Source organism: Crinia signifera, chromosome 5, assembly GCF_055691185.1.
Source record: "Crinia signifera chromosome 5, ASM5569118v1, whole genome shotgun sequence".
NCBI lineage: Eukaryota > Metazoa > Chordata > Amphibia > Anura > Myobatrachidae > Crinia > Crinia signifera.
The window spans coordinates 14,595,050-14,655,997 of NC_139221.1; the positions used below are offsets into that span (position 1 = coordinate 14,595,050).

Sequence of the window (60,948 nt, forward strand, 5' to 3'; positions counted from 1 at the left end):
CAACCATATCGAACATAAGGAAGCTCAGGCCAGTTATGGGGAGGCTGGAGAGGCTCCTCCACCAAGGCGCCAACTCCACGCACACAACATTATAATAACAGTAGACAATTATTATTAATAAGCTACACGCCCGCCACAGGCATGAAGGGTTAATGGGTTGGGAAGGATGGGGGTGGGGGGGAGGGAGGGGGAAGGGAGAATGGTAGGGGGTATAAGGGGTAGCATTTGTGGTTCAGTTAGCAGGCAATACACAGCACGTATTTGTGGGATCAATAATCTAGCATCACTACGAACCACTAGGAGTTTCCATGCATATCAGACAGTCCCATCTCACGCAGAGATCTTTCAAGGCGTAATAATGAGAGTATATGGAGGAGTGAGGGAGGGGGGGGGGGGTATGAGGGTAGGGATGGGAGAGGGGGGGGGGGGACTGTTGGGCAATTGGGTCTGAGTCCTCCTTGTGATTGAAGCAATGTGGTTTAGGTGAGTATTTTCATAACAACCAAGGAGGGAGAGAGGGTAATAAGAAGAACAGTCACGCAGAAAAGATCACCCTGTAGATATAGTTGTTGTAGAGGGTTAGTCAGCATGAGTTCAGGAGGGTTCGTCGCCCTTCTTCTGCTGTGTCTTCCTCCAGCTGTGAGTCTGCTCAGGAACTTAGGGCCTTATTCTAATTCACTCTTTCTGACAAATTCCTTCTTAGATGGAAAAAACCATGTGCACTGCAGGGGGGCAGATGTAAAATGCGCAGAGAGAATAAGATTTGGGTGAGTTATTTAGTTTCTGTGCAGGGTAAATACTGGCTGCTTTATTTTTACACTGCAATATAGATCTCACTTTGAAGTAAAACCCCACCCAATTCTAACTCTCTCTGCACAAGTAACATCTACCCCACCTGCAGTGCACATGGTTTTGTCCATCTGAGAAGGATTTTGCCAGAAAGAGTGAACTAGAATAAGGCCCTTAATGTCTTGGATGTCGACATAGTCATCATGGACACCATCTAAGTGTACCGTGCCCCCTCGCATGGCACAATGTGCTGCACTATATTCTCCCACCACACCATAGTGGATGGTAGGGCCTGGAATACCGCCTGTTGGCACGTCTGCTCAAAAAACAAAAAGTAAAAACCTTTGTCGACTTTTTGACTTTTCAACCTTCCCATTGTCTATCTAATGCTTGTGTCGACCTTCCAACCCTGTCGACCCAAAGCCATGTCGATCTATTTCAGGTGTTGATCTAAGCTCTATCATCTTCAGTGGCCTTGTGACCGTGTCCCCTCAGAAGCACCACGGACACTGAAAATGAGCATCCGACCACTTGTACGTTCCGTCGCATGCTAGGCACAAGGGGTCGGCTGACATTAACATTTGCATATTTCTGCTGCTGACATACCGACGACTCTGAATCAGGCCCATTGTCTTGTGATATGATGTTTTTCTATGGGTTCTGCGAGGTGCTTTTTTGTTTGCTGAATGTAACTATGGCACAGAAAGCAGATGCATCCTCTCATGTGGAGTTCTACACAAATCACAACTGGTGTCTACTATACATCATTTTGTGAATGGTGAATACATCTGAAGGTTTTGCAGCTGTTGTTGTCTTTATAGGTTTCCAGGAACCTGGAATAACAACATATGGAAACACTGAGAAAGAATTCAGCTTCTCCAGAGCTGTTGTACTCAGCAATCACCTAGCACTGCGGCAATCACCTAGCACTGCAGCAATCACCTAGCACTGCGGCAATCACCTAGCACTGCGGCAATCACCTAGCACTGCGGCAATCACCTAGCACTGCGGCAATCACCTAGCACTGCGGCAATCACCTAGCAATGCGGCAATCACCTAGCAATGCGGCAATCACCTAGCACTGCGGCAATCAACTAGCACTGCGGCAATCAACTAGCACCGCGGCAATCACCTAGCACCGCGGCAATCACCTAGCACCGCGGCAATCACCTAGCACTGCGGCAATCACCTAGCAATGCGGCAATCACCTAGCAATGCGGCAATCACCTAGCAATGCGGCAATCACCTAGCACTGCGGCAATCACCTAGCACTGCGGCAATCACCTAGCAATGCGGCAATCACCTAGCAATGCGGCAATCACCTAGCACCGCGGCAATCACCTAGCACCGCGGCAATCACCTAGCAATGCGGCAATCACCTAGCACTGCGGCAATCACCTAGCAATGCGGCAATCACCTAGCAATGCGGCAATCACCTAGCAATGCGGCAATCACCTAGCACTGCGGCAATCACCTAGCAATGCGGCAATCACCTAGCACTGCGGCAATCACCTAGCACTGCAGCAATCACCTAGCAATGCGGCAATCACCTAGCACTACAGCAATCACCTAGCAATGCAGCAATCACCTAGCACTGCGGCAATCACCTAGCACTGCGGCAATCACCTAGCAATGCGACAATCACCTAGCAATGCGGCAATCACCTAGCACTGCGGCAATCACCTAGCACCGCGGCAATCACCTAGCAATGCGGCAATCACCTAGCACTGCGGCAATCACCTAGCAATGCGGCAATCACCTAGCAATGCGGCAATCACCTAGCAATGCGGCAATCACCTAGCACTGCGGCAATCACCTAGCACTGCGGCAATCACCTAGCACTGCGGCAATCACCTAGCAATGCGGCAATCACCTAGCAATGCGGCAATCACCTAGCACCGCGGCAATCACCTAGCACCGCGGCAATCACCTAGCAATGCGGCAATCACCTAGCACTGCGGCAATCACCTAGCAATGCGGCAATTACCTAGCAATGCGGCAATCACCTAGCACTGCGGCAATCACCTAGCACTGCGGCAATCACCTAGCACTGCAGCAATCACCTAGCAATGCGGCAATCACCTAGCACTACAGCAATCACCTAGCAATGCAGCAATCACCTAGCACTGCGGCAATCACCTAGCACTGCGGCAATCACCTAGCACTTTGGTAATCACCTAGCACTGCGGCAATCACCTAGCACTGCGGCAATCACCTAGCACTGCGGCAATCACCTAGCACTGCGGCAATCACCTAGCAATGCGGCAATCACCTAGCACTGCGGCAATCACCTAGCACTGCAGCAATCACCTAGCACTGCAGCAATCACCTAGCACTGCGGAAATCACCTAGCAATGCAGCAATCACCTAGCACTGCGGCAATCACCTAGCAATGCGGCAATCACCTAGCACTACAGCAATCACCTAGCAATGCAGCAATCACCTAGCACTGCGGCAATCACCTAGCACTGCGGCAATCACCTAGCACTTTGGTAATCACCTAGCACTGCGGCAATCACCCAGCAATGCGGCAATCACCTAGCACTGCAGCAATCACCCATCAATGCGGCAATCACCCATCAATGCGACAATCACCTAGCACTGCGGCAATCACCTAGCATTGCGGCAATCACCTAGCAATGCGGCAATCACCTAGCACCGCGGCAATCACCTAGCACCGCGGCAATCACCTAGCAATGCGGCAATCACCTAGCACTGCGGCAATCACCTAGCAATGCGGCAATTACCTAGCAATGCGGCAATCACCTAGCACTGCGGCAATCACCTAGCACTGCGGCAATCACCTAGCACTGCAGCAATCACCTAGCAATGCGGCAATCACCTAGCACTACAGCAATCACCTAGCAATGCAGCAATCACCTAGCACTGCGGCAATCACCTAGCACTGCGGCAATCACCTAGCACTTTGGTAATCACCTAGCACTGCGGCAATCACCTAGCACTGCGGCAATCACCTAGCACTGCGGCAATCACCTAGCACTGCGGCAATCACCTAGCAATGCGGCAATCACCTAGCACTGCGGCAATCACCTAGCACTGCAGCAATCACCTAGCACTGCAGCAATCACCTAGCACTGCGGAAATCACCTAGCAATGCAGCAATCACCTAGCACTGCGGCAATCACCTAGCAATGCGGCAATCACCTAGCACTACAGCAATCACCTAGCAATGCAGCAATCACCTAGCACTGCGGCAATCACCTAGCACTGCGGCAATCACCTAGCACTTTGGTAATCACCTAGCACTGCGGCAATCACCCAGCAATGCGGCAATCACCTAGCACTGCAGCAATCACCCATCAATGCGGCAATCACCCATCAATGCGACAATCACCTAGCACTGCGGCAATCACCTAGCATTGCGGCAATCACCTAGCACTGCGGCAATCACCTAGCACTGCGGCAATCACCTAGCATTGCGGCAATCACCTAGCACTGCGGCAATCACCTAGCAATGCGGCAATCACCTAGCAATGCGGCAATCACCTATCAATGCGACAATCCCCTAGCACTGCGGCAATCACCTAGCATTGCGGCAATCACCTAGCACTGCGGCAATCACCTAGCAATGCGGCAATCACCTAGCACTACAGCAATCACCTAGCAATGCAGCAATCACCTAGCACTGCGGCAATCACCTAGCACTGCGGCAATCACCTAGCACTTTGGTAATCACCTAGCACTGCGGCAATCACCCAGCAATGCGGCAATCACCTAGCACTGCGGCAATCACCTAGCAATGCAGCAATCACCTAGCAATGCGGCAATCACCTAGCAATGCAGCAATCACCTAGCACTGCGGCAATCACCTAGCAATGCAGCAATCACCTAGCACTGCAGCAATCACCTAGCACTGCAGCAATCACCTAGCACTGCGGCAATCACCTAGCAATGCAGCAATCACCTAGCACTGCGGCAATCACCTAGCACTGCGGCAATCACCTAGCACTGCAGCAATCACCTAGCACTGCGGCAATCACCTAGCACTGCGGCAATCACCTAGCAATGCGGCAATCACCTAGCACTGCAGCAATCACCTAGCACTGCAGCAATCACCTAGCACTGCGGCAATCACCTAGCAATGCAGCAATCACCTAGCACTGCGGCAATCACCTAGCACTGCGGCAATCACCTAGCAATGCGGCAATCACCTAGCACTACAACAATCACCTAGCAATGCAGCAATCACCTAGCACTGCGGCAATCACCTAGCACTGCGGCAATCACCTAGCACTGCGGCAATCACCTAGCACTGCGGCAATCACCCAGCAATGCGGCAATCACCTAGCACTGCAGCAATCACCCATCAATGCGGCAATCACCCATCAATGCGACAATCACCTAGCACTGCGGCAATTACCTAGCATTGCGGCAATCACCTAGCACTGCGGCAATCACCTAGCACTGCGGCAATCACCTAGCATTGCGGCAATCACCTAGCACTGCGGCAATCACCTAGCAATGCGGCAATCACCTAGCAATGCGGCAATCACCTATCAATGCGACAATCCCCTAGCACTGCGGCAATCACCTAGCATTGCGGCAATCACCTAGCACTGCGGCAATCACCTAGCAATGCGGCAATCACCTAGCACTACAGCAATCACCTAGCAATGCAGCAATCACCTAGCACTGCGGCAATCACCTAGCACTGCGGCAATCACCTAGCACTTTGGTAATCACCTAGCACTGCGGCAATCACCCAGCAATGCGGCAATCACCTAGCACTGCGGCAATCACCTAGCAATGCGGCAATCACCTAGCAATGCGGCAATCACCTAGCACTGCGGCAATCACCTAGCAATGCAGCAATCACCTAGCACTGCAGCAATCACCTAGCACTGCAGCAATCACCTAGCACTGCGGCAATCACCTAGCAATGCAGCAATCACCTAGCACTGCGGCAATCACCTAGCACTGCGGCAATCACCTAGCACTGCGGCAATCACCTAGCACTGCGGCAATCACCTAGCACTGCGGCAATCACCTAGCACTGCAGCAATCACCTAGCACTGCAGCAATCACCTAGCACTGCGGCAATCACCTAGCAATGCAGCAATCACCTAGCACTGCGGCAATCACCTAGCAATGCGGCAATCACCTAGCACTACAACAATCACCTAGCAATGCAGCAATCACCTAGCACTGCGGCAATCACCTAGCACTGCGGCAATCACCTAGCACTTTGGTAATCACCTAGCACTGCGGCAATCACCCAGCAATGCGGCAATCACCTAGCACTGCAGCAATCACCCATCAATGCGGCAATCACCCATCAATGCGACAATCACCTAGCACTGCGGCAATCACCTAGCATTGCGGCAATCACCTAGCACTGGGGCAATCACCTAGCACTGCGGCAATCACCTAGCATTGCGGCAATCACCTAGCACTGCGGCAATCACCTAGCAATGCAGCAATCACCTAGCAATGCGGCAATCACCTATCAATGCGACAATCCCCTAGCACTGCGGCAATCACCTAGCATTGCGGCAATCACCTAGCACTGCGGCAATCACCTAGCAATGCGGCAATCACCTAGCAATGCGGCAATCACCTAGCACTGCGGCAATCACCCTGCAATGCGGCAATCACCTAGCAATGCGGCAATCACCTAGCACTGCGGCAATCACCCATCAATGCGGCAATCACCTATCAATGCGACAATCACCTAGCACTGCGGCAATCACCTAGCATTGCGGCAATCACCTAGCAATGCGGCAATCACCCATCAATGCGGCAATCACCTATCAATGCGACAATCACCTAGCACTGCGGCAATCACCTAGCATTGCGGCAATCACCTGGCAATGCGGCAATCACCTGGCAATGCGGCAATCACCTAGCAATGCGGCAATCACCTAGCACTGCGGCAATCACCTAGCACTGCGGCAATCACCTAGCATTGCGGCAATCCCCTAGCACTGCGGCAATCACCTAGCACTGCGGCAATCACCTAGCACTGCGGCAATCACCTAGCATTGCGGCAATCACCTAGCACTGCGGCAATCACCTAGCACTGCGGCAATCACCTAGCACTGCGGCAATCACCTAGCAATGCGGCAATCACCTAGCACTGCGGCAATCACCTGGCATTGCGGCAATCACCTATCAATGCGGCAATCACCCAGCAGTGCGGCAATCACCTATCAATGCGGCAATCACCTAGCAATGTGGCAATCACCTAGCACTGCGGCAATCACCTAGCACTGCCGTAATCACCTAGCACTGCGGCAATCACCTAGCACTGCGGCAATCACCTTGCACTGCGGCAATCACCCATCAATGCGGCAATCACCTATCATTGCGACAACACCTAGCACTGCGGCAATCACCTAGCATTGCGGCAATCACCTAGCACTGCGGCAATCACCTAGCAATGCGGCAATCACCTATCAATGCGACAATCCCCTAGCACTGTGGCAATCACCTAGCACTGCGGCAATCACCTAGCAATGCGGCAATCACCTAGCACTGCGGCAATCACCTAGCACTGCGGCAATCACCTAGCATTGCGGCAATCCCCTAGCACTGCGGCAATCACCTAGCATTGCGGCAATCACCTAGCACTGCGGCAATCACCTAGCATTGCGGCAATCACCTAGCACTGCGGCAATCACCTAGCACTGCGGCAATCACCTAGCACTGCGGCAATCACCTAGCAATGCGGCAATCACCTAGCACTGCGGCAATCACCTGGCATTGCGGCAATCACCTATCAATGCGGCAATCACCTGGCATTGCGGCAATCACCTATCAATGCGACAATCCCCTAGCACTGTGGCAATCACCTAGCATTGCGGCAATCACCTAGCACTGCGGCAATCACCTAGCATTGCGGCAATCACCTAGCACTGCGGCAATCACCTAGCACTGCGGCAATCACCTAACACTGCGGCAATCACCTAGCAATGCGGCAATCACCTAGCACTGCGGCTATCACCTAGCAATGCAGCAATCACCTAGCACTGCGGCTATCACCTAGCACTGCAGCAATCACCTAGCACTGCAGTAATCACCTAGCACTGCAGCAATCACCTAGCAATGCAGCAATCACCTAGCACTGCGGCAATCACCTAGCAATGCGGCAATCACCTAGCACTGCGGCAATCACCTAGCAATGCAGATGTAAGACACCAGAGCGACCATCAAATGATTTCGTCCCCGCACTCAAGGCTGCAAATGTTTATGCCGGGAAATTTTGCAGCTTTGCGTGTCAACCAGAATGACCTCCTATATCTGTTCTGTTATACTGGTTTACTAATATCCCTTCCACCCCAACTCATAAGCCGTCTATACATTTATTTGGCTTGAACCTTAACATACACTTTAAGCTAGCTTAACTAAAGAATAACTGACGCTGACACAATAACGACACGGACACCATAACAATTAGATTTAAAGGTCATATAGTATTTATTATGTGGTATGACCCTTCTTCGTAAAGGGCTGGCAATAAGGCGCCACGGATGACCAGCTCTAGTCACATCAAAAATGGCGGCGACTTAAACGCCCCAACTGACTGATATTAACATGGGGACGACTGAGACGGCCCCATCCAACTAAGGCACAACCTAACGCTGGGAAGTCTCACCGCCCCCTCTCTGGCCGGTGTGGACACTCCGCTGACGAAGTGCCCACAGCGCCCCCCCCCCCGCAAAGGCAGGACACCCCGCCGTCTTTCCCGGGGGTAGTGCCTCCCAGCGCCCTCTCATGCCACAAGTGACCGCTGGACCGTGACGCCCTACCGCCACCGCCAGGCTCTAAGAGCTGCTAGATAGGCTCAAAGAGCCGCCGCATGCCACCCACGAAGAACTGCCTAAGTGTCCGCCTCCCTAAACTAGCCTGAAAACTACCCTCAACAATAACCTCAAACCCCTAAAGGTGAATCTGAAAGAAAATGTTCCTAACCGTTAGTAATTATACATTGCATTGATTAGTACGGCAAGGTAAGTTAGTACAATGGACCCAAGTGAAGTCGAAAACTTGATAAAAAACCTCTCGTGGGTCCCGGAAGGGGGAGGTGGGCCGAATTGAAATTAATAATGACCCACGGAGGTAAAAATGCAAGAAAGTCCTTCACACCCCTGATTCCGGAACACTACTTGTTCCGAAACCAGCAGGTAAACAGCGTTTTTGGGTCAGCGCAACAGGCGCACTACAACTAAACCTTATCTAACCTTATATAATTCCTACATGCAGCGGACTTCCATCGCCCCCATTGTTTGAATGGAAGAGTCAGGAAGCCAGCTGGCCGCTGCGCACCAAACAGGCAATTTCAGCACTAGATTACGCCGCAGCCACAAAGCCTGAAGCGGTGACCCCAAGGGGGGTCAGCACCAAAACCAGGATTATATCCGGGCAAAACGCCATAGCAAAGTCCCTAATAGGGGAGGGGGCCCTACATAGCGCCGGCAGAGGTCCCGGCGTTTAAATCTGGGTCCGCCCCAGCCCTACATTCCTTGGCGGAGTGATCCGCATCGCACACTTGGCAGGCATGTCGGAACCGACAACTAGTGCCCCTCGTGCATTCAGACTCGTTGTACGCGAAGCACTTTCCTTGAGCTGAAGGGGGCGTGACCCCCTCCTTTCCTGAAAAGGGCTTCCGAACCAGTGTATCTACTGTGGAGGTCTGTCTGGTGACTTCCAGCAACTCTCCACGTCCTTAAAACCTAGCGGCAAGGAGGCATTACCGTCCTGATTACGACGAAACTTATCGTCGTAATCCCGCCATACATACCCCCCGTACTTCAAAAACATCTCATTCACCATGAAGATGTACTTGACGACATTGGGGTGTTCCTCTGGCTTCCCGTCCAAGTAACAGGACGAGAAAACCATGAAACCCTTGAGCCAATGGTGGAAGCTGCGATACGCATGTTCGCCAATTCCACCAGGCTTCTTCGCCTCATCGAACCCCGACTTCAACTCCTCGGTGATTGAGAAGACATCTACAAATTTACCTGCCTTGATCTTGTCCCTGACCTTCTTGCGAAGCCCCCTAGTCACAGCGGTGTTGGAGCAGTGCACCATTTCCGCATGCAATGGCGGTTCTTTGGGAACCGGCGCTTTCTTGGCCACTTTGGCCTTCCCTACTTTCTTTGCGATCTCGCGCGCCATTAGCTTTCTGATCTTACGCGGGCGCCTGGATGAGGACGACTCGTCACTGCTGGCAGAGCTGTCTGTAGAGGATGACCCGGAGGTGGATGCATGCGCAGTAGTAAGCTCACCTGTTCCTGACGGGAGGCCCTCACCTGCCGGCCTGACGGGTGGCCCGCCTAAAGACGTGTCGGCAGCACCCGGCGCAACACGAGAAGGAACGACTGCGGGAGGTCCAGAAGTCGGAACCAGGGCAGATGGAGTGTCTGATCCAATCGCCTCCGATGCCGCCAGAGGCAAAGGCGAGGGAACTGGGCGGGATGCTGGAACGACCGGGGGGATCGCCGGAAAAGCTGCCCCACCGGGAGCCATGCTGGACGGGAAGGAAAATTCAGCAGCTACCGCGGACGACCTGGATAAACCTTCGGGAAAAACAAGAGATGTCATGTTAACGGATGCACTGACCACTCCGTCAGGGGCCCGCAGGGCCGGGCCCGCAGTGATCTGGGAGGTGTGGGGGGCGGGCGGAGGAGCCGCCAAAGGGGCATAAGGTGACATCCAAGAGGGCCCCCCCCCCGTGCCCGGGGGGTATGCGCCCGGCTGCTGCTGGCTGGACCCATAAGGCTGCATACCAGCGTTATGCTGCAGCCACGGCCCTGTAGGGCCACCAAAGGGGAAACCGGAAGGTATCTGGTATGGTGGGCCCCCGGATGGCGCGTTGAAGGACCAAGTGGGCTGGGGGCCATAATATGGGGGAAAGCGGGCGCCAAGGGGGGGGGTATAAACCGGGGCCATGGACGCTGGCAACGCCTGCTGCTGGGAGGAAAAGGCCTGCCAGGAGGACCCGTTGGGGTGGTACCAGTCGCCCTGGCGGTAGCCATGGGTCGGAGCTGGTGACGGCCGCAGGGGTAAGGCAAATGTGGCCGCTACCGCTGACTGGGTCGAAACCAGCTGGACCACCCCGGCCGTGGGGGCCAGGGGTGCAATCGCCCTGTGCCCCCACTCGGGCCCCGCAGTAACCTGCGGCCCGAATGCCTGGGGTTGCAGGCCAAAATGGCCGCCTGAGGCCCTTAAGGGGCCTGGGATGCCCAGGGAGTCGGGGGAGGGTGCAACCACACCCGCCACCCCCTGCCCACGAACCGGTATGGCTGCGACGGCCATGGGCGCCTCCGCCCAGGCCACTGCAGGCGTGGGGGCAGAAGAGGAGGACAGGCCCCCTGGGCGGGGAGCCGGGTGGGGGTACCCGGTCCCAGGAGGGGCCAGTGCTGGGGTGGGCTCCCCTGATGGAAGGGGGGGTTGCCGCGAGGCCAGCCCCGGGGTTGGGGGGCCGGCCCCCTGCAAGGGCAGGGGGTTATCTATTTTATATGCAGGGGGGAGGAGTAGGTATGGAGGCAGGGGCCCTGGGGCTCCCGCGGGTGACCGTGCACCCGGGAGCCGGGACCCCCCGGCAAACTCTGTGGTGGCGTCCACGTGGGGCGGGAGTGAGGTGGCCGCTGGGGGGACCTGGAGTGGGGGTTTGGGCAGAGGAGGCGCATCGCCCGGCACGGAGGTCCCGTGCTCGGGCGTGTAATGGCGGGCGGGGGTGCTGCCCGCGTCATAGGCCTGCGCCGTCTGCCGACTTGCGGCACAGGCCCCACGCGGTGGCCTGGCGTATATTGCGGCCGGAGGAGGGGGACACATGGAGGAAGCGCCTTGAGGTAGGAGGGCGCCGGCGGGGGTGCCGAGAACAAAGCTGGATGCTTGCGGCTCCAGGACGGGAGCCAGGGGCGGGGGGGAGGAAGAAGCATGGGGCTGGGTTGGTGCTGCCGGTTGGAGGGGGGAACAAGGCGCGGGAAGGGGGGCAGGGGAAAGCACCCGGGCTGCTTGTGGAATTGGAAGGGAAAGGGGGGGCTGAGGAGGTCTGGTGAACTGGAGGGGAAGAAAATCCTCCAGGAAGCGCCGGGGGGGGGGAGCAGAGCGCCGGGGACGGGACATGCTGAAAGCAAAGGGGTGAAAAGGTACACAGAAGGAACTTAGCTGGAGATGTACTGGGCTGCACAACTGTGAGGCTGAAATCCGTCTGCAAGAGGAAGTACTACCTGAAAGGACCTGCCTATATACCCCTCTCCTAAGCTCACGCCCCTAAGCTTTCCCATAGCTGACCACAAAACTGAAACTAACTTTAGCCCAACTAGCAGTCATTAACTCTTTCCTGCCAACCCAAAAAATGTAAGCCTCTTAAGTACGCTCTGGCTTAGGCAGCCCTCGCTTAATCAAATCCTGGGTTATTGACAGGTAACATGGAAAAGGCCTACCATAAAAATAACCAGGGGTACAGTAACCCAGAAATCCAACCCAAAAATTGAGCAGCGTTGGACAGAGGTAGGACCCCTGTTAAGGGGCAGTGTAAATGGTAAACCGGGTCATCCAACCCGGCACCTGTTTACAGCAATGGAAGAGCCCATACTTCCCAGCCGCAGCGTCTTGGGGGAAGGTTATGAATTAGCAGATTGATGGCGCTGAGGTTGACAATACCATGGTCGACCACTAGAGGTCAGCGGCGTCTAGTTAGACATAAACAGGGTTTACATAGACAGTGACACTAGATCTAGGGGAGGCATGCATTGGTCCTGGTCAACAGTAGAAAGGTCAACACAGATGGAGGGCCTCTCAGCCAGCGCCAGGGTCCCCGCTGGTGATCGCCGGTGGAGAGGCGCTCCATGTGACTGGGATGCGCAAGCGTCTCACATGCACGCACGTCCCAGTTTTCCGGCGGCAGGGGATGGGAACCCTGCCCTTTAGGGGGGGTGCGGGAGGCTGTGGGGACCGGTGGACAGCGACGCGGAGTCATCGGGGACAGACGGGGAGCTCCATCGGAAGGGGACGCGCGAGCATCTCATGCGTACTCATCCCCTTCCGGTGGCTGGTGGGGGCTGGCGGCTGGCGATCCGACTGCTAGACACCCACTAAAAGAGAGAGGGGGTTGCCAGGGTGCTCTCTATGCAGACATATAAAGGCTGGGGTCGACAAGCAGCAGCCGGAGTGATGGAGTGTGAATGATGTAAACCCGGGTATATCCCCATAGGCTTCTAAAGGATAACAGATAAGCTGGCATTACCCTACACATCGAGAACTCGACTGCCAGTGATTGACACATATGAAAATATGGTAAAAACACAGAAAATGGGGGTTTTACCTCTGCTTTCACTTAACACATACCGCCTGATATTTTGTGTTCATTTTTAGCTCTGTTGTATTTTTGCAGATAAAAACATCTATAACAAGTGTCGTTATTTTAAAAACACAACCTGCAAATGTTTACAGTGCTAACCTTTTTTTTTTTTGCTTGCAACTTTTTGTGGACACTTCTAAAAATGCCATCAGAGCCACCTGCATTACCCCAAGTGTACACACAGAGGCGCTGTAACAATCCAGACCAGCAGTTCCCAACCTTTTTTGTCTCCCATACCCCTTGATTAGGCTTTTCATTCATGTGTATCATAATATTAAGGAGTGGCGGAGGAGTAGTGTACGGTCAGTAATTGGGTCCCTCGGGCCGCTGGTCACAAGAACCCCAGGTTGGGAACCGCTGATCTAGACAAAATGGTATCAGAAATACTGTGGGAGCATTGGCTGTGGGTCTGAGACGGCCATCCTCAGATGAAAGCTGGTCCCTCAGAGTGAACTGATGTTGCAGCCCCGGATGTAGCAGTGGATCAGAGAAGCCAGCAGGAGGTATCGCACAGCTACTTCCCTCCCACCCGCCACTAGATGGCGCCTGGTGGAACAACAAAAAGTGTTGCTCTGTTCGGGAACGCACAACAGCTGCTGCTGACATTACTGTATGATGAACCGCCATTTTGCGGACAGTTAACTCATGAAAGTGAGGGACCGCCTTTATTTCCATCAAACTTTATAGATTGTAACGTATCTACGTACTTGTAATGGATTACTTATTATTAGTGATTTTATGTACTTTGTTGGATTTACTTTTTCTGACCGAACAATCTATCCTCCTTCCATTCCTCTGTAGCTATAGCTATTATCTGTGATTCTGGGATATGTACATCTCACATCTCACCTATAGCTGGGAGGAAAATCTATATCCCGGCCGCCAAAACATTTGTCTCATTCCTTTGTCGTTATGACCGGCAGCTTAGTTGCAGCGCAAATCAATTCTGTCCAAGCACCTGGCCTGTGATTCTTAGATGGACAAAACCATGTGCACTGCAGGGGGGCAGCTGTAACATATGCAGAGATAGTTAGGGCGGGATGTACTAACGGGAAAACGCGGTAAAACACCCGTTTAACCGCATTTCCCTATGTAGTAAAACCCCGCCGCCCCGTCAACGCATTGTAGGGTATCGCCACCCTCTGGGTGGCGATACCCTATAGAAGCCTATGGGCTTCTTTCGCCGCCCGCGGTCCGCTGTCCGCGCGCCCCCCCCCCCTCCCGTCCTCTTTTGATCTCCTCCTCCCCCAGGTGTCACAGCCAGCAGGACATCCGGCTTCAGGGGGGAGGAGGATACGCAGGGGGACGCTGGCAGACGCCGGGAGGTGACGGAGACCCCCGCACACCACATCACAGGTATCGCGGGGACTCCGTCACCGCAACCCGATGCTAGCCGCCAGGGCCGGATTATAATGGGGGCACAAGGGGTCAGTGCCCCTGGGCCCCCCTCTAGCTAGGGGCCCCCTGTGGTTTGCATGTATTTAAAAAAAAATATATATATATATTTTAGCTAAAGGTTTTGTGCATGGGAGTGGGGTAGTGCTGCAGCTTCACCTATCTGCCAATGTGACAATGATTAATGGTGCTGAGTATTGGGAGCCAAGTGTGCAGTGCATTACTAGGAGTTGACTATGTCCCATGACACTTTTCACCAGAGGGCAGAGGCTGAGTAGTTTGTGCTGAGCTCTGATTGGTGGAGCTCATTACAGGCTTCTCAGGTCCATGGATAACAGCAGCAGCCGCCTAGTCGAGGGAGGGTTTTTATTCAGAGGCAGCACTGGGACTGTGAGGTCTCCTACAGAGCAAGGTGCAGAGGGACAAACACAGGCTTTTCATGTGGTATGTATGTATGTGTGTGTGTATATATATATATATATATATATATATATATATATATACATATATATACAGTGGCGTAACTACAGAGGGTGCAGGGGGTGCAGCTGCTATGGGGCCCGGGCTCTTGGGGGGCCCGAGGGCTAAGCAGGCATACCCTGCACCCATTAGACCTTTATTAGCTGGTGTCTCGGCAGCCGCAGTGCTGCTGTCCCATCCCTTTCTTCTCCTGATCCTTCCCGCGGCGCGGCTCCCCGTGCATTGTCTCCCCCCCCTCCGCAGCAGCTTTATTGGGTTGCAATGGGTTGTAGTAACAGCGGTACTTAGCAACTTAGTAGAGGCTCACATACGCGTTTCTCCGCCTCTGGTGTGTCGGCGGCTTCCTCAGATGGACAACCCATTGCATATTGGGCTAACAGAGACTGTGATTGTACTGTGGACCTGAGTAACATCTGAGCCTGGGAGTGTGGAGTCCAGTTGGAAACAAGCAAAGGGGGCACTTATACCCCACACAGAGAGTCTGCCTAAAAGCACACCAGGAAGGAACATCCTCAAAACTACAATATATGGCCACAGATGAGATTGACTCTCTTAATGCGGGACTGGTAACTATTATCCATTGCCTCATACAATTTAAAAAAGCCTTAATTACCAAAGCCTCATTATATACTGAATATAGCCTCATAATGGTTCTACATTGATTTTATGTTATATGTAGTCTGTCTTGTATGTCTATTTTATTATGTTAGAAGTGCACTTCGATAAATTGTTTTTTTATGATATATATGGAAAATAAATATATTATATTTTGATTATACAAAAATTGTGTTTATTGTCCTGGGTTTAGTTGCGCCTCCTATAAACAGAAGTTGGTGATATTCACCGATTTCTACCCCCAAAAAGTTTTCCACCAGAGGATCACAAAAACCTCTGAATATAGGCAGTGGTGTAGCCAGGTGCCACAGTGCCTGGAGCAAGGGAATGTTACGCACACCCCCCCCCCCCCCCCCCCCCCGATTTTTAGTAGGTGGGGCTCTTGCGCACTGAAACGGGGCGGGGCCTAACATTATACCACACACCCTAACCGTTTCATATTCCTTCATTTATAGATATTTATATATAATTTATAGATACTGTATATGCACCCCCCCCAAACACACACACACACCATATATCCACACACACATACTGTATATGCACACACCCCACACACACACTGTATGTGCACACCCCCCCCACAAATACTGTATATGCACCCCCCAAACACACACCATGTATCCACACACACATACTGTATATGCACACACTTTACACACACACCATATAACCACGCACACTGTATATGCACAACCCCCCCCCACACACACACACACACTGTATATGCACACATCCCAACCACACACATACATACTGTATATGCACACACCACACACACACACATACTGTATATGCACCCCCCTACACACACACCATATATCCACACACCCTCCCCCCCACACACACACATACTGTATATGCACCCACCCACCCCTACACATATACATACTGTATATGCATTCCTCAAACACACATACACATTTATAATTCTGCCCTCGTAAAGCGCAATATGCCAGTCTGTGGCTGCCGATCTGCTCACCCCTCAGGTTACTGTGGCCGCCGATCCTCTCCTCTCAGCCCCTCCTTGCTTGGCCGCGGCGCCGATCCTCTCAGCAGCCTCAGCCCCTGCTTGCCTAGCCACGACGCCGCAGCGCCGATCCGCTCACCCCCTCAGCCACCACTACCCGCTGGCCTGGGAGTATTTTCTGGCTGGCTGCTGTAGTGCTGCTCCCGGCTAGCTGAAAACAGCTTCCGGTTTACAGCAACAGCAAGCCTGCCTGTCACCCGTCCAAGGGATTGTCCTCGTGTCCTGCACGTTAAGGGTTGTATGGGGGGCGAGTGAAGGTAACTACTGGGACACGGACAGTGGGTCCGCATACAGCCGCGGTAAATGCCGGAGGGGAGTTCCTAGTGACGCCACTATGCACTCTGGCACCGGGTACAGTAGGGAGCGGGGGAGCCGGTGGCAGGGTGCACGACTCCGGCGCCAGGTGATAATTCTGCGCCTGGAGCTTGTGCCCCACCGGCTCCACCCTAGCTACGCCTCTGAATATAGGGGGCAGCAACCTAAACCCAGATTAGAGAAAGGTCCTCCTGTCTAAAACGATTAAAAACATTAATAATATCAGCGCTCCTGTGTGACATATTGTCACAAACCCCCCCCAGTTCTATCTAAGCCCGCATCTTAGATTACATATATGAAATACATTTCTCGTATAATTTAGATTAAGTGTAGGTGGTAATAATATGTCTGGAACGCGGCTTAGTACAAATAAATCCCCCGATCTGTTACAATGTTGCTGCATTAAATAAATAGAAAAAGAAAAACAATCTTACGCTTTTTCTCTGTGTTTTCGATGAAACCTTTCCAGGTTTCGGATCTTTATGTAGCGAATGTTCCGATCTCGGCTGAAGGGCGTCGGAACTCGTACTGTACGCTCGGATTTCCCGCAAACAGACGGAACAGAAAGAAATAGCGGCCTGCCGGAAAGCGCTTACATTCAAAGGGATGCTGTTGGCAGGTCGACACTAATAATGTCGACAGTGAATAGGGCGACTGCTAGTGGTCGTCAGGCCGTAATTTAACACATGAAAAAGGTCGACATACCTTAGGTCGACAGAGTCAAGAGGTTGACACGGGTAATGGGTCGACAGGGAAAATGTTGACATGGAAAAGGTCAACATGTGGTCAACGGTAGGCACACCCATACAAACGCTGGGCAGGCCCGTCGGAATTCAGGCGTGCTCCTGCCTGCCGGGGGCGGGCGGGCGGAAATCAGCGCAATTCCTCAGAAAGCGTTAGGTCCTGGGTTACTTTGTAGAATGAACAGAGGAAAATCATTTGATGTGGGAAACCATCTAATTATTTTTCCTTTGTGCTGGCGCGGCTGAATCCCCTCGGTACCATGCGAGGGTATGTATGGATCATACTTGCCTACTTTAAGACTCTCTTAAGGTTCCCCAGGGGCGGGTCTTGTCATCATTGAGCCCTGCCCCCATTAAGCACCGCCCCCATTCCTGTAAATGCCATGAGTTGAGGCTCTCCAGGGAAGAGGTGGTTTTAAATGACGCAGTTTGCTTAATGTTAGACCCGCCCGTTCCCAAAAGAGCCACAAATGCTGGTATTTCCCCAGCAGAGGGAGGGGTGCGGGGGGCTGATGCGGGTGCCCCGATAAATGCAGGAGGCTTGCCCACCCTTCCAGGAGGCAGGGGGGTGACCCGATTTTCTGGACCCTCCCGGCCATTCTGGGATTATAGGTAAGTATGCTTTAGACATACAAATGATATGACCACAAGGATAAAACTCACAGAATGTGCTGGGTATAATGCCATTCTCCAGCGTTATTCACATCAGTGCTTTGATTCATGTTCATTGTGGGTAGATGACTTATATTTTATATATAAAGAAAGCTTTTAAAAAATGATGACATGTCTATTTCTGGAGGTGCTCTGAGATAATTTCCTATTGCATATGTGATGTTGTGAGAACTGAGCAGCACTTACTGTAAGAAGACTTCTGTGGGTGAATTCGGCTATAAATGTATATATATATATATATATCTAGAAATGGGCAGAAAGAAGGCGCTTCATGGTGTAATATTTCAAAGTAAGAAATTTATTAAAAATATATATTCCCAGGTACAAGTGATGTTAGACTCGTACCATATAAAAAGACACTGTGGACTGGGTACCACAAGGCATGGGTTTTTAAAACCATAGGCAAATACTGCTCACACTGTACCAGGACCAGGACCTCACTGGGACTTCAAACGCCGCAGAGCTGGATTGCAGGGAAGCGTAGGGACTCACAGGACGTCGGGGCAACCGGTAACCAGAGCAAGTGGAGCGTCGTAGGCCACGCCCTGACGCGTTTCGTCACTGGGGACTTCGTCAGAGGGCGTGGCTACTACGTCCGCTCATGATGTTTATATAGGGCTAACCTCGTCAAAAGAGCGGGTAAATATTGAATAATGAGGGCCAATAGTTGGAGGCGGGAGAACAAAGTACGCGTCAGAACGTGACGCGCGAGGGGAGGATGTCTAACCCTCATGCGCGTCAGTGTACAGGGCGGCGTGTGTTTCCAGAAGCGTCCGCCTACTAGCGTGACGCACGGACGTGGCTTATCAAGTGATAGGCTGGTATAACCCACGTGGGATGAAAATAGTAAACACCATACGTAAACGTAACACGTATTACGCTGCGTGGATGTATTACTATGACAACGTTTATAAACAGACGGGGACGTGACCTGACAGCCAGCAGCCAATCCCGGACGTATAAGATTCAAATTACAAAAACCGAGGATACTGCATAAGACAAAAATATACATATGGACAAAGTGTCTGTAAAACAGTAAATGCCGCAGGCTGAGCTGTGCATTTTATTGAAAGAATAACCATATATAATAGATCTAAACATCTATTACACTAAAACCGAGTTTGAATGGTCCTGTTGCCATGGTGATGATATACACAGTAGTGTGTATCATCTGGGGATATTAGACTATCAAAAAACTATATAGATAAATTGATAAAGTAACCAATTAATTAGATGCCGAATCAGGCGGCTAGAGAGGCTGCTTGGAATAAAACAATATATTTTAAATACATTTTAAATAAATATATTTCAAATAAATTTTAAATATATTTTAAATAAAATTAATATAGAATCAATATTAATATATAGGGGAGGCATATAAAAGTAAGGTGACAATTTTATAAATAGGTCCTTATATGGGTGTAAGCAGCAAATCTCCATGGTGTACATAGTAAAAAACATATATATCTCAATTCCCAGTACATATAATAATACATATCCATTACATTCCAGGAAATATGGGTGCAACACAGTGCATCCATTTTACAAGATTTAATTTTAAAACCATTATTCTGACATAGAAAAAAAATTTTTTTCTTACTTTGAGAACACAGAATATATAGGAGACCACATAACGCAATCTATATCCAAATTCTGCATATTCAATCAAATGAATGAGCTTAACTCAAACAAAGAAGGAAGAAAGCAACAACAACAATCCTGAAGGACATACAAAGGCGATAGAAATTATTTAGGGGAAGGTACATGCATACATTGATCACTTCTAGTTAATGAACGGGGTGATCTCGTAACCCTCGTTCAACCCATTAGGTACCAGTGTATTAAGTCTCAATATCCAGATGGTTTCCCGTTTGAGCAAAAATTTATCATGGTCCCCACCTCTTTTACTGTGTTGAACGAGTTCGAGACCTTTACAGGTTAGAGATTTAGGGTCACATCCATGTGTTTCTTTGAAATGCCGGGGCACGCTGTGATTGGTCACACCATGCTTGATGTTCCGGAGGTGCTCCAATACTCTCACTTTGAAGCACCTCTTAGTTTTGCCAACATACTTAAACCCACATCCACATGTGAGTAAATATACCACCGAAGTGGAATTACAATTTATAAAACTATTGACCCTAATATTGGTACCTTCGATCTCGGGACCTTTTTTCATATGAGGACAAATTTTACACCGATTGCATGGGTAACTACCCTTTAGACTAAGGAATGTATGGGAAGGTGGATTTACGTTCTCCAATTGACTCTTGGAAATAAGGGTTTTTAGGGTTTTGGCTCGCCGGAACACCATTTTGGGGTTGTCTGGAATATGGTCCCCAAGAATAGGGTCCAACTTCAAGACACCCCAATGTTTCTTGAAAATGTGCTTAAGTTCTCTTTCATGCGAATTGTATTGAGTCACAAACATAATATCATTACCAGCATTAGACTCAGGTACAAACGTCTGGACAGGGTCCTTTGGTTGGAACAGCTTGCTCCTATCCAACATGCGTGCTCTTTACAATTCGCATGAAAGAGAACTTAAGCACATTTTCAAGAAACATTGGGGTGTCTTGAAGTTGGACCCTATTCTTGGGGACCATATTCCAGACAACCCCAAAATGGTGTTCCGGCGAGCCAAAACCCTAAAAACCCTTATTTCCAAGAGTCAATTGGAGAACGTAAATCCACCTTCCCATACATTCCTTAGTCTAAAGGGTAGTTACCCATGCAATCGGTGTAAAATTTGTCCTCATATGAAAAAAGGTCCCGAGATCGAAGGTACCAATATTAGGGTCAATAGTTTTATAAATTGTAATTCCACTTCGGTGGTATATTTACTCACATGTGGATGTGGGTTTAAGTATGTTGGCAAAACTAAGAGGTGCTTCAAAGTGAGAGTATTGGAGCACCTCCGGAACATCAAGCATGGTGTGACCAATCACAGCGTGCCCCGGCATTTCAAAGAAACACATGGATGTGACCCTAAATCTCTAACCTGTAAAGGTCTCGAACTCGTTCAACACAGTAAAAGAGGTGGGGACCATGATAAATTTTTGCTCAAACGGGAAACCATCTGGATATTGAGACTTAATACACTGGTACCTAATGGGTTGAACGAGGGTTACGAGATCACCCCGTTCATTAACTAGAAGTGATCAATGTATGCATGTACCTTCCCCTAAATAATTTCTATCGCCTTTGTATGTCCTTCAGGATTGTTGTTGTTGCTTTCTTCCTTCTTTGTTTGAGTTAAGCTCATTCATTTGATTGAATATGCAGAATTTGGATATAGATTGCGTTATGTGGTCTCCTATATATTCTGTGTTCTCAAAGTAAGAAAAAAATTTTTTTTCTATGTCAGAATAATGGTTTTAAAATTAAATCTTGTAAAATGGATGCACTGTGTTGCACCCATATTTCCTGGAATGTAATGGATATGTATTATTATATGTACTGGGAATTGAGATATATATGTTTTTTACTATGTACACCATGGAGATTTGCTGCTTACACCCATATAAGGACCTATTTATAAAATTGTCACCTTACTTTTATATGCCTCCCCTATATATTAATATTGATTCTATATTAATTTTATTTAAAATATATTTAAAATTTATTTGAAATATATTTATTTAAAATGTATTTAAAATATATTGTTTTATTCCAAGCAGCCTCTCTAGCCGCCTGATTCGGCATCTAATTAATTGGTTACTTTATCAATTTATCTATATAGTTTTTTGATAGTCTAATATCCCCAGATGATACACACTACTGTGTATATCATCACCATGGCAACAGGACCATTCAAACTCGGTTTTAGTGTAATAGATGTTTAGATCTATTATATATGGTTATTCTTTCAATAAAATGCACAGCTCAGCCTGCGGCATTTACTGTTTTACAGACACTTTGTCCATATGTATATTTTTGTCTTATGCAGTATCCTCGGTTTTTGTAATTTGAATCTTATACGTCCGGGATTGGCTGCTGGCTGTCAGGTCACGTCCCCGTCTGTTTATAAACGTTGTCATAGTAATACATCCACGCAGCGTAATACGTGTTACGTTTACGTATGGTGTTTACTATTTTCATCCCACGTGGGTTATACCAGCCTATCACTTGATAAGCCACGTCCGTGCGTCACGCTAGTAGGCGGACGCTTCTGGAAACACACGCCGCCCTGTACACTGACGCGCATGAGGGTTAGACATCCTCCCCTCGCGCGTCACGTTCTGACGCGTACTTTGTTCTCCCGCCTCCAACTATTGGCCCTCATTATTCAATATTTACCCGCTCTTTTGACGAGGTTAGCCCTATATAAACATCATGAGCGGACGTAGTAGCCACGCCCTCTGACGAAGTCCCCAGTGACGAAACGCGTCAGGGCGTGGCCTACGACGCTCCACTTGCTCTGGTTACCGGTTGCCCCGACGTCCTGTGAGTCCCTACGCTTCCCTGCAATCCAGCTCTGCGGCGTTTGAAGTCCCAGTGAGGTCCTGGTCCTGGTACAGTGTGAGCAGTATTTGCCTATGGTTTTAAAAACCCATGCCTTGTGGTACCCAGTCCACAGTGTCTTTTTATATGGTACGAGTCTAACATCACTTGTACCTGGGAATATATATTTTTAATAAATTTCTTACTTTGAAATATTACACCATGAAGCGCCTTCTTTCTGCCCATTTCTAGATCTCTTGTGTGCTCTGTGGATTCCAGAGTTGTTTGCTTCATTAGAAAGAAGAGTGTGCAGGTCCTCAGAATTTTGGACTTTGGTGTGCCCTATCCCCCTTGTGTTACATACAAAGGACTTTTCAACTGGCGTCGTGAGTGACTTACAGATAAGCGCAGACTTTCAATTCTCTATACATATATATATATATATATATATATATATATATATATATATATATATATATATATGTATAAACTACAGCCCCTTCTAGGTAATTCTGCACTTGTCCGCACTCACGTCACCGTTGCCAATTCTTTGATCTTATCATTTATTCTAGAGATGTGCGGCGGCCACTTTTTCGGGTTTTGGTTTTGGATCTGGATCTCCCTTCGTGTTTTGGATCTGGATTGGTTTTGGCAAAACCACCCTTGCGGGTTTTGGTTTTGGATCTGGATTTTTTTGGAAAAATGCAAAAAATTGCAAAAATAACAGAATTTGGGCCTGTTTTTGCCCCTAAAGTATTATTAACCTCAATAACATTAGTTTCCACTCATTTCTAGTCAATTTTGATCACTTCACAGCTCACAAAATTGTTTTCATTTACTGTAGTTGGGCCAAAAGGTTATACCGAGGTAGCCGGATGACTAAGCTAAGCGACAGCAGTGGGCATCACATACATGTGGACCTTACACTTCCAACCTGGCACATCTTGGAAGCAGAGCGGCACTACAGGGGCAGACAGGGTGGCAGTTTAATAAACTATCCCAAAAAAAGAGAAATGCTCCAAAGAGCAAAAAATACAAAGAGGTATCGGCCTTGTCATGACTGGTGGTAGCAGCTTCAGCACTTCTATCAGGTTGCTGATCTCCCACTATTTCCTCCTCCGTCATCCTCCAAAAATGTGTTTTTATTTTATTTATTACTTTTATTTATTTTTCTTACTTTACACTGGACACAGCCTGTCACACTGGACACAGCCCCTTGGACACTGGACACTGCCCCTGGACACAGCCCCTGGACACTGGACACTGCCCCTGGACACTGGACACAGCCCGTCACCCTGGACACAGCCCCTGGACAATGGACACAGCCTCTGGACACAGCTCCTGTACACTGGACACAGCCGTCACACTGGACACTGCCCCTGGACACAGCCCCTGGACACTGGACACAACCCCTGTACACAGCCCCTGTACACCAGGGTTGCCAACCTTCTTATTCTCCTCTCCGGGAGAAGCCCGGAGAGGAGAGTTTCAGTAGCCGCTCGGGGGCGTGGCTTAAGCGTGACATCACTAAGCCCCTCCCCCATGCTGTTAAACCAGCAAATTCAGGGATCTCCGTTTAGGGGGCGGGGCTAAATTGGCGCGATTGTGTCATTTTAGCTCCGCCCCCTCCCCATGAGACTCGAGGATTGCGGCATTTTAATGCCGCGATCCGGGGGACAGCGGGGGTCCCCCCTGAATCTGGGAGGGTTGCCCACCCTTCCGGGGGGCCGGGAGGGGGACCCGATTTTCGGGAGACTCCCGGAAATTCCGTGAGGGTCGGCAACCCTGCTGTACACTGGACACAACCCCTGTACACAGCCCCTGTACACTGGACACAACCCCTGTACACTGGACACAGCCCCTGTCACACTGGACAAAGGCCCTGTCGCACTTGACACAACCCCTGTACACAGCCCCTGTACACTGTACACAGCCCCTGTACACTGGACACAGCCCCTGTACACAGCCCCTGTACACTGGACACAGCCCCTGTACACTGGACACAGCCCCTGTACACTGGACACAACCCCTGTACACAGCCCCTGTACACTGGACACAAACCCTGTACACTGGACACAGCCCCTGTACACAGCCCCTGTACATAGGCAAATCTAGGGGGTGGTCCGGGGGTGCACAGGACCACCCATTAGTCAATTTTGTAGCTGAGGGCTGGGGCTTTCCAACGAGCCCAGCCCTGTGTCTCTAGCCCCCTGTGAACCGGAGATACTGCCAGGCAAAGCTGGAACGTTTTCCCTATAGGATAACATAGGACCCGCTAATTCCGACCCCCACCCAGTTCCAACGACTTCCAGTTCCCCTTTCGGCATCACTGAAGCTCAAGGTTGATCTCAGTCAAACCCAAATCGCTGGGCCTTCAATCTGATACCAGGCTGGATCCATATGGGTTAATTGGTTCTAGGGATATTGAGGTTAAACCGTTTTTTTTATTTCTTAAATGTAATTTCATGACTGTTTATGTTCTTTGAGGGCAGATTTCTCTGGAACCAAACAGCCCAGTTTCACGGGACCAAAATAATTCAAAGCCAACTTAAAAGTTCTTCAATATGATACCGTAGTCATGTAAATGGGTCAGTTGGTTCCAAAGATATAGCTGGTTGGTTAAAGGGGGGTAGAGAGAGGGGAGTGGTTTTCTCTCCCCCATTATGTGTGCAGCATCATGTGTAAGGGGCATTATGTGTGCAGCATCATGTGTAATGGGTACTATGGTGTGCGGCATCATGTGTAATGGGTACTATGGTGTGCGGCATCATGTGTAATGGGTACTATGGTGCCATCAAGCAAGAACCCCCTAGCAATGAGCACGTAGGTAAGCTCCACTTATGTGGCAAATATGTAATGGGCATTACGGTTTGGTATATAGTATGTAATGGGCATCATGATGTGTGGCACAATGTGTAATTGGCATTACGGCGTGTGGCTTTATGTGTAATGGGTATTACGGAGTTTGCTAAAATGTGTAATGGGCATTACTGTGTATGGTCTAAAGTGTAATACCACACCCCTTTTTTTGATGACACGCCTCCTTCCTATGAGGCCATGCCCCCTTTTTGGCGCGCGGCTACGCCGTGCAAAGGTTCCCCATACTGTTATATCTAGATCTGGGACCACCCATTACCATAATTCTAGATTCGCCTATGCCCCTGTACACTGGACACAGCCCCTGTACACTGGACACAACCCCTGTACACTGGACACAAACCCTGTACACTGGACACAGACCCTGTCACACTGTACATAGGCCCTGTCACACTGGACACAAGCCCTGTCACACTGAACACAGCCCCTGTACAGCCACTGCAGCCCCTGTACATTGGACTTGTGTACAGCAGCCCCTGCAGACCCTAATCGAGTGAGCAGCAGCAAAATAATATATTATTATTATTACAGCACAGCACACAGCACAGAGCACAACCACCCTCTTCCCTCTCCTATGCTGGAGTAAAGCAGGGTTGCCGACCCTCCCGGAATTACCGGGAGGATCCCGAAAATCGGGTCCTCCTCCCGGCCCCCCGGAATGGTGGGCAACCCTCCCGGATTCCGGGGGACCCCCACGCCACCCCCCGATTGCTGCGTCTTCCCCCATACTTTTGGATTGAAATGCCTCAATCCGCGGGTCTCAGAGGAGGGGGTGGAGCTAAATTGCGTCATTTTAGCCCCGCCCCCTCCATAGAGATCCGTGAATTGGGGTTTTTTACATCCTGGGGCGGGGCTTAATGATGTAAAGCTCAAGCCCCGCCCCCCGAACTGCAGCTGGAAGTCTCCACTCCGGGCTTCTCCCGGAGAGGAGACAGAAAAAGTCGGCAACCCTGGAGTAAAGATGGCGGAGCGCGCGTGCGTCTTATATAGAATCCAGATCCCGCGAGAATCCGACAGCGCGATAATGACGTTTTGCCTCTTTTTCGGTCCGAATTCAGGCGGGAACTCCCGAGCCGACTCGGATCCTGACTCGGATCACCATATTCGGATCTGTCGGATCCCGGCAATTCGGACCCGCTCATCTCCAATTTATTCTAGGAATTCTTAACCCCAAATGAACAAGTGGCACTAACAGGGAAAGCTGACAACCCTGCGAGACATGGTGTGGATGTTTGTTAGATTACGGGGAAAGTCACCATGATTTTTTGTGTTATAGTTTTGTTGTAATTTGGTGCCCACAAGCTTATTTTCCAATGCATAAAATTCGGTTAATGTTATTGATATCCACTATAGACTTTAGAAGACAAAACAATAAAATAAGGGGTTTGTATCGATAATATCGATGATATCGATAATGCAACAATTGGGTGGCTGATGGCATCGATGGTGGTGCAAGAGAATAATCCACAGCAAAAGGTCTGTGTTAACACAGGGAATCGCCGGATCCAAGCACACACAGGGACTGTAAAATTCTCTCTCTAATGGCAAAACCATGTGCACTGCAGGTGGGGCAGATGTAACATGTGCAGAGAGAGTTAGATTTGGGTGAGTTATTTTGTTTCTACTGGATTGGCCACAATAGTCAGGTGACTACTTGGCAGAATCACATGAAGACGGACTAAATGGAACCGTCCATACTGCCGGCTTGGAGGGAAACAGAGCATGGAGGCCAGCAGGAACCTGAGTGTTCTGGACATGGATGGCCTGCACAGACCCTGCGCCGTCCGGACAGCGAAGGACCCAGCATTGCCAGAAACACTTGTCTGGACGCCGGCAGAGGCATGCCGAGTCCGCACCAGCGGCCTATCCGGTAAGCAGCATGGTCAGTTTGGTACAAGGGGCCTGATTCAGACCTGTTTGCTAGGCAGCGTATATTTGCTGCGTAGCAAACATGTAAACGCACCTTGGCAAATGTCCTCCAAATGTGAGGTGAGTGCTGATGTCATGTAGGGTGACCAACTCATCCCTTTAATCCGGGACACATATTAATTACACAGGTTCTGTGGCAGTTTAAAACCAGGTGAAAGCCAGCCACAGAACCTGTGTAATTAATATGTGTCCCGGATTAAAGGGATGAGTTGGCCACCCTAATGTCATGTGACATCATCGGCCCGCCCCAAGCAGTCATCGACACGCCTGAGTTCACAGGGGTATGCCCAGCGCTTCTATGGGCATACCCATAATACACTTGTCTTTCCCCCTCAATGAACAAACACCTTGGTGAGGGGCTTTGCACATGTGCACGCGCAGACCCCCACCATCGGCCAGGGGACCAATTTTGTCCCCTTGCAGGCAGGTCTGAATCCCCCCAGGATTTCCATGAGACGTGACATAGGTCCCAGGTAACAGCAGAATCTGTGGCCGTCCCTGAGCCTCCCTGCACATATCTGGTCTGCACACACGTGTTCCCCGTCTCTGAACATTGCAGGCTGTAGCTATGGAAACCGATTTTACTCAAACATTTCCCGAGAACACCGACTCCTTCTAAGACACCTGCAATACATTATATACACAAATGTATTCTCCCACTGACAGAAATGTAACACTGGTTGTGTACTATATATACTGCAGCTGCTGCGTTTGCACATATTATCCTATTTCCAGAATCCAGCAGATAAAGGGCCAGATGCACTAGGATTTAAAAGTGACAACATGGAGAGTGATAAACAGCCAGCCAATCAGCTCCTACCTGTCATGTTACAGGCTGGGTTTGAAAAATGTCAGGCAGAAGCTGATTGGCTGGCTGTTTATCACTCTCCATTTTATCACCTTTGAAGCTTAGTGCATCTGGCCCACAATGCTCTACTTTATTACAGTGCCACAAACTGGGTGTGGCATCTTATGTCGACAGTGTCTAGGTCAACTCCAATAGGTCGGCATGCTTATGGTTGACCCTGAGAAAAGGTTGACACAAATTTCAGCATGAAAACGAAGAAAACAAGAAAAAAGGGCAACATGTGGTTCTCAGATTTTTTGGGGTGTCTAGGTTGACACCTGAGCGCCTGGACCCGCAATTACTGTAACGTGTACCCTGGCATGGGTCACTTCACTCAGCACAGGGTTGCCGACCCTCCCGGAATTTGCGGGAGTCTCCCGAAAATCGGGTCCTTCCTCCCGGCCCCCGGAAGGGTGGGCAACCCTCCCGGAATCAGGGGGACCCTCACTGAGCCCCCCGATCGCGGCATTTATATGCCGCAATCCGCGGGTCTCAGGGGAGGGGGCGGAGCTAAAACGGCACAATCGTGACGTTTTAGCCCCGCCCCCTCCATGGAGAATTGTTATTTCGACTATTTGTTGTAATGGGGGTGGGGCTTAATGACGTCACAGTTAAGCCCCGCCCCCAAAACGCGTAATGCAAGATTCCTCTCCGGGCTTCTCCCGGAGAGGATTTTTTGAAAGTCGGCAACCCTGACTCGCCATGCTCCTGGACACTTTGGCTGGCAAAGTATGGAAAAGTTAAAAAATTAGAAAAACAAATGCCAAAAAACTCATGTTGACCTTTTCATGTGTCGACCATGTCACCCTTCTGCTTGTGTTGACCTTTTTAACTGTCTGACCGATCAATGAAGGTGCTGCGACCTACCATTGCAGAGGCACAGTCTCTGGGCAATAGAGAAGAGTCCAGACTGTATGGGTGGGGTGGGGTGGGGGGGCTACATGACGTTACATGCAGTTGCTGCAAACCAAAAAGGGCCTGCGCCTGGCTTTGCAGCTATGTCTGTGAGGGAAACGCTGGTGGGCAGATGTACATGTGGGGGAAACACTGGTGGGCAGATGTACATGTGAGGGAAACGCTGGTGGGAAGATGTACATGTGAGGTAAACGCTGGTGGGAAGATGTACATGTGAGGGAAACGCTGGTGGGCAGATGTACATGTGAGGAAAACGCTGGTGGGCAGATGTACATGTGAAGGAAACGCTGGTGGGAAGATGTACATGTGAGGGAAACGCTGGTGGGCAGATGTACATGTGAGGGAAACGCTGGTGGGCAGATGTACATGTGAGGGAAATGCTGGTGGGCAGATGTACATGTGATGAAAACGCTGGTGGGCAGATGTACATGTGATGAAAATGCTGGTGGGCAGATGTACATGTGAGGAAAACGCTGGTGGGCAGATGTACATGTGAGGAAACCGCTGGTGGGTAGATGTACATGTGAGGAAAACGCTGGTGGGTAGATGTACATGTGAGGAAAACGCTGGTGGGCAGATGTACATGTGAGGTACACATTGGTAGGCAGATGTACATGTGAGGGAAACGCTGGTGGGCAGATGTACATGTGAGGGACACATTGGTAGGCAGATGTACATGTGAGGAAAACGCTGGTGGGCAGATGTACATGTGAGGGACACATTGGTACGCAGATGTACATGTGAGGAAAACGCTGGTGGGCAGATGTACATGTGAGGTACACATTGGTGGGTAGATGTACATGTGAGGTACACATTGATAGGCAGATGTACATGTGAGGTACACATTGGTGGGCAGATGTACATGTGAGGTACACATTGGTAGGCAGATGTACATGTGAGGTACACATTGGTAGGCAGATGTACATGTGAGGAAAACACTGGTAGGCAGATGTACATGTGAGGAAAACACTGGTGGGCAGCTGTGTGTGTGAGGGAAACGCTGGTGGGTAGATGTACATGTGAGGAAAACACTGGTGGGCAGCTGTGTGTGTGAGGGAAACGCTGGTGGGCAGATGTACATGTGAGGAAAACACTGGTGGGCAGCTGTGTGTGTGAGGGAAACGCTGGTGGGCAGATGTACATGTGAGGGAAACTCTGGTAGGTAGATGTCCATGTGGGGAAAACGCTGGTGGGTATACAGTATGTGCGTGAAACACTGGAGGGCAGATGTGTGTGTAAGAGAAATCCCTGAGGGCAGATGTGTGTGTAAGAGAAATCCCTGAGGGCAGATGTGTGTGTAAGAGAAATCCCTGAGGGCAGGTGTGTGTGTAAGAGAAATCTCTGAGGGCCGGTGTGGCAAGGAAGAGGCAATAGAGATTTTCATGTTTCATTTTTCTCTTTGGGATTGATGCAGAATGAATGCAATAAGCAACAATTATAAGCAACAATAAGCAACAATTATACTCGCATTGCACATGGACAAAGACCCACATTATTAGCCGCAAGTGCAAGGTCCGTTTGGCAAATTAGGAGGTTATTCTGGTTCCCACGCCACGATTTTCGCAATGCAGCATGGGGCTTTAACGCCGCCCCCCACGAGCCACCCATCCCCCCTCTCTCGCCATGTTCTCCGCACGGCTGTGAATGGATGCTTTGCATAAACATAAATTCACAGCCTTGGGTGCAGGGACCAAATTATGCGATAGCAGCGTGCAATGCGATGTGATGCGCGCTCCCGTGGGCATCGCATCGCACAGTACAAAAAGTATGTGCTGCACATACTTTTTGTACTGTCCGCGGATTGCATCGCAGTGCACGCAAATTGCATGCATTGCGATGCGATCCAGCCACAGCGTGTATGGGGGCCATTAGCTTTGCGTGTTCCCTGTACAGGAACAGGGCAGGCAGCTGACATCCGGTGATGTCAGCCGCCTGTCCCTGGCAGCCGCGTCACTGCCTATTTTCCATGGGAATGCTCAGTATTATAATAGGAACACCTATGAAACTCTGGATGTTCCCATGGGCGCGTCCTCTTGGCGCCGCCCCACGCCCTCCACCCGGCGGTGGGTGCGAACAGGACAGCAAACTAGCAGTTGGCCATGCCCGCTCGCACCCAGCGTATGCACATGTGCAGAAATGCGCAGTAGTAAAACATTGGTCCCCCGTACAAACGTGCAAACCAGAATAACCTCCTTATAGTCCCAGCAGCTGAATATTTACAACAAGCAAACACACAACAATAAGTGAGTGTGATTCCTGCCTGTATACATATATTGCAGTATACAGTCTATCTAGGACAGGGAATACATTTACAATACATCTTACTTTTCAGGTCAGATGCAAGAAACTGAATTAAAAAAAAACCATGTAAATCCGATGTTCCCTAAGACGATATTTTGATGTTCCTCTTACTACTGATATATTTCCCTTGCGCTGTGAATGCTGAGGGTGAATGGAAGGGGCTGTGAGGAGAGAGCTATTCTTCATCACTGTCAGACGCGTGCCAATGGGGTTTGGTTCCCTTTGCCCTCTCTGGTGATCAAATAAATTACACTGCTTTTTTTAAGATCTGCCAGAAAGCCACCTAGCATCATATACATAGCTGCTGCTGCTGCTGTTGTTGCTGCTGCTGCTGCTGCTAAGGTACTTCCCAGTCTCTCCTTCTTCAGAGGAACTGTGCAACAATTGGGACACATCTATCACTGAGATCTCTGCTTCCAGTTCTCTTTCTTCTCTGCCAGCCGGACCCACTTGTACTGAAAACCCTGAATTTAGTTTTCCTAAAGAAGAAGAAAGTTGGGTCGTAAATAATTGAAAAAGACAAGAGATGTTCCTGACAGTGACCTGATGCTGGGGTGCTGCTGTCTCCATGTGAATAACTACTTTGTACTAAGGTGGAGTAAGCCCCAGTTGCTGCCTGACATCTCTGTATTCCTGAATCTGGCTTAACTGCTCTCTAACCTCTGTGGATTCCTGAAGTTGGATCAGCTGCTGCCTGACCTCTGTGGGTTCCTGAAGTTGGATCAGCTGCTGCCTGACCTCTGTGGGTTCCTGAAGTTGGATCAGCTGCTGCCTGACCTCTGTGGGTTCCTGAAGTTGGATCAGCTGCTGCCTGACCTCTGTGGGTTCCTGAAGTTGGATCAGCTGCTGCCTGACCTCTGTGGGTTCCTGAAGTTGTATCAGCTGCTGCCTGACCTCTGTGGGTTCCTGAAGTTGGATCAACTGCTGCCTGACTTCTGTGGGTTCCTGAAGTTGGATCAGCTGCTCTCTGACCTCTGTGGGTTCCTGAAGTTAGATCAGCTGCTGCCTGACCTCTGTGGGTTCCTGAAGTTGGATCAGCTGCTGCCTGACCTCTGTAGGTTCCTGAAGTTGGATCAGCTGCTGCCTGACCTCTGTGGATTCCTTGAAGTTGGATCAGCTGCTGCCTGACCTCTGTGGGTTCCTGAAGTTGGATTAGCTGCTGCCTGACCTCTGTGGGTTCCTGAAGTTGAATCAGCTGCTGCCTGACCCCTGTGTATTCCTGAAGTTGGATCAGCTGCTGCCTGACCCCTGTGTATTCCTGAAGTTGGATCAGCTGCTGCCTGACCCCTGTGTATTCCTGAAGTTGGATCAGCTGCTGCCTGACCCCTGTGTATTCCTGAAGTTCGATCAGCTGCTCTCTGACCTCTGTGGGTTCTTGAAGTTAGATCAGCTGCTGCCTGACCTCTGTGGATTCCTTGAAGTTGGACCAGCTGCTGCCTGACCTCTGTGGATTCCTGAAGCTGTAGTTGGACTGGTAAGACTGGTCGGTGTTACTGTTTGCATGTAGTGGGGGTATATTACCAGGGAATATCGCTTTATATAAAGTTATGCAGTGCTCAGTTGCAGGGAGAGGAGACCAGACTGGAGAGGGAGATGCTGCCTCATTACTTCTGCTTTGTATCAGCAATCTGTAAATTGTGCAGGTTTCAGCAAACATCTCCCATCCTCGCTGCAGATTCCCTGCTAAGCCTCTCACCACTTTGTGTCTCTCTCTGTTCGTGGATTTATCCCCAGTAGACACCAAAATCCGTCTCCCCGATCTCACTTTGGGGGTTATTTTGGTTCACTCTTTCTGACAAATTCCTTCTTAGATGGACAAAACCATGTGCACTGCAGGTGGGGCAGATGTTACTTGTGCAGAGAGAGTTAGATTTGGCTGGGGTTTTACTTCAAAGTGAGATCCATATTGCAGTGTAAAAATAAAGCAGTCAGTATTTCCCTGCACAGAAACAAAATAACTCACCCAAATCTAATTCTCTCTGCACATGTTACATCTGCCCCACCTGCAGTGCACATGGTTTTGTCCATCTAAGAAGGAATTTGTCAGAAAGAGTGAACAAAAATAACCCCATTTGTCCCAGCTTCCAAGATAAGTGCCCCATTCTCGCTTCTTCACACTTATAGGGGAAAACAAAAACTCATTAAGTGCGACAGTCAGTGGAGATGAAAGCATTGTATTAACAAGAAGAATAACTGAGGAAGTCACAGGACTATAACTGAAGACAGATAATAAAACACTTTTTACTTATTAACAGGACATTGCAGGGAAGTTCGGGACGTTTATCCTGTGGTAACATTAGGGGAATTATTGTATGGGCACCACTGAGCTGATCCCGAGCTGGGGAACATTCACAGGGACCCGGACAGGACCCGGGAACGCCGAACCGGACATCAAACTCTGCATTCCGGAGCTTGTGGTGTCAGGTCCGGGGGGTCCCTGTGATTTCACCAGGGACATGGGGAAGGGGAGATTACAACCACCCCGTGTCATCCGGACCATTACGGATTTTATTACACCCTGGAACATGCAGGGAACCTGTATTCTCCCCCTCCTCCTCTCCTTGGTGACAGGTGTCAGAGCAGACCCCCCCCCCCCCCCCCCAGCCCCTCTACAAGCTCCAGAATTACATATATTGATGAAGGGAGCCTGTCCGGTCTGGCGCTCCGGCGTTCGGTCCGGTTTTTACCCATGCCCACATTAACCTGATTTTTGTATTGTTCTCCCCTGTCTAAGCCTTTCCCCTAATTGTGCTCATACTGTAATTCTGGGGAGTTTCTCACTTTCCTATAGTATCAGTGTATATCACATAGGGGGCGAGATGTATCAAATGGAAAATGCGGTAAAACCCAGATTTTACCGCATTTTTCAATGTATCAAAAATGATACCGCATTGAAGGGTATCGCCACCACCGACGCAAACCCGCCGCCTCGCCAACCCCCCCTCTGGCTTACCTTCCTGAAGGGTCCTCCTGGACCCCAGAAGGTAAACCCCTCCTCCCCCTAGTGTAGCAGCCGGACATCCTTCCGGCTGCAGGGGGGAGGAGGAGGCGCCGGGGACAGCCTGCTTAGCTGTCCCCGGCGTGAGGGGAGAGCCAGGCGGCATGGAGGTGACGGAGTACAGGTATCGCGATGCCAGCCGCATATGTTAGTACATATGCGCTTGCATCATGGCGGGGGGGGGGGGGGGGGAAGGGCAGCGATGTAGTTTAATACATCTCATCTAGGATCACACACCTTCATACACAGTGCTGTACATGTAGTCTCTTCCTTATAACTACCTGTGACTCTTGTCACCTCACCTTGTATTTATCTATGTAGTCTATAACCTACAGAATCCCATCATCGTCTCTCTCTCTAAGCAGGATGCACTAACTTCCGCCGCCCCCCTGCGCAGACTACCGCGTGGATACTAATCGCATACTGTATGCTCTAACATATGTAATTGGTATCGCAAAGGGCAGCTCATGAGATAGGAGCTGCCCTTTGCGAATCAGCCAGCGGGGGTGAGTGGGTCCCCAGCGGCTCTCCTCCCTCCTGCTGTCCCTGGCTGCTGCTGCAGGGCTCCGCCTCCTCCTCCCTACACCCGGAAGGGGAAGTACAGATCTGGGGAGGAGGAGGTCACTGGTCCGGGCAGCACAGCAGGAGGCTGCCCAGACACAGCGGAGGGGGGTGCGGCGGGGTCGTTGCGGAGCGGCGGGTGTTACGATAAGAAGCCCATAGGCTTTTATGGGGTATCGCCAGCTTTTGCTTTGGTCGCTGAGCATTATGGTCGCTGAGCATTATGGCTTAATATCGCTCAGCGACCATATTGCTCAGTGTTCCATTTTTTCAACACCAAAAAGTGAAAATCGCAGGTGTATGCTTCTGCAACCAGCAACCGGTACAGGGCTGGTTGTGGGAGCACACTTCTGGTGATATTGCCCTGAAAGCACGGCCGATATGGTCGCTCAGCAACCATTTAGCCATCAGATCTAGTGAAAATCGCCCCATGTGTACAGAGTTTTACTCTTTCTCTCTCTCTCTCTCTCTCTCATTCTCTGCCTCTCTCTGTTTGGCTGCCTCACTCTCTGAGCCTCGCTCTTTCTCTCCCTGTCTCTCTCTCCTGACAACTCTGTCTGTGTCCCACTCTATGTTCTCTCTTTCTCTCTGCATTTCTCTGTGTCCCTTTCACAATCCTTGTGCCTTTCTCTCTCTCTCTCTCTCTCTCTCTCTTCCTCCTTCCCCCGTCTCTCTCTCTTCCCCACTCTTCCTTCCCTCTCTCTCCTCCTCTACCCCCCACTCTTCCATCCCATGTTTCTCCACCCTCTCTCTCCCCCTCTCTCTCTCTCTTCATCCCCCTCTTTCCCTCTACCCCCTTCTCTATCTTTCCCCCTCCCCCTCTCTCTCTTCTTCCATCTCTCTCCCTCTACCCCCCTCTCTCTCACCACCATCATTATTCCAAGAACCACTTTGATATTCTGATAAAGGGAAGTCAGAACTGGAATATAAACATTCTGAATGGGAGATCCCTAGTGGTTACGTGTTTATCAGAGGGGGTATATAGGGATAAATCTTAATAGAACATTTAATAGAATCCAGCAAATTATTAATCACTAGTGGCTCTTTATCTGTTAATTGCACCCTAATGTCATCATGTAATACCGCACTACCTTTATGTACTGTTGGTGCACATCGAGGATATGTGCACTAGATAAAGTCCTTATGGCACCATCTAAAATGGAAAACCTTAGCACTCAACATCCCAACCACAGCCCAAATAGGGTGTTCCCCTGGGATTTTCCCCTCTCCATATGTCCTTTTTCTCCGTATGGGTTCATAATGATCAAGTATTTTAGCTCATTTCTAGGGTGAAGGTCTGTGGAGAGCCTAAGGTTTGGTATCTCTAGTAATGATGGGTGAATGTATGATGCTACGATGTCAGGTTTGGCTACATTTAAAAAAACTCAAAATAACCTTTAGATTTGCTGGCTTAATATTATGACATAATAAGATGGTATTAATTGATGACCAACATCTATTCATTCGTCCCGCCCCTATACTAGTATAGTAATAATATCTTCCGTTGCTTTCTTGTAATCATCTCAGAATGATGGAACCACAGAAGAACATTAAATGTGACCCATATAGTACGTGAGCTTTCACCATCTGTAAACACATCATTCTTTGAGCTTATGTGGAACTTTCGTTCTCATACAGGTGCTGCTGTGTTGTCCACAAAAAATTCCTAGTGTACACATGTATACATGGCCAATAAAGTTGATTCTGATTATAATAATTGGTGCCTGTTTCTCCAACAGAAATACTTTTGATAAAGGCGGATCCATAAGACAAGCTATCAAAGTATGGTTCTTCACCCAGTAGCATCTCTTCGCTTGTGAACATGGAGAACCAGACGATCACCGATCTCAATAGCACCATCCTCCTGGACAGAGAATGGAATGGCCTGGAGTATCAAATTGTTACTGTTTTCCTAGTTGTTCTAATCTGTGGACTTGGTATTGTTGGGAACATTATGGTGGTTCTAGTGGTCCTTAGGACTAAACATATGAGAACCCCAACTAACTGCTACCTTGTGAGCCTTGCTATCGCCGACTTAATGGTGTTGGTGGCAGCAGGGCTTCCTAATATCACCCAGAGTGTCTACGGCTCATGGGTCTATGGATATATGGGGTGTCTCTGCATTACTTATCTCCAATACTTGGGTATTAATGCCTCATCTTGTTCTATCACTGCATTCACCATTGAAAGGTACCTCGCCATCTGCCACCCCATCAAAGCCCAGTTTCTGTGCACTATCTCCAGAGCGAAGAAGATCACCATATTCGTTTGGGTCTTCACTTCACTCTACTGCATGATGTGGTTCTTCTTACTGGATCTCAACACCACGGTCTATAGAGATGCCACTGTGGTGAATTGCGGTTATAAGGTCGACCGGAGTTACTACTCTCCTATATACTTAATTGATTTTGGCATATTTTACGCCGTGCCGATGACATTGGCAACGGTCCTCTACGGACTCATTGCAAGAATTTTATTTTTGAACCCTATACCATCAGAGCCAAAGCCAAATTCAAAGACTTGGAGAAACGAGTCATCTCATCAGAACAAGACCTACAACTCCAAGATGTCTAGTAGGTGCTCCAATAACACCATATCTTCTAGAAGACAGGTAATATGTCCTTCCTACCATATATAGTATGAAGCAGTCAAAAACCTTTTGTATAAAATAAAGCATCTATTTTATAATTTCTACCAAGTTTGCCATCAGCATAGCTGAAAGGTTCTCAAATGCGGTCCTCAAAGCACCCTATAGGTCCAGAGTTTAAGTACATCCATCCTTGTCCACAACGGTCTATTTAATAAGCCTTGGAGAGAGATAATGTGGATGGAGGTAAGTAATGTACCAACCAATTGGCCCCCAACTGTCACTTTTTAAAAACCAGCCTGCCATTTGGCAGTTAGGTGCTGCTTTTCTGGTACGTTATCTCTCTCATCCAGTTTGCATCATGAATTGGAGAATGAAAAAGTTGAGAGGGGTAAAGTACCAACAACTGGCTCCTACTTGTAATTTTTCAAGCACAACCTGCAAAATTAGTTAGGAGTTGACTGGCCAGTACTCTATCTCTCTCCACCGTATCTCTGCAAGCTTGATGCAAATCTCCCAAGGATTAGTACGTAGACGCCTTAATAAGCACTTCAGTTAATTTAATATCATTATCTGTGATGAGTCATGGATATTTTTAAAACCTGGGCTATGAGGACCGCATTGAGGAGCCCCTGGCCGAGCCTTAACCTATTGAGACATGACCTCTTTAAGGTCTGGAATGTGTGGTCCATAGGTTCTGAGACTCTTCTGTGATGCGTTGTTCCTTCAAATCCCCCAGGTGGAGATCTGGTTGGCGAGTGGGATCTTGCATGTGGTTGCATTCGCAGCTACATTCCTGTGCCATGCAGACGTTGTTATGCTCTTATCAGTACAGTATGTGCTACACAACACAGAAATACACACCCATCATTGACCTACAGTGGTGACACCTGACAGAATAGATCCACAAACCCATCCTGCCTTTCACACGTCACAAGAATTCATCACATAAACAATGTTGTCCCAGTCCGACAGTGTATATAGTGTTTGCGTTTTCCAACTGCAAGACATCGTCCTGTGCTGGCAGGAGGGGTACGCGGTGGGATTGTCATCTGAAAGGACAAATGCAATAAAAAGACCTCAAATACAAGTTCACCTACGTATACATATGGGCTTCCTTCCCCCAAATGCCGATCCCCACGTGACGTCTGTCTCTTGCAGGATCCGAAGGCCAATCAGGGAGCGTCACATCAGCAGCAACCCCCTGATTGCCTGATCTCTGCTGGCAGTGCGGCTTTCTATTTAGAATGAGGAGCTTTTTGCTGATTTTGCTGTCTAAATAGGCATGGCAACTTTTTGGTTTCTTAAACCTCAATGGGTAAATAGGTCAGACCGCACACTTGACCCCTACTCCTTTTGTCCCCCCGATTTTTGGGAACCGGGACCGGCCGAAAAGCCCAGTGCTAGTCAAAAATCCCCTGTATTTCTGCAACTAGCACTGGTTATACTCGTGGGGGGATGACTCCACGCTGTTTTTTATTTATTTATTCTCATATTTACACAGAGAAGCATCTATGCGATGCTTCAGCCTCGTCCGGGAAACTTGGCAGCCAAATACAAATGTCTTCGCCATCGGAAAATACAAATCCTGAGAACCCGGCAGCTTATTTATGTATTTACTGTTCCTTATGTAGCAGCAAATTCCGTTGCGCTTTACAACAGGAAACAGTGATAAAACACACTGGGTAGTAACAAACCGACATGGAGGTACAGTAGGAGCTTAGTAAATTTGCCGAATTCTCAGAAGTATTTTCGGGTCAATCATGGCCGATCCCGGTTGTACCCGTTCGTACCATGGATCGGCCGTGATCGGCGATCTTAGTAAATTTTCCCCACAATGTCTTCATTTTAGTTAGCTAACGAATTCCAAACTTTTAAGGGCCAGTTGTGTTAAATTCATTATTAATCAATGGAATTTGATCGCAGGAACTGATGCCATTTGAATAACAGAGCTCCGGAAACTCGCTGCCATCTGTTGGTGGGAATGCTCCCTGCAGCTGATACCAAACACACATGCACAGGGGGCAGATACACACACACAAAAGGGGTTCACACACAGAGGGGTCATACCTCGTGAAAGGGGTTTACAGCTGTCTCTCACACCCTCACACATACTTACACATACCGCCGCTGCAGAAGTCCAGCCTGTTGGGATTTGGAGGAAGAAAGCAGTGTTTCAGTATGTGACTAATTAATGATTAATTAAGCTAGTTGTAAACTTCCAATTGCTTAATTAGCCATTGGGGGTTCTAGAGCAAGCCATTACAAATGTTTCTGAAAAGTAAAAATTTTAGGAAACATCAGGCTTGCTCTGCAGGTGTGAGAGAAAAGACGCAGGTATTTCTCCTTCAGTTGAATAGAAAGAAAACATTGCGGATGCAGAAAAATCTTCGTACCGCAGGGTTTGTAAAAATCCCACGCACGATTGAATATGCCCCATACTGTACATCTTACTCTCTTCTCTATGTAAATACATTGGTTCGTTTCGGTTCACCTGGTGCCGGGACATTTGCGTTTTTTTGTTTTTTTTTTACTTTTGAATGCTTACATGGGACAAAGAGGACCGATCTACACTGGATTTAGGTGAGGTTTTTTTATTTGTTTTTTGGGATTCGCCTTGACAAGAGGACTGAAGTTCGATGTAGAAATTTAGGTAAGTATGTCCAATGTGTAACTGTACATTAGTAATTATTGAACTTTTATTTTTTACATCTGAGTTTATTGGTTTCATTATACAAACAATGAGAAATTGGTCCAACCAAGCGAACCACAAATAAGTGATGATCCTAATAGATAAGGGATAATTGTCCATACATAAAGAATCACCCCCAAGTACCTGAATGCTTGTGAATAGGAGATCCAGGGATGGTTCTGATCCCTTTATATATATCTGCCCAGACACCGCACAATGGAATCATTAACCACCAATATCATTCACTTTTTTTTGTTGATGAACCGTTTCTTTGAAAGAATTTTTTTCTTTCAATTTCCTGTACAGCGGAGGGGATTACCATGGCAACCTGTTTCTGAACTGAACCCAGAGAAATGAAGCGCAGAGCAAACACAAAGTGCAACGGACAGCGAAGACACAACGTAACCATATAGGAATCAAGAACGGCACCTGATAAATAAATACATCGCAATACATACAGCAGTAATTCACGTATCACAGAACAGGGGTGAAATTTAATAACGTGCGATTTTGTGACTTTCGCGATTTTTTGGTAAAAAAAAGAAAAACTGCCGAATTCACACGTTTTTAATAGTGTGCGAATTGTGCTTTGATTCACACATTGGCCCTGATTCTAGTTGATTTGGTCCCCAGCAAGTTCGCACAGTGGACCGATGTTTTCTCTCTACGCATAGTCGCTGTGACGCTCGCACAGGGGGGGATGGGGGGTGGGATGGAGGCGGGCAGGGGATGTTCATTGTGTTTCCAAGGAATACCCACAAAATGCTGGGTGCACCCAGGAAAATGCTGGGCAAACGCAGACGGGCACCTTTAAGCTGTAAAAAACACACATTAAAATTCACATCCACATGTTTTCCCACTATAAAGTATATAATTTGCAAATTTAATAGGGTGCTATTTTTAATAAACGTTACCAAAAATCGCAAAACAAATAGTTCATGCTGCCGTATTTGACTGAACCATGCACAGATCAGTGAGATCTGTGCATTGGCCCTTATTCTTATTGAGTCGGATGGCTCCGAGTGCGGACGGACAGCCGGTGGTTGTTGTTTGCGCATGTGCAGAGGCGTTTCTGTGCATGTGCAAACGCTGCGCACGTCCGAATACGGCGTGAATTCCGTACAGAAAACGATCGGTCGGAAACAATCCGAGCCGGGGGTGGAGAGGGGCGTGAAGGGCTGTTTGGGCTCATTACCATATGCGTACACCCCCGCGGTTCATGGGTGTTCCCATGAAAACGCTGGGCGTACGTATGGTAATGGGGCCGTGACGCACGTGTGGGGGGCGGACAGCTGACACAGCCGGATGCCAGCTGCCTGCCCATATCCCTGCTTTCATATGGGAAAATGTCTGAGTGGTCTGGAGCACTCGGAGCTGTCTGACCACTCGGTCCATCATTCGATGGTCGGCATCCATCGGAGGATGGGGAGGTTCCCACAGATGGAGAAAGTGGTCACATGAAACATCCACTCGCGGTCCGTTCGCTCTGCGTCTTGCCGCATTCAGATGGTGTGAGCGATCCGTACAGTAGGCGGGGCTAAGAACACTCAGTTCCTGTCCGAAATACGTATCCGTCCGATTCCACTAGAACAGTGGTTCCCAACCTGGGGTACTAGTACCCCTGGGGGTACTCTGCAGACCAGTTGGGGGGTACTTGGAAATAATATTGGTAATGGTGGAAGAAGAAAAAGTCTCCCAATGGCAAAAGAAGTCTACCATTGACATGGAAACAAGCCACGTTGTGTCATTTCCAGTTCCATCTGCAGCGTCATCAGCGGCTTCTCGTGCTTTTGCCAACCAGCAATTCACGGAGAGCTACCTGCAAACATCTACCTCGCACTAACATGGGTGGAAGAAGCATTAATCCTACAGGTGTTAGCGGGAACTCTGGAGACAATACACAGCCAACGGCCAGACAAAGACGGACCTGATTCCTGAGCATATACTAGTCCACGGTTACTCCTTAATATTAGGACACGCATACCGCTCACTTCCACTCATAAGTACTGTGGAAATTTCAAATTGAGAGGAGGGGTAAAAGCCTAATCAAGGGGTACGGGAGAGAAAAAAGGTTGGGAACCACTGCACTAGAATAAGGGCCTATGTTCTGTCCAAAAATGTGTTAAAGTGAAAATGAAAAAAAAAATGGTGTCCCCCTTCCTGAGCATAACCAGACCCGGGCTCATTGAGCCGGTCCTGGTTCCAAAAATATGGGAGACAAAAAGCGTAGAGGTCCCCCGTATTTCTGAATCCAGCCCCAGGCTCTTGGTTCTAAAAATACAGGACCTCCCGTATTTTGGATCCAGCACAGGGGTCAAACAGTCAGGGGTTTCATACCACAGCCAGGGGACACTTTTTATACAAGGTCCCCCGGCCGTACCATGAGCGTTATGGCTGGTCACCCCTGGACGGGGTCCATGGGGGAGGCAGAACCCCACCATTAAAGGGGACATCCAAGGCTGAAGTCCGTTACTGTCCCCGGCGACCCAGAGTTGTGGATGCCGGACTGATCTGTGTAAAAAAATAGAATAAAGCACATTGCTTTATACATTTGAACTACAAGACCTAGCATGCAGGGCATTAATATGACCACTGGGCTCATAGTTCACCTGTAAAAAGAATCTGTAAATAACAGTAGGTGTAAGTAAAGCCTTTTGGGGTAGACCTAGACACTGTAGATCTATCAATCTGAACCAATGTTCCTTCAACATTCTGCAAGACAAGACAAAGCAGAGCCGAGCTTCAACAGGGGAAGAATGAACATGTCCTCCCATCTGCCCCACGTATGCCTTTACCTATGGCAATTTATAGCTCAGTCCCTGGGTTTGTCAAAGATGAAACGATGAAAAGTGGTATTTACTATTACATGTCACTGGTCGGGCTAAGTTGCTTTTGGTGGCGTCAAGATATCTGTTCTGAGATGGTGATGGTCAGATGGTGATGATGAGATGGTGATGGTGAGATAGTGATGGTGTGATGGTTATGGTGAGATAGTGATGGTGTGATGGTGATGGTGAGATAGTGATGGTGTGATGGTGAGATAGTGATGGTGAGATAGTGATGGTGTGATGGTGATGGTGAGATAGTGATGGTGTGATGGTGAGATAGTGATGGTGAGATAGTGATGGTGTGATGGTGATGGTGAGATAGTGATGGTGTGATGGTGATGGTGAGATAGTGATGATGTGATGGTGAGATGGTGATGGTGAGATGGTGATGGTGTGATGGTTATGGTGAGATAGTGATGGTGATGGTGAGATAGTGATGGTGTGATGGTGATGGTGAGATAGTGATGGTGTGATGGTTATGGTGAGATAGTGATGGTGTGATGGTTATGGTGAGATAGTGATGGTGTGATGGTGATGGTGAGATAGTGATGGTGTGATGGTGAGATAGTGATGATGTGATGGTGATGGTGAGAAAGTGATGATGTGATGGTGACATGGTGATGGTGTGATGGTGATGGTGAGATGGTGATGGTGATGGTGAGATGGTGATGGTGAGATGGTGATGGTGAGATGGTGATGGTGTGATGGTGATGATGAGATGGTGATGATGAGATGGTGATGGTGAGATGGTAATGATGAGATGGTGATGATGAGATGGTGATGATGAGATGGTGATGATGAGATGGTGATGATGAGATGGTGATGATGAGATGGTGATGGTGAGGTGATGAGATGGTGATGGTGTGATGGTGATGATGAGATGGTGATGGTGAGAGGGTGATGGTGAGGTGGTGATGATGAGATGGTGAGATGGTGTGATGGTGATGATGAGATGGGGATGGTGAGATGGTGATGGTGAGATGGTGATGGTGAGGTGGTGATGATGAGATGGTGAGATGGTGAGGTGGTGATACTACAGGGATACAGTAGGAGGCTGACTGCTTCCTGCACCAATGTGTAGATTTACAGTTGTATATAAGAATGTGACACTTTGTAGCTCTCCCGTTCTGCATACCTTGTGCTGTGTGTTATATAATGTTATCTTATTCTATTCTGTGTGTTCCATCAGTTACAGTGTAAGCACAATGTATTTGACTTCCATATAACTATGTTCTGGCATATTTAATAAGCAATGTGTTCACGGAAATAATTTGTACATAAATTCCATCGCCCTTAGAAGTGGATAGTTCTTTCCAAGCGGATTGTCACAGAGAGCAGTAATTACGGAACTCTGTCGTTTCTGCTTCTTTCACATTGGATTCGACAGAATCGAATTTTAAAAAATATAAATATTCACCTCCTTTATTCCCATAGAACGTGATCTTTCTATACTCACCAGTACTCAGTTGTCCCCAAGGCTCAGGTACCTACAGGACTTATATTACAGACTGATCTACACAGTAACTGACAGTAGTGAGCTGTGGTGAGAGGGGTATCAATAAGAGGACTCAGGAGGGTTCATGTAGCAATAAGTATCCAACTCCTACAGCGAATGAAAGTGGAAAAAGGTTGCAAAACTAGCATCTATGACACAATAGTCATTGGTCAGGGCAGGCAGCTGACAGGCAAGGTCAGTGTATATGCAATGGTCAGGAGAGGCAGCTGACAGGCAAGGTCAGTGTCCAGGTAATGGTCAGGGCAGACCCCTGAGGTTTAAGGTCAGTATCCCGTCAGTGGTCAGGGCAGTCGGCTGACAGGAAAGGTCAGTGACCAGGCAGTGGTCAGGACAGGTGAGTCCAGGCAGTGTTCAGGGCAGGCAGCTGACAGGTCAAGTCAGTGCCCAGGCAGTGGTTAGGGCAGGCAAAGTCAATGTCTTGGCACTGGTCAGGGCAGGCAGCTGAGATTTAAGGTCAGTGTCCAGGCAGTGGTCAGGGCAGGCAGCTGAGAGACAAGATCAATGGTCAGAGCAGGCAGCTGACAGGCAAGATCAGTATCCAGGCACTGGTCAAGACAGGCAGCTAAAACACAAGGTCAGAGCCCAGCCAGTGGTCAGGGCAGGCAGATAACAGGCAAGGTGACTGTCCAGGCAGTGGTCAAGGCAGGCAGCTGAGAGGCAAGGTCAGTGGTCAGGGCAGGCAGCTGACAAGCAAGATCTGTATCCTGGCACTGGTCAGGACAGGCAGCTAAAAAGGCAAGGGCAGAGTCCAGACAGTGGTCAGGGCAGGCATCTGATAGGCAATATCAGTATACAGGCATTGGTCAGGACAGGCAGCTAAAACGCTAGTTCAGAGTCAAGGCAGTGGTCAGGGCAGGCAGATAACAGGCAAGGTGAGTGTCCAGGCAGTGGTCAAGGTGCTTTTGTACCTTGGTGGGTTGAGTACAGTCTATAGAAAGTCCACAATGTCTGTTGTTTGCTACACTATGAAATTATGGAGAAATAAATGAATTTTAAAGCATTTCAAGACAAGTCAGTGTCCTGCTCTTTTTGCTTATATAGTCTTTGGATGAACTAGGTAATAATAAATACAGTTTCTACTCATGCCTTGCGAGTACAGCTGTGAATAGTTAGGATGGTATCACTGGCAGGGGGCTAGCAATGATATCTACAGCGGTGACCCTTTAAAGTTGGGAGAATCCCCTGTAGTTCTATGATGAATATGCACTACAGTATACGGGTATGGATCATTGGACAGACAGCAACTAGGTAGGGAAGCAGTAGTTCGACACCACTAGGTCGACATGCATGACGGTCGTACATGACTGAAGGTTGACATGGGGTTAGGTCGACAAGGTCATTAGGTCGACAGGGTTATTAGGTCAACATGTGGAATGTAGACAGCCAAAAGATCGACATGGGGTTTTTCACTTTTTTTTTTTGTCCTGAATGTAGACACAGTCGACATGGGCACTAAAAACGTGCACCACCATTCATTATATTTTCCCTCCATGCCCTAGTGGATGGTAGGGCATGAAATACCGCCTGTTGGCACGTCGGCTCAAGAAAAAAAAGTGAAAACCCCCATGTCGACCTTTTGACTGTCGACCTAATAACCCTGTTGACCTAACCGCATGTCAACCTTTAGTCATGTCGACCTTCATGCATGAGGTCCTAGTGGTGTCGACTAAATGCTTGTTGACCTAGATGTTGTAGAGCTAGTGACCGTATGCCACAGTAGATTGATATTGGCTTCCATGCTGTTTGGGGACACGTAATACTGCAGATGGACAATGCCCACCTCTTATTCCTCTGGAATATACATTAAACAACTGTTGTGAATCAATAAAACCTTCCAGCCGTCAGTTGGTTAACCTCTTACACATGACAGCACGTCTCTTAAAACATAAACCAGCCTCTCACTGAGATAGAGAACTGAAGAGGAGGAAAGTGCAGGAATAACAGCATTGTAAGGTGCGCAGGGCTGCGGCACTGCGGCACACACTGAACGCCCCAACATTTGCTTACTGCTGCGGCTTCTGAGAAACGTTTGTAGTGATCCATTCATCTACCGCCTAATGAATTCTTTCAGAAGATTCCAGCTATACGGCACATAATTGGCATGAAAGTGCCTCGTTTTCCAGCTTCGCTCTCTATAAAAGCTGGAAGTCTTTTCATTAAGACTCTAAATTGAAAGGCTAAAGTGTAACAATTATACTCTTGGGTTATGTAGTTTAGTAACAGATTACATTTTAATACTTCCAGCAAAGTTTATAAAGAAATGAAAACTGTCTGCTGATAGAAGACGCAGTATGGGGGGCATTAATGTGTCCACTGGGTCTCGTGGTTCACCTGTAAAAAGAATGTGTAAGTACGAGACCCAGTGGGTACATTAATGCCCCCATGCTGGGTCTTGTAGTTCTCCTGTAAAAAGTAATATTTTTTAGGCTAATTTTTACACACATCAGCCCTGGGACGCCGGGGACAGCTCCAGGCTTCAACCTTGGATGGGTGAAGCCTTGGGGGGAACCCTTTAATGGGAGGTCCCCACTCCCCCAGGTACCCCGTCTGACTACCCATGATGCACATGTGTAGTCACATGATGCACATGTGACGTAAAAAGTGTCCGCTGACTGTGGCATGACACCACTGGCTGTTGGAGCCTGGTACTGGTTCCAAAATAAAGAGTTTTTGTCCCCCATATTTTTGGAACCAGGATTAGTTCAATGAGACCAAGGCTGGTTAGGCTCAGGAGGGGGAACCCACGCCGTTAGTATTTTTTATTTTTACATTTTCACTTTAACACATTTTGTATCGATAGACCCATGCACAGATCTCACAGATCTCTGCATGGTTCTGTCAAACTCATCAGCCTGAACTATTTGTTTTGCGATTTCTTTGTAATTTTTACCAAAAACTGAACCCTATTACATTCGCAAATTGTATGGCTTATCATGGGGAAAACATCTCAGGTCAAAATTTGCAATTTTCCTGCAAAAAGTGCAATTTGCATTCTCTTACATGTGCAATTTTCAGAAAACGTGCGTATTCAAAGATTTTTGACCAAAAACGCAAATTTCTAAACTATCGTACCCTATTCATTTTACCCAATATTTCAATACATAACACACAGTAGTAGTAGTAGTAGTACACACACAACATGGCACACAGTGGTAGTATTCCATATGCACGTTATGCCATACAGTAGTAGAATCCCACATATGCATCAAACAGCATCAATCAATGGGGCATAGGCACACAAAGGGAAGATGGCAGAGGCACACATTGGTAAGGTCCAGAGGTTGAACTATCATTGGTGCACTGGAGTCCCTGAGGACTAAGGGGCCCATTGCCAACCACAATCTGTCACCCACTGCTCTTCCCTGTCACACTCTGCCTCCCCGTGACTCTCCCTTTCAACCACTGCCATGTTGTATATTGTGAACTTGGGATGGGGTGGAGGACAGGGGTCCAAATTATGTTTTTGCCCCTTGGGTCACCACTCACAACTTCTCCCACTGGAAAGAGACACACATGAGGAAGTGGCAGAAGCACATATGGGGAAGGGGCGATACATACAATATCCCGGTAGTGGGGATGTCGGTGGTCAAAAAACCAAACCAAAAAAACAAACATAGCATTCCAATACAGAGAATCCTGAGTGTGAGTTCCGCTAAGAACTTATCCAAGGGCCGAAACTAGGTGCCCCCATCCCGAAAAAAATCCAATGCACGTGGTAAAAATGGGTGTGACCATGTGTCATGAGGAGGCGTGGTCACACAAAGCTAGAGGCTATTACACATAACGCCACACACCGTAATGCCCATTACACATCACGCCACAGACCGTTATGCTCATTACACATGACGTCACACACCATAATGCCCATTACACATCACACCACAGACCGTGATGCCCATTACACATGATGCCACACACTGTGATACCCATTACATATTATGCCACTTACCCACATGCTCATTGCTAGGAGTTTTTTTCTTGATGCTTGTAGGTATGAGGTATTATATGCTCTGCCAAGGGGGTTTCTTGCTCGTTGCCATGGGGGAGTGAGGCTTGCGATGACAGCCACCAGCCTTACAGAATGTAAGTGAAGTGACAGCCGGGCAGAGAGCGGTGGTCTGCGGCTATATGAAATCTCGTGCCGGGTTGCGAGCTGCTCTAAAGACAGCCAGGCAGCCCATCACTCTCTGCCCGGCTGTCACTTCACCTACATTCTGCCCGGTGAGCCGGCCTGCAAACGTGATGGCTTGCTGGTGACTGTCACGGTTCCTGAGGCATCTTCTCCCTCCCCCGCAGTCTTCTCTCGCGCCGTCAGATGTGATGGATCACCCTTCTCGGCAGAAGTTGTGACACTGGCTGCCTCAGCTCAATAACTATGCCCCCCCCCCCCATCCAGCACCCGGGCGCATGACCCCCTAGCAGTGCTTCCGACAGGGGGGTGCTGTGGGTGTTGGAAGGGCCCAGGCAGCTCATTTTGCACAGCGTTAGGTCGACATGGGTTAGGTTGGAAGGTCGACTTGGTTTTTTTACTGTCTTTTGACCCGAATGTCGGCATGGACACAGTTGGAAGTCAACCGGAGCCCCTCGCATCGCGCGCTACGCTCCCCCTGCAGCCTAACCCTAACCAACCCCACAGGCTGCAAGAGGTGGGGGGAATGTTAGTGTTATCTTGCAGAGGTGTGGGTTAGGGTTAGGCTGTAGAGATTAAATTGGTTTAGACTGCAAGAGTGGTGTGTTCCTCATGTGACCCAGCGGCGTAACTATAGCACCGCAGCCCCCGCCACCGCGGGGGGGGCGCTGTGCATGTGGGGGCACCGGGGGCTGCGGTGCTATAGTTAAACCCCCCCTCAATCCCCCGCAGACTTACCTATCGCGCTGGTCCCGGCGGCTCCGTTCTTCTGCTGAGGACCACCACAAAATGGCCGCCCCCATATAGCACACAGTTCTCTGAAACTGTCTGCTGTATGGGGGCGGCCATTTTCTGGTGGTCCTCAGCAGAAGAACGGAGCCGCCGGGACCAGCGCGATAGGTAAGGCTGTGGGGGATAGAGGGGGGGTTTGCATGGGCGGCGGGGCGGCGGGGTAGGGGTGCTTGGCGGGGCGGCGACGGGGGGGGGCGCCCCCCCTAACGGCGGGGGGGCGCCCAAAACGTAGCTATGCCACTGATGTGACCACTGGTACTACTCCACAGATGACCACTGGCACTTCTCCTCAAGTGACTACTGGCACTTCTCCTCTGGTGACTACTGGCACTTCTCCTCGGGTGACCACTGGCACTTTTCCTTGGGTGACCACTGGCACTGTTCCTCAGGTGATCACTGGCACTGTTCCTCAGGTGATGACTGACACTTCTCAAGTGACCACTGGCACTGCTCCTCAGGTGTCCACTGGCACTGCTCCTCAGGTGTCCACTGGCACTGCTCCTCATGTGACCTCTGGCACTGCTCCTCAGGTGACTACTAGAACTGCTCCTCAGATAACTACTGGCACTGCTCCTCGGTTGACCACTTGCACTGCTCCTCAGGTGACCACTGTTACTGCTCCTCAGGTGAACACTGGCACTGCTCCTCAGGTGACTACTAGAATTGCTCCTCAGGTGTCCACTGGCACTGCTCCTCAGGTGACCTCTGGCACTGCTCCTCAGGTGACTACTAGAACTGCTCCTCAGATAACTACTGGCACTGCTCCTCGGTTGACCACTTGCACTGCTCCTCAGGTGACCACTGTTACTGCTCCTCAGGTGACTACTAGAATTGCTCCTCAGGTGAACACTGGCACTGCTCCTCAGGTGACCTCTGGCACCCAGAAGAATCCGCACTCCTTGGGACCAATTAAGACATGTTTTTTCCAACAAGCTATCATGTAGACATCTCAGCAATGTTGACAAACTAAGCATGTTGATATGCTGCATTATGACCATATCAACATTCTTGTGTCAACTCTATGAGTGTCTACCTCAGTGGTGTAACAATTCCACAGCAGTCCAAGTGGTTGCAGGCGAGGGGGAGCCGGCGCTGCAGGGATGCAGGGTCTCTGCAGATTTCATGCGGTCTGAGCTTCCACATGGAATCTGATGAAAATGGCCCTCTATAAATGCCCGTTACCTTGGAGGAGACAGATACTAGGGGCGAAATGTAATAGGGTGTGATTTGTTAGACATGTGCGATTTTTGGTCAAAAACGGCCGAAATCGCACATTTTCCGAAAATCGCACATTTAATAGGTTGAAAATCGCGGTAAAAAATCGCACTTTTTACCGCAAAATCGCACTTTTCTAAGTGCGATTTTTAGTCACATTTCAATTCGCATCCAGATGTTTTCCCATTATAAAGTATACAACTCGCAAATGTAATAGGGTGCGATTTTTGGTCAATGTTACCAAAAATCGCAAAAAAAATAGACCAGGTTCTGACAGGCGATTTTGACAGAACCATGCACAGATCATTGAGATCTGTGCATGGTTCTGTTAATAAAAATGTGTAAAAGTGTTTTTATAAAAAAAAAATGGCGTGGGGTCCCCCCTCCTAAGCATAACCAGCCCCGGGCTCATTGAGCCGGACCTGGTTCCAAAAATACGGGGGAACAAAAAGCATAGGGGTCCCCCGTATTTCTGAAACCAGCCCCGGACTCTTGGACCGGTCCTGGTTCCAAAAATACGGGGGACAAAAAATCTGGGGGTCCCCCGTATTTTGAAACCAGCACCGGGCTCCAACAGCCCGCGGTGTCATGCCACAGCCGGGGGACACTTTTTATACAAGGTCCCCCGGCCAAAACATGAGCACCGTGGCTGGTCAGCCTTGGACGGGGTACCTGGAGGAGTGGGGACCCCCCCAATAAAGGGGTCCCCCCCCCCCAGGCTTCACCCGTCCAGGGCTGAAGCCCGGGGCTGTCACCGGCGTCCGTGGCCAGTGGACGCCGGCCTGATAGGGTTAAATTCATCATACATATCATTACATTGCTTTTTACCGGCGAACTACAAGTGCCAGCAGACCTCCCCCGCATGCTGGGACTTGGAGAACCACAAGTCCCAGCATGCAGGGCATTAATGGGCCCGCTGGGACTTGTAGTCCACCTGTAAAAAGAATGTTTATAAAAAACACACACACAGAGAAGTACAAGTTTATTACACACACACACACCTCAATTTTACACCAGCGTTACTTACCATTCCTGGATCCAGCGCTGGTCTGGCTGCTTTACAGCCGGCTCCCCCCCGAACTGACAGGCAGCGGGGAGAAGCGGCTGTCTCCGTCGCTTCTAACAGCCTCTGTAGCGCTGTCCGAGTGCTACAGAGGCTGAGAGCGTGATTGGCTGAGCTACAGTATGCGTCTCCATGGAGACGCATAGCTCAGTCCTGATTGGCTGAGCTATGCGTCTCCATGGAGACGCATACTGTAGCTCAGCCAATCACGCTCTCAGCCTCTGTAGCACTCGGACAGCGCTACAGAGGCTGTTAGAAGCGACGGAGACAGCCGCTTCTCCCCGCTGCCTGTCAGTTCGGGGGGGAGCCGGCTGTAAAGCAGCCAGACCAGCGCTGGATCCAGGAATGGTAAGTAACGCTGTGTAAAATTGAGGTGTGTGTGTGTGTAATAAACTTGTACTTCTCTGTGTGTGTGTTTTTTATAAACATTCTTTTTACAGGTGGACTACAAGTCCCAGCGGGCCCATTAATGCCCTGCATGCTGGGACTTGTGGTTCTCCAAGTCCCAGCATGCGGGGGAGGTCTGCTGGCACTTGTAGTTCGCCGGTAAAAAGCAATGTAATGATATGTATGATGGATTTAACCCTATCAGGCCGGCGTCCACTGGCCACGGACGCCGGTGACAGCCCCGGGCTTCAGCCCTGGACGGGTGAAGCCTGGGGGGGGGGGGACCCCTTTATTGGGGGGGTCCCCACTCCTCCAGGTACCCCGTCCAAGGCTGACCAGCCACGGTGCTCATGTTTTGGCCGGGGGACCTTGTATAAAAAGTGTCCCCCGGCTGTGGCATGACACCGCGGGCTGTTGGAGCCCGGTGCTGGTTTCAAAATACGGGGGACCCCCAGATTTTTTGTCCCCCGTATTTTTGGAACCAGGACCGGTCCAAGAGTCCGGGGCTGGTTTCAGAAATACGGGGGACCCCTATGCTTTTTGTTCCCCCGTATTTTTGGAACCAGGTCCGGCTCAATGAGCCCGGGGCTGGTTATGCTTAGGAGGGGGGACCCCACGCCGTTTTTTTTTTTACTTTTTTTTTTTTGCACAAAAGCGCATTTATAAAAATGCGCACATTTTCATGACTGAAAATGCGCACATTTTCATGACTAAAAATCGCGGCAAATCGCGGCAAATCGCGGCAAATCGCATTTTTTTGCCGCTAATTCGCATCTCATTACATATGCGAATTCGCGGCAAAAAACGCGATTTTTAAAGGTGCGATTTGGTGCGATTTTTTTTTAGTCTAAAAAATCGCACCCTATTACATTTCGCCCTAGAGGTCCTACTGGACCTCTACTTTCTTTCAGGCAGTGGCAAACGCAGGATTTTCAGAAGGGGGTTTCCAGAGGGGTGGAGCAAAGCACGGAGATGGACACTTAGGTGACCCAGTATATGCCGGGTCAGTTAAAGTATTATAGATAGACCAAATGTATATAAATAATAATAATAAAAAACATACAGTACTTGTGTATTTTGGCGGCGCCCATCGCATCGCATACCATAACGCATACGATGGTATGCGATGCGACGCGATATCGTTCGATAGTGTAATTTTCAAATTGTATGCCATTGTACATGGCATACAATGCCATACAATGCGATGCGATACGATTTAACATTGTATAAGCACCCTAATGGGTGCTTATACAATGTTAAGCACCCTAATGGGTGCTTACAATGTTAAATGCACCCCCACGCCACCCCCCCACTATAAACGTAAACCCGAAGCGTGGCGAGCACAGCGAGCCCGCGAGGGGCGGTGGTACGCGTCCTACGACCTTTTCATACCCCCACTATCCACGTCGGCGTGGAGTTGAGAATAGAATAGTGTGGCGAGTGCAGCGAGCCACCGAGCCGAAGTGTGGCGAGTGCAGCGAGCCCCGCGAGGGGACGCGGATACCTGTGAAGCCCGCGAAGGGACACGTTTACCTGTGAAGGTATCCGCGGCCCCTTGCGGGGCTCGCTGCGCTCGCCACGCTTCGGGCTCGGTGGCTCGCTGCGCTCGCCACACTATTCTATCAACTCCACGCCGACGTGGATAGTGGGGGTATGAAAAGGTCGTAGGACGCTTACCACCGCCCCTCGCGGGCTCGCTGTGTCGCCATGCTTCGGGTTCGCGTTTATAGTGAGGGGGTGGCGTGGGGGTGCATTTAACATTGTAAGCACCCATTAGGGTGCTCAAAAGCACCCTTTAGGGTGCTTATACGACTTTTCATCGTATAGGGGGTCAAAATCGCATCGCATCGCATGCCATCGGGTACATGGCATGCGATGCGATACGTTCATCGTACGATGTACATCGGGGGCGCCGCTATAATACACAAGTACCATACATACATATACATACATACGGGGCGTCAACAGCAGTGTGTGACCCCTGGGCATAGCAATGTATTGGGGGCCCCTACCGATCCTCCAGCGGTAGGGGTGGGGGAAGCTTTGATGTCCTGCGGGTGGTAGGGAGTATTATATCAACCGCTCAGCATGTAGGGCCTGGATCAGTAATTTCCACTCATTACCCCTTTACTGCACAGATGGTGGGAGATGGGGTGGGAGAAGGGGGCATTGGGCGGAATGAAGGGGCCCTGAAACATAACTTCCAGGGTGGTAGAGGATGTTTAATATGCAGAGAGGGGTGTATAGTGGAGTGGGCTCATTATTCATAATTTTCTGGTGGGAGGACAGCTTGCTTGACTGCAGATATCTCCAGTTCCCGGAAATAGATTTCTTAGATTTTAATGGAATTCAAAACTACAGAATCCCACCTACCAAATGGTACTGGGGACTAGGGGATCAGAGTTCAGGAGGCAGAGCAATCTGCCAACGAGAATATAATACTACATACCAGGTGTGTGGAGCTGGAGCAGTAACCAGCAGCTGGAAGGCTGATATCTCTGGTTCTGGGAAAAGTAGAGACAAGCTTCTAGTGTCTCTCAAAGGGGGAGAGTCCCAGCTTTTGGAATATACCCTCAGAAAAACTCTAAGTCAGACAGAACCTGAAATATCTGACTGGGAATAACAATTAACAGGCTTGGATGGGGACCACTGCTTTGAAGTCAGATATCTCCGGTTTCCAAGGCCCGATTTTTACAATTCTTATACCCATGGAAAGAGGGGACCCTCAGCTTTCATCTGAGGGCCATTAGACTCCTGGGGGGTTTCTGGGTACTCAGAAACCCCCCCTGCGTGCGCTACTGTTAGGGGTCGCAGTGTGTACAGGGCTACCCGGAGGTGCCAGGTTTCTGAATCGCTCGCGCCGTGAGCACTAACTCTCTTCGACAGAAAAATGAAATCCTAAGTTTATTAATACATTTTGGAGGAGAACTTAAGGTCATCTGTCCGGTGATGCAACAGGACAGCGACCCAAAGCACAGAAACAATAGAATGGCTTCAACAGAACAAAATACACCTTCTGGAGTCATGACTTCAACACGATTGAGATGCTGTGGCATGACCTCAAGAGATGAGTATACTGGCTATACTGTGACTGGCAGTGTCCTCCCATTGGAAGTGCTACCTGCCATTCACCCGCAGGTCAGACAGTCCCATTGGGAGGTGTTTCTCCAACCACCCCCCTGCGGGACTGCCAGACTGAGCTGCAATTAGACCAAAGCTGGATTTCTGTAGGTCGCCACCCCTTGCCTGTTTGTCAGCCCTAGCTGGCTTCTAGGGGCTGCAGCTTATGCAGTCAGTACAAGCTATTATTTTCCCCTTGCACAGACCATGAAGCAGAGACGAGCAGGGTTTCCGACCGCCGAGTCCCTCTCAGCCAGCGCTCGCCAGCAGGGACATTCTGCCGAGGGCTGAGGCTAAATGAGAGGGGCTCCATCTGTAAATCTGCCTCTCAGTTGTTCCCTAATTGCATTCCATTAAAGCGAAGCCATAATGAGGTGCGTGTTTGTACATTAGCATATACAGGTGCGATTGTTGGCTGCTTACATCACATGTTAATGATGGATTCATTAATACACTCTAAATCCAAGACTAAAATGTACAGAACTCTTAATTGGGTTTAGAAATAGACACAGTGAATAAATAATTGCACATACTGTATTAATTGTACAATTATTTATAAACTAATTGAAGTGAACCATTTCTTTGTTGGTTTCAGGCTGACAATTTAAGAATTTGTCTATAAATAGAATGTCTTTCATTGCAGTAGAATAATGAGATTTGGGGGAAGCATCACTAAAAATCTGTACACTGTTATATTGTTCACACTTCTTACACAATGACTATGACATCTGTTTTTTACTTCTTTATGGTACCAGAAGGGTACCACAGCAATCCAGGGGAAACCGCAAATGGGCCCCTCTACATGAGCCCCTCCCCCACGCCTCTAGTGATTATGGGCCAGATTCTCTAAGCTTCAAAAGTGATAAGATGGAGAGTGATAAACAGCCAGCCAATCAGCTTCTGCCTGACATTTTTCAAACACAGTCTGTGACATGGAAGGTAGGAGCTGATTGGCTGGCTGTTTATCACTCTCCATTTTATCACTTTTGAAGCTTAGAGAATCTGGCCCTGAGGGCCAGATGACCAGCCAATCAGCTCTGTGATTTTTCAAACCTACCCTGTAACAGGCAGGTAGTAGCTAATTGGCTGGCTGTTTATCACTGTCCATTTGATCACTTTTTGAAGCTTAACACATCTGGTCCCTAGGGTCTAAATCACGTTGTTTTGGAACGGGGCAAATTTGGTCCGATGTTTGGGGGTCTGCACAAGCTGCTCATGCGCATAACTATGCGCATATGCAGTCGCCAAGAATCGGTCCCCCGTGGGGGACTGATTCAATCAGAATAACCCCCTTTATGTCTTGCAGAGGCTTCATACATCTCCCGTCATATATTACATATCATCGATTACTAAGTGTCTCCCTTTATCTCTGCAGGTTACGAAGATGTTGGCTGTTGTCGTCATCCTCTTTGCGTTTCTCTGGATGCCCTACAGGACTTTGGTCGTCGTGAATTCTTTCCTGACCAACCCCTACCTGGAAAATTGGTTTGTGTTATTCTGCAGAATCTGTATTTACCTAAACAGCGCCATCAATCCCGTGATTTACAATCTCATGTCTCAGAAATTCAGAGCCGCTTTCAGGAAACTCTGCAAGTGCAACAAGAAGCGACCGGAGAAGCCTGCGAATTACGGCGTCGTCCTTAATTATAGCGTCATCAAGGAGTCATCTAACGGAGGAAGCCCGGATCATTTCAGCACCGAGCTGGATGACATCACTGTCACAGACACCTACTTGTCTGGCACCAAAATGTCCTTTGATGACACGTGTCTACCTGCTGATGTCACCTATGACAGAACGTAGAGGATTGCTGTATACAGAAAGCATGTATATAAATATAAGTAAATAATGCATATGAAGAAGTGTTATCTAATATGGTGACACAATATCAAACGGGAAAATCAGTCTATACTGTAGTTAAATTCGACTTTATAATTGGGGGCTGCCATATTGAGCTTACTTTTGATGGGAAGTGATTTGTTTTACATAAAGATTGCTAAGTTTATAGGGTTCTTTAACCACTATAATTGTGGAGGGTTCTTTAAACATATTTAAATGTAAAGTAAATATTGCGTTATATATTCAAATAATGGTTTTGTGTACAGTACAGTACCCTTGTAAAAGATCATTATTGTGGTCATTTTTGTGTAATATTTAAGTGTAAAGTTGCGCACACACTAGACGATAATCGCTAATGCTGTGCAAGGTAATTATATCATGAACGATATTATCACACATATCATCTGGTGTGTACGTGTAGGGATCACTATATTGATAATGATGTCCTCCATCGCCCTGCGTGTACAGACAGCGGAGGGTATCATTGCTTATTGCTGCCGGCATTGTGTATGCCCTTGCCGATGCAGACACCACCGCCGGGTCCCGTCTCTTTAGACGGGTGTGGATCATTAGGTCTACAGCAACTAGGTCGACAAGCATTGGGTCAACACCACTAGGTCAACAGGCAGCGAGGTCGACATGGGTCTAGGTCGACATGGGTCAAGGTCAACATGGGTTTAGGTCGACATGGGTGTAGGTCGACACAATCATTAGGTCAACATGGGCAAGGTCGACAGTCAAAAGGTCGATACGGGGTTTTTCACATTTTTTTTGACCCGAATGTCAACACTGTCGACATGGACACAGTTTGAAGTTCACCGCATCCCCTATCTTCAGGCACGGTGCTTCGCTCGGCACACTATTTTATTCTACCACCACACCGTAGTGACTGTCGACCTTGCCCATGTCGACCTAATGCTTGTGTCAACCTAATGACCTGTCGACCTACACCCATGTCGACCTTGAGCCATGTCGACATAAACCCATATCGACCTTGTTGCCCGTCGACCCAATGCTTGTCGACCTAGTTGCTGTAGACCTAATGACCGTATGCCCTTAAGACATTGCTGGGTACAAACACAATGTAGTGCGTGCCCAGCTTCAGATACACAAAAATATTTATCAGGCAATATTTGCGGCCAAATCCCACAAAAACGGGTGTTAACCGCAAATATTGAGTATCACCCCACTGTACCAAAGGGAGACCGCAGCAGTAATCTCCGATCCCACCCTGCACCACCCGCCGGCCTTCTTACCTATAGGTTTCTATGGGGATGCAAAGCTGCCTAATGTATCAACATCGTCAGCCCGGCTTCGCATCCCTGGGCTATCGCCCATAGTAGCCCCGGCTTCCGGCTGAGCTTATCGCTGGGACGGGCTCTTTTTGGAGCCTTGTCCCTGCGCATGACAGGTGATAAATTTAGGTGATTTATCGCATTTTATAATGAGATCCTTGGCAGTAAGTGGTAAGTGTCCGCCCAGATCGCGTTGTAAATGCGATCGATGATAAATGAGCCTTAGTCTTATTTTCCATTAATGACCCAAATGTTGCCTGGATACACCTTCTAGTAGAGTGTATCTAACATCTACCATTACCTGAACAAGCACAAGTACAGCCGTGTTGATTGGTAAGTCAGGCATGGATGTAGAGAAATGTCATAGGATTTCAGTTGTACAACGTGAACGCTATACCGCACGCCGCATGGTAAGTGGAACGCTGGAACAAACAAAGGAATCCAGCTCCTAGGAGATGGAGGGATATAAAGTGGACAGAGATAAACAACTAATCAGCTCCTAACTGTCATTTTCAAACACTGTCTGCACCAATACAGTTAGGAGTTGGTTGGATGCTACTTTATCCCTCACCGCTTTATCACTATGAAAATAATGGGTACTTATGTATTATCTGGGCTCCCATGTTAAATGAACCCCATTTTTTCATACCCCTACTATCCAACTACGCATGGAGTTGATTTTATATAGTGTGGCGAGCGCAGCGAGCCACCGTGCCCGAAGCGTGGCGAGCGGACGCGGTCTCATAAGAAAAACGGGAGCCCAGATATTACATAAGTACCAAATAATGAAACCTTATATCTGTATATGTATCAGGTGCCTCTCAGGGTTATGATTACAGTGCAATGCAAAACCAAATCACAGGTTCCGTGCACATCTCTAGCAGGGATGGCCATCGGCCATCAATGTTTAGAAAACCTCGATGGTTTATGGGCGATGTCAAATAGTTTTGACATCGATGGGAGAGAACTGGATGGTTTCCCACCATCGATGTCAAGCATAAACGAATATTGGTACTTGTTTCCTAGCACGACGCCCGATTTTACTACGTACGCAAACGTAGTCAAATCGCATCGCATCGCGTGCCATTATTGTATGGCATACGATGTGATGAGATGCAATTTCACCTGTTATATTGGCATTTAATGTACTATACAGTTAAATGACATATAATGTCATTTATTTCCGCACCCCCCCCCCCCCAATATCCACGTCGTCCCGAAGCGTGGCGAGCGCAGCGAGCCCCGCGAGGGGCGGCGGAACGCGTCCGGCCATTCTTTTCATACCCCCACTATCCATGTCGGCGTGGAGTTTATTTTATAAAGCGTGGCGAGCCCCGTGAGAGGAAGCGTATTATGTTACATGTATTACGCTTCCCCTCGCCACGCTTCGGGAACGGTGGCTCGCTGCGCTCGCCACACTATATAAAGTCAACTCCACGCCAACGTGTATAGTGGGGGTATAAAAAGGTCGGCCGGTTGCGTTCCGCCTCCCCGTGCGGGGCTCGCTGCGCTCGCCACGCTTCTGGATGATGTGAATAGTGGGGGGGGGGGCTAAATAAATGGCATTAGATGTCATTTAATTGTATAGTACATTAAATGCCATTATTATATGTAATATCGGATCCGATATCTGATCGCATCGCATGCCATACAATAATGTCATGCGATTTTTTATCGGACCCGATTTTTGTAATGTATTCACTGACAGAGAGCAGTGAATACATTACATAGGAAAATCGCATCGCATGCCATACAATAATGGCATGCGATGCAATTTCACTACCCTGAATAGCCCACTACGCAAATGCCGTAGTGGGTGCTGTGCTAGGAAACAAGTACCGAATATTTTAATTTAGCTTTTTCCTGGGAACAATTAAGTGGTATGCTGGGAAATCTTCTTGCCGCCCCGGAAGATTTCCGCGGTACGTCAGTGCCAGCTCTGGTTGCAGGGCGCCCAGAAATCAGTATAAACCCGTGCAATGTTAAGTCTGCCCCAACCAACTTCTATTGGCCTGGGGGTGGGCTTTACTCCGCACCCCACCCCCACCCCACCCCCCCCCCCTGAACTCGCTGCAATTTAAAAACTCACCCTCAGAGGTGTTTTTTTTGTATTCCACAATTGAACGGGTTAAAGCGGCAACCGTACCTTGTAAATGATTGCCGCTTTAAAAAAAAACAACATCCAAAGTCTGCAAAATGTACCATATGTATGTTATTTCTCTGTGGGTAAATAAATATATATATTT

At 48.9% G+C, this 60,948-nt stretch overlaps 1 protein-coding gene across 2 annotated transcripts; it reads left to right on the forward strand.

Moving 5' to 3' along the window:
* The first annotated feature begins 31,837 nt into the window (after window positions 1-31,837).
* On the forward strand, window positions 31,838-60,102 carry TRHR (thyrotropin releasing hormone receptor). Of its 2 annotated transcripts, none has more exons than XM_083186701.1 (3): window positions 31,838-33,165; window positions 36,981-37,852; window positions 56,946-60,102. In XM_083186701.1, the coding sequence occupies exons 2-3, from the start codon at window positions 37,064-37,066 to the stop codon at window positions 57,369-57,371; spliced, it is 1,215 nt and encodes a 404-aa protein (XP_083042827.1). In that variant the 5' UTR covers window positions 31,838-33,165; window positions 36,981-37,063; the 3' UTR covers window positions 57,372-60,102. The 2 variants fall into 2 exon arrangements, with proteins under 2 accessions (XP_083042827.1, XP_083042826.1); XM_083186700.1 differs by having other exon boundaries at window positions 31,838-33,156.
* Window positions 60,103-60,948: the final 846 nt, after the last annotated feature.

Bases quoted from the DNA above. Each gene is read 5' to 3' on its own strand.
- TRHR (XM_083186701.1), top strand. From the start codon at position 37,064: ATGGAGAACCAGACGATCACCGATCTCAATAGCACCATCCTCCTGGAC. The intron at 37,853-56,945 runs GTAATATGTCCT...TTATCTCTGCAG, and splicing joins CCATATCTTCTAGAAGACAG to GTTACGAAGATGTTGGCTGT.